The sequence below is a fragment of the Eucalyptus grandis genome, chromosome 1 (assembly GCF_016545825.1).
Source record: "Eucalyptus grandis isolate ANBG69807.140 chromosome 1, ASM1654582v1, whole genome shotgun sequence".
In the NCBI taxonomy this organism is placed as follows: Eukaryota; Viridiplantae; Streptophyta; class Magnoliopsida; order Myrtales; family Myrtaceae; genus Eucalyptus; species Eucalyptus grandis.
The window spans coordinates 17570296-17642384 of record NC_052612.1 but is presented as its reverse complement, the minus strand read 5'-3'; the positions used below and the strand labels follow the sequence as shown (position 1 = coordinate 17642384).

General features: G+C 38.3%; 4 protein-coding genes across 4 annotated transcripts; 3 read left to right on the top strand and 1 right to left on the bottom strand.

Moving 5' to 3' along the window:
* Positions 1–41356: 41356 nt before the first annotated feature.
* On the top strand, positions 41357–43577 carry LOC104429074 (hypothetical protein). Its single transcript, XM_010042008.3, has 4 exons — positions 41357–41490; positions 41567–41778; positions 42346–42494; positions 43219–43577. The coding sequence occupies exons 2-4, from the start codon at positions 41646–41648 to the stop codon at positions 43294–43296; spliced, it is 360 nt and encodes a 119-aa protein (XP_010040310.2). The 5' UTR covers positions 41357–41490; positions 41567–41645; the 3' UTR covers positions 43297–43577.
* A 173-nt stretch (positions 43578–43750) lies between these two features.
* LOC104429387 (pentatricopeptide repeat-containing protein At1g09820) lies at positions 43751–47579 on the bottom strand. The gene is given in 4 exon segments (XM_039314800.1): positions 43751–44048; positions 44127–45100; positions 45412–46199; positions 46201–47579. Coding segments are annotated over 2 exon segments (1881 nt in total). The 5' UTR covers positions 47536–47579; the 3' UTR covers positions 43751–44048; positions 44127–45100; positions 45412–45653.
* Positions 47580–49647: 2068 nt separating this feature from the next.
* LOC104429667 (glutathione S-transferase U19) lies at positions 49648–50764 on the top strand. Its single transcript, XM_010042534.2, has 2 exons — positions 49648–49965; positions 50342–50764. The coding sequence occupies exons 1-2, from the start codon at positions 49648–49650 to the stop codon at positions 50690–50692; spliced, it is 669 nt and encodes a 222-aa protein (XP_010040836.2). The 3' UTR covers positions 50693–50764.
* Positions 50765–52955: 2191 nt separating this feature from the next.
* On the top strand, positions 52956–55414 carry LOC104429766 (PAN domain-containing protein At5g03700). Its single transcript, XM_010042613.3, has 2 exons — positions 52956–53750; positions 54147–55414. Exons 1-2 carry the CDS (start codon positions 53340–53342, stop codon positions 55137–55139), a joined length of 1404 nt encoding a protein of 467 aa, XP_010040915.2. The 5' UTR covers positions 52956–53339; the 3' UTR covers positions 55140–55414.
* Positions 55415–72089: the final 16675 nt, after the last annotated feature.

Here is a 72089-nt window from a genome sequence, read left to right as displayed (position 1 = left end):
TCTAATAAATTCTTGAGTCCATCCAATTCACTAACATGGTATAATAATATACTTTTTACCTTTGTCCATGAAAGCAAATAGGGTTTCACATACTTATTAAATCTAATAATCCAATTAGCACCAATATACACAATCTTATGAATACAAGAAATAACAACACATGTAAAAATTATTAAGTGCTATTTTATTTAGTACACTTAATAAGGAATTAAGTGTACTAAAAAATCATTCAGAGCTAACTGAATCGTGAGGACGGCACGAGGCAGGGGAAGAGGAGACTATACCGCAAATTGTTTTTTTTCTTTTTTTGGGGGTCGTGCACGCCGCAATTTAAGTGTTCTTTTTATTTTTATTTATTATTACATAAAGAAAACAAATCGACCGTCCATTTTGTCAAGGGAGTGTCGACATATGTCGCGGGGAACCGTTTGGGACTTTGTTCGTGGCACGGGACCTCAAAGATCCGAGGGCGGGTACCTGCTCGGATGAGTTCATGATGTCTTCATCCTCCAGAAACCCGGGTTTTGTCTCCGCGGGGCCCATTTTGTTTTACGGTTTTGCCCTCGCACTCCCTCCGTATTTCCCACGAGCTGCCACTGGAACTTGGAGATGGAGAGAGCCTTTTTTGGCAGAATCTTTCTTCACTTCTCTCGCCTTGTCCTTCATCGGTTTGGCAGTAAATTTTTTATTTTTATAGTGCTTTCGAAGCATTGTGTCGGATAATTCATGCGACTAATCGGGTGTTGATTTTTGTGAATTATTTATAGGAATCGCATAATTAGGTTAAGTTTGATTTAAATCGAAAATGGTACAAAGTTTCGAAGTTACTTGATAGCCTTTCACATCAGAATGAAGGGTTTTTTTTTTTTTTTTGGAATCTGAAAAACTACTATTAATTATTATCAAAAGTTCTTGGATAGTGGCCCAAAAAAGGGCATCAAAATATGGTAACTTGACTACTTAATTAGTAATTGAATTAATCAAGAAAATAAAAGAATATCTAGACGATGGGCCTTGACTACTTAATCAGTAACTTGATTAGCCATTCAATTGTAACATATGAGGTATCGATGAATAAATTGGAATATGAAATTATACTATGAATATGAATATTTTTATTTATTCAGCTGAACCCGATTGATCGGATCGAAGAAAACAAAATAGAATTTCATCTAATAAATAGTTCTAAGAACGACAAGACCATTTGATTAGAAGTTATCATCATCTCTCCCTCAATAAAGGTTATATATTCCGAAGATAAACCTATCAACGCTAGAGCATGAAAAGTTCAAACGGAGCACTCAACGTCTCCCTCACCTTAGCTGATACGCTTCTTTGTAGAAGGGGCATTTCCGTAAATCCATCCTTCGACATTATTCAGCTCCCCTCTCCTTACGTAAGCTCCCGAAGACACTGTCCAATCCAATCCCAAACCTAGAGCCTCTCTCTCTCTCTCTCTCTCCTCAAAGTTTTTGCCAATGCCGGCGACGAGGACGGCCTGACAGAGGAGGAGGAAGCATGGCGAAGTTCTTTGGGGACGCGGCGTCGGTGCTGATGAAGGTGCTGATGAGGAAGAGCATCAGCCTGTTCGCCGAGTTCTCTTACCTCTTCATCGACCTCGCCTCCCTCGTCGTGTCGGCTCTCCGGTTCTCCACCATCGTGGCCAGGCAACCTTCTTCTTTCCCTCCTCATCCTTCTACGTCTTCCACTTCTGCTGCTGCTGCTGCTGCTTCGACCTCTGCTTCTTCTGCCAGAAGGTACTCGCCGATCCTGATGTCCATGGCCATCCGACACCGTGTGTACTGAGCTCGATCGATGCGGTTGACATTGTGCTGCTGGATCTTCCTTTTCTTGCCCTCTTGTCTTTTGGGGTTGGCTTACGTGGGGTGTTCGGAACTTGCCCATGATTCGTTCGTATGGCGATGAGGGGAATCTATGCAAGTCTCTGGTTTCCCACTCGCAAAATGTTTGTTCTTCTTGATGATGGGATGGTTCTTGCTGGGGATACTATTTGGGACGCCGGTTTGTTTTTATGATTATCGAGATTTCCAGCCGCGGGACAGGTTTGAGATTTCGTTATGTATGGGTTCCTGTAGGCTTGCGACCGATCTGCGATCTGTTTCGCAGATGATTAGGAAACTCGAATTCAACGAGACATTTTGCTCGATTGTGTGATGAGACTGTGTGATGAGACGCATCATGTATCAGAACATGTAATAACCGATAAGTACTAATTTACTCCTTTTCCTTTTCACAATCTGAACAATGGTTTTTCCAATCATCGTGATTGTCTGAATTTAGGAAAGTAAGGTGGTTTTATTAGATCACGTTGTTGACACCCAAAAATGGCAAAGTGTTGCGAGATAGCCGATGAGCAGGGTTTGATCGAGAAGAACAGATTTGATCTGAGAATTAGGGCAGTCGAGAAGATCGGCAAGTCGATGTCTAGCACAATCGACAAGATTCTTCATCCAGAATTCAAGAATTGATCGATGCTCTATTAGATTTTGACCAAGTATAAGAAGACAATCGATGAACGGAGTGAAAAAATGATTGCTTTGCTGATTAAGAGGCAAGGGTGGCAAATTGACGCGCGTCTGTAACTGTCAAATGGTCAAATCGATAATTTAGGTACTTGTAACTTCTTATAGATAAATGTTGTTGATGAATGAAACTATGGGTGAATTTGTGATTATTCAATAACTGTGTATATGTAAATGTCGATGGTGGGTTATAAACACTTTCAGTGTATACGTTGTAAAGGTTACTCAATCAATCTTAGAACATCCAATGTTATTTTTCATAATCCTTTAATTTGTAGCATTATTTACATTGCTAGCAACTATTGTTTTTGGTATTCTTACCATTAAGTTTCCAGCCATTTACTTTCCTGTCTAAAATCAATAAAAATGCCTTCACAACCATTTATCAATTTATTCAAATCCATCACACTTAAGGATTTTTCACTTTTCTGGCGAAAATGATGAAAGTGCAAAATCTGTCTTTTACGATTTAGCTACTAGTCAACTGAGTCTTTAATGTTTTAAAAAATGTTCAATCAAGTGATAAACTTGTTGCTAATAGATTTATAATGTTGGAAACTCGATGTGGCTTTCAAGCTCATTTGTGGCCAAATGGTATTAATGAAAGCTCGAGTCAGAGACATGTAAGATATCCAACGTCAAAACCCCATTAATAGTGAGTTTAGGATTTGATTATACATAACATTAAGTACTTATTCTCACTTATTACCTAGAAGCAAATGGATTTCATGATAAACCTTGCATCTGAGCCTTTGCTTGCCGGGGGAAAGGAAGTCCAGTGCACTTGCCAAATAAATAGGTTGGAGGAAGGCCACTCTGATGACAACTTGTTCACTAAGGTCCATATTGTCGTAATTCGTATATAATGTCTTGTAACATATAATAACTCAGAAAGTTAATGATCGCGAGTGAGCTTCGGTTCTTATATGATGCAATGCCTATGAATTCCCTGAGAAATTTAGGGGCAACTCGAGCGAGGATACAAGTTCTTGCCCAAATAATTTGGTTTCTTGAAGTAAACCCTAACCAAACTTCTTCTGACCAAACAACACAAGAAAAGGCCACCAAACAGATGCAAGGTGAAACGTAAATGGTTGCTTCCTATAAAAGGTCAACATTATGTACATGCCCACCTGTATACATTTGATTCAAAACCCTCGTCTACAATCTCCGATTTCCGTTGGTCTGATGGGTAGTTGGATTTGATACCGTGCCGCTTTCCGATACTTCCAGCAAGCAAGCTATTTCCATCTTCTAGTTCACTCTAATTACAGAGAACTTGTCACCCCCTCTCCCTCCCTCTTTTAAGTTTTGGCCTTTTTTCGTCTTTTTAACTTTTGGAGGGGAGGGATTTGACCTAAATCTCTCCCTCCCCTCTTTATTGCTTTTTTTTTTCTCTTATTTCTTTCCTTACTCTCCGAATCTAGATTTAGATTTGGGATTTTGATCTCCCAATCTTAGGTTTGAGAGTTTTTCTCTCTAATCTAATTTTAGATTTAAGAGTTTTAATGAACAAGTACTTCACCTCCAATCTCAATGGTGTTCACAGTAGTTTCGGTGTCAAATTTGTACTCGTTCAATTTTGGATAGCTCGCTTTCACAGGTCTTATATTGTAGGAGGCCTGTGTCACCAATTGAAACGGACAAAACATGTACAGCCTTAGATAGAAATTTTAAAAAATCACTTTTTTTTTTTAATATGTGTCCAACCATTCTTTCTTGAATTTAACACATATTGGCACGCCAATTCTCGTTCGTTTGATTTTAATTATGTATTTTAAACTTAATTATACTTTTTCAGTAAGAAAAACTCATTCATGTTTTATTAAAGTGTTTCGAGTATAAATAATGTATTTTCTATTACTCATATTTCATATTACATATATTGTAATACATGTTTTTATTTTTAAAAATGACTTCAGGCCAATCCAGGCCATTTCTGGCTCGAAAATCTCGGGCCCGAAGGCCCAAACCCGCTCGGATGGAAAAAGTATATATGATAAACTCGAAATTCTAGCTATGGCATTAGCCTCCAAAATTAGGCTAGTCTACGCTTTCGGGCTTCGGCTCTTTCTTCTTCCCTTCTTTTGAGCTGGGATTTATTTTTAGTTTAATTTTTTTGCAAAAATTTGGGCGTGTTTTGACAAAACTGCCCTTGATTTGCTTAATATTGGGTACCTTGATAATTCGTTCAATTAAGTATCCTTCCAATATATGGCTCAACGTGGCCCTTCTGGCAAATAAAGTGCCACGTCATCAAGCTTTTGCTGACTTGGCTTGTCCACTCACTGAAAAAAAACTGCATTTTTGCTCTGTTTCTTATGTTTAATGTTCAATTCACTCATCAATCAACAACACATTCAATGCGTCGGGGACAAGGTTTATGATGTAGCCTGTGTGTTGCATCATTGTCCTTGCAAAAACATGACCTTAAAATTGAACATGTGTTCGTCTTGTCCATTGCATTTCCATAAATTGGGATTATAAACTCAATTCGAAAATGAATTTTAATAAACTTCCCATATCTCCTTCCATGTTTTTTGTTCGACATGCGACCCTAATGCTACTCACTGTCATGCCAGGTGTCATCACTTGTCTAGCGATGGGTGCTGCACTGTCATTTGCTGCACTTGGTGCCATCAATCCTAGCATCTGTGCTGACACCTCTCTTCCACTTTAGGTATTGTATACAAAAAAGAAAAAGAAAAAAAAGACAATTTTTGTAATTAACATGGGGTTGATTTGAGCGAGTATAGAACTCGGTGTTAAATTCGACTTAGTTATTGGTAATTTGCCAATAATATAAATAGTTGTTGATCACATGATAATTATTGATGACTAAGGAATATAGATGTCGACATACGATAGTGTGATTGGTCAACAATTATCACTTAACGGGTTGGGTAGGTGTTGAATATAGAGGAAAGGAAGAAAGAGGACAAAGTGGGAATGTGGATTGAAGATAAAGATTCCAATTAAGGGTCAAACCTGGTGACGCTTAAGGAGTTGTAACTGCTTGTTGGTAAGGTCGATGTGCGATTATAGAGCCTAAAAATATGAAGATGTGGTTGTAATGTTATACTTTTTAGTAGCCTATATAAAGCCGTGTGTAATTGTTATGAGGACATAACTACCATCACAATAACTTATTTATTTTCACAATTTATCCATACTCACATTTCATTCCCTTGAAAATTTAATTATTCTCGATCATTATTATGCAATTCAATTTTTGTCCGAATCACCGCTAGACCTGTTCAATAAAAAATGAAGATCAACCTTTGTGAAATGTATTTCACCGATTTGGACAGCTTTCAATCTCTAGTGAAACATATATCTAGTGCTAACTTCCATAAACTAGGCATTGCGTTTTCTAGAAAATTCCATAATAAAATTCTTTGATCCCATCCGATTCACTAAGACATCGAGAAAAGCAAATAGTGTTTCACAAAATTTTGGATATGATAATTGAATCGGTATAATATTTACAATCTTATGAATATAAAAAAATAAATTACTCGTGATGAATTATTAGATCCAAAAGTAATAAAGAATTAAGTGTACTAATTTGTCAAAAAAGTTTTGTTGACATCTAAATTTTGGCGATCCATTTAGTCATTTATTACATAAAAATTAGGGGTTAATTTTATCCTTAAAAAATATATTAATTGCATAGCTACATTTAGTTTGCATATTTTGCATTTTATTTACTGGACCGGTGGCGGATGGATCGAATTGGTGGTTTTGAATTTTAAATTAATAGGCGGGCTAGGCCATGAAATGATAAAATTAACCCAAGCCCGTTGTTGTTTAATTGATTATCTTGTGAAAATTTAAGATTTGATGCGATATTATGATGATTTTGGAAATTAAAAATCGCACCGTAATCTTAAAGTTGGGAATATTAAGGAGGATAAGGAATATTCTAAAATATTTTGTTGCAGATGGATATCTCGAAAGATTTTAGAATTGGATAATAGAGTTTTATCTAAAGTGAATTATTTGGAAAATCTTCACAAAAATTCCAGGTTTATCTTTAATCGCCGAAGTCGGCGTATAAAATCTTCAATGGTCGAAATGAGTCGAGGGACTGGAAGATTTTAATAAATGATTTCATATGAGTGAGTCGGATACACGATAATCTCGAAAGATGATCTTCAGCGATTGAGTTATTATGCAAATCTTCGTAGGTTGAGCAGACTAAGTTTTCACTCTATAAATGGGGGTGGCCTTCTCTTCGTCCGGGGGGAAGCTTTTTTTGAAAAAATTCAGAAATAAGTGAAGAGAAAGGTAAAAAGAAGCTTTGCTTCTGCAGTAAAAAAAAGAAAGAGAGAAAGAGTACGAAGGAAGAGGGAGAGTGACGTGAGAGAGGGAGAGAGAGGAAGAAAAGTCAAAAGGACAAAAAAGGAAAAGTCAGAACGTGAGAGAGAGAGAGGAGAAAAGGTAAAGTGAAAAGGGAGTGATTTGACCCCTACTGTTCATCGTCTCCCCCAACTTGCTGCCCACGTTGCTGCTCCATCCGTGACGCTCGTTGCAGCTCCATCCGCACTGCTCAGAGCTCCTTCGCCTCGCCACGCTGCAGGACGTGTGTGCGACCACCACCGCTCCTCGCCTTCCACGAAGCCCGACGCCCTCCTCCGCTTTTCGCCGGTAATCGATCCGCTCAACGTCGCCTGCTGTTACTCGGAGCCGAAGCCCTGCGACCACTGCCCATTCCCCTTCCGACGTTGCTGCGGCTCCTGTTCTGCTCGTTGTCGCGCCTACTGCGTCTCCACCACCGCCGGCAGTTGAACCGCAAGCCATCGCCGCTCCGCCGGTTGTCCGCGACCGCCCAGCGCCGATTTGCCTCTCACCAGTCCGACGGAGCTACCGCCTTGCCGCACCGCAACCCAGCCGTGCTGACTCGTGTGCCCTGCTCTGAGTACTGCCCGTGCCCCAAAATCGCGACGCCACTGGAGCCCCAAATCAGTCGTACCGCCGAGCCGATTTGCCCTCTGTTCGCGATCTGCCTGCAACCCGCGCTGGTCCGAGATCTGCCGTCTTGCCCCGCCGCGCCTCCTTCGCCCGTGCCGCCCCTGTCTCGCCTGACCCGTGACCAGCTGTGCCTGCTGCGGTCCTTGCCGGAGTTCCCCTTCGCCGGACCGATTGACCCGCTGCCCTTGGAGACCCACGGTTACAAGCAGGAAAAGAAAAACAAAAAAGAAAAGGAAAGGGAAATTAGGTAGTTTTATTCTTTTTCTATTTACTTTATTTTATTTATTTCTTTTAAGTTCAGGAGTAATCTTTATTTTATGGATTTTGTAGGCATTATCCACCATTAGTCTTCCCCAAAATTATTGTAATTACTAATTTGATCCGTAAGATGTCGGATCATTTTTTTAATTATATTAATTTTTGGGGTTTGTTGATATGTTTTAAGTCTTTGGATCAATGTAATTATTAATTTGATCCGTAGCACTCGGATCGATTTTGGTTATTTTGAACTTTTTGTCGTGATCATTAGGATTAGGATAATCGTTAATTTGACCTCGTGAGACAACAAGTGCTTATTTTTTCGGATTATTTTAATTTTTATTTGATTGCATATCTTGATTGTTTAGATTTAATATTTAGCTGATAATTGCTTGTTTTGGATAATCACTAAAAAAATCAAAAAAAATATTCGAATTAAGATTTAGTTTGTTTTAGAATATTTCTTGTTATCTTGCATATTTAGGATAAGGATTTCAGTTTGAAAAATATAAAAAAATGCATTAATTTAAGATTTTAGTTGCATGTTTAATTACGTGGCAATTTTAAATTTTGAATTTTAAATAAAAAATAAAAGATAAAAATCTCATGCATATGTCATGTAGAATTAGGGCTTGCTCCGCACGTCATTGCATATTAGATCAATTACATGTTAGATTAAGATAATATCTTAGTTTAAATTAGGATTTAATGTGACTTAATCCTTAGTTTAAATTAGATAAAATTTTAATCTAGCTAGATCATTTTCGCATTTTTAAATAGAAATATCAAATGCACGTCATTTAGTTTTTATTAGGTTCATTTAATTAGAACTTCCTCGTCATTAGACTAAATCATTTAATAAATGTCGCATGATATATAACTCGTGTGCTAAATTATATGCGGCATGTCATCTTAGTTTAAATAATTTTGTATGTCATTGCATCGCATTACATGTCATTAGAATTAGGTCATTTAGATTGCATTTAATTATTGCATTTCTTCATTACATGCATTGCATAAGTCATGATTTTCATTAAATAAAATGAAAACAAAAATTGAAATTGCGTGTTAATTAGAAATCATATCTAGAACAAATTGATCGAATTCTAATTTAATAATGCGAATCTTTTCGTTGCTCTAGGTATGTTTTGCAATATTTAATTGCTTTCTTGAGTGTTAAATTGGTGGTATGCGCGCATGTATGATCACCTCACATGTTTAGGAAGTTAGTTTAAAATCAATTCAATTGCCAAACATTTTTGAAAATGAAAAGAATGGTACCGAAAAGGCATTAAAGAAATCTAATGTAATCAAGTCCCTGTACCCTTAGTCTCTAGTTCGTAGGATTAAAGTAATTATCTCATTATTTTACTTAGGTGTCTAATCGACCTACCATAAACTGATTAGTGGTGACTCATAAATAAAATCAATTTGCATGCTAAGAATTCAAATCTAAGTCGCGAATTGGTATGGATTTGGGAGAGCCCGAGTTAAGTTTAGGCTTAATAATCCATTAACCTAGTTTTAGGTGGTTCACACCCCGCGAAAAATTCCGGTCGCGACAAGTTTACTAAACAATTATTCAGTTAATTAAATCGTGATGATGGCATAAGCTAAAGTAGGCTACAGTGAGATTAAATGCTTCTTTTCTTTTTCCTATTATTATTTTCAATAAAAACAAGTTGACCGTCCATTCTTTCTGTCATGGGGTGTCGACATATTTCGGGGGAAGCTTTGGGCTTTTGCTCGGGGCGACGGGGTTTGAAAAGATCGAGGGTCGTGTCGGCTCGGGATGAGTTCATGATGTCGTCATTCTGCAGCGCCTGATCTTGTCTCCGCCGGGCCCTTCTTTTACGGTTTTGCCCTTACTCGCTCTGCATCTCCCACGAGCTGCCACTGGAACCAATATGAAAGAGTGCTTTAAAAAAAAAAAAAGCAAGAATAGATAAAAGTACACTTAAAATCTTAAAATATGTCCTAAAGTGTAATCAAGCCCTTAAAATTTTAGAAATTTGAAAGATTTAAAAAATACAATCAACAAAATGACTTGATTTAATTAATTTAAAAAAATTTATGATTTAATTGTAATTTTTAAAAATTTTCAGATTAATAAATTTTAATACTTGATTGGATATTTTAAAAGTCTTATAACTTTCGTGATAAATTTTAAGATTTTCATTACACTTATGAATATATATATATAAATTCTTGTTCTTGCCTTGCCCTCCATTGGTCTAGCTGCAAATTTTTTTAAGTACCATCAAGGTTGATCAAACATTTGTTTTTGTGAATTTTCTATATTTTTCGTTTGAAGGGACATGTTCAGGTTGAGTTTGATTTAAATTGAAAATGATAAAGAGTTTTGACAACGGTTAAAAGAGCTTTAGTTAGCTTGATTTTGATATATGACCTTTTACTAACAAGAGATGGATGTATTTATTTGGAATCCAAGGCATTACCGTCTGTTGCATACCACAAACAAAGGAACCTCTTTTTTCCGGACTTGATTAATCGAGTCGAAGAAATTGAATAGGGTTTTATCTAATAAATAATTCTAGCATTATAGCTAAAAAAAAATCTTGACTAATATTAGACACATATGAACTTTTCGAATTGTATGATAGGAACTTTACAAAGTAAGGCCAGCCTTCGTTTCAAAGTTATCATCTCTCCCTCTATAAAGGTTGTATTCCTTGGATAAGCTATCAACAACAATAAAGCATAAAAAGTTTAAGCGGAGGAACGTTTTGCAAAAGAGCATATTTCACTATCTTTTCATGTGTCACTAGAGGAGCACCGCACATCTAGTTTGACAAAAGGGCATTTCGATAAATCCACCCCAAACCTAAATCGGCCCATTCGCCGAGTTCTCTTGCCTGTTCACATGGCCATCCTATCAAATAAAGTGCCACGTCATCATGTTTTGCTGACTTGGCTTGTCCACTCACCGAAAATTCTTCATTTATGTCTCATATATGCAATGTACAATTCATTCATCATTCAACAGCCCGTTAAATGCAAGGAGGCGTGGGGTTAAATGCAAGGAGGTGTGGGGTCCGTAACATGGGAAGGGAATCGACTGAAATTCTAAAAGCCCATTTTGGTAGCCTGCATGCTGCATCATCATCCTTGCAAAACCATAGCCTTGAAATTGAACCTATGCTCGTCTTGACCATTGCATTTCCACAAATTTGGGATTACAAACTCAATTCGAGAATGGACTTTAATGAACTTCCCATCTCTCCTTCCACACTTTTTGTTCGACATGCCGCTCTTATGCTACTCGCCGCCACACCCAGTGCCGTTGCTTGTTAGTGATGGGCATTGTTATTTCTTGCACTTAGTGCCATCACTCTTAGGATTTGTGCTGACAGCTTTGTCTTGCTCTTTAGGTACTGTTTACACAAAAAAATGACCAAGTTTTTGTAATCAATAGATGCCGATTTGAGTGAGTAGAAAGCTTGGTGTTAAGTTTGATTTGGTTATTAGTAACTTACCAATAACAAAATACTTGTCAATCACATGATGATCATTGATGAATGAAGAACACAATCATCAACATATAACGGATCATCGATCATCGATTATCACTTAATGAGTTGACTAATTGTTGAACACATATGAAATAAAAAAAGAAAAAGAAAAAAGAGGACAAATTAGGGATGCCATTTGAAGACAAAGATACCAATTAAGGGTTAGGTCCACTGGCATTTGAGGAGTTATAATCACCTAGGTAAGGTTGATGTAGATAATGGAGCCTAAAAATATGAAGATGTAGTTGTAATTTATGAGCAAATATCCTTTGTAGTAGACTATACAAAGCGGTGCGCAATTGTTATGACAAAAACCCATTTATTTTCTCAACTCATCAATTTTTAGCACTCGCATTTCTTTTCTTTCATAATTAATTGTTCTTGATCCTTATCACGCAATTCAATTCCTTTTTGAATTGCCACCAAACCTGTTCAACCAAAAAAACCAAACATCAGCTTCTAGTGAAAGGTATTTTTGTTGATTGTGACAGATTTGGCTTTTGTAGAGAAATAAATATTGAATGCAACTTTTATAGCCCATGCATTGCGTTTCAAAGTACTTTCTAATTAATTATTGAGCTCATATGATTCGCTAAGATTGTATATGGTATATTTCTTTACCTTTATTGATTCATCGATTGCGACATGTCCGGCTTTCCTAGCAGAACAGGTACTAGATGCAATTTTCATAATTCATATATTGCGTTTTAGAATACTTTCTAATAAATTCTTGAGCTCATCCAATTCACTAACATGGTATAAAAATATACTTTTTACCTTTGTCCAGGAAAGCAAATAGGGTTTCACATACTTATTAAATCTAATAATCCAATTAGCACCAATATACACAATCTTATGAATACAAGAAATAACAACACATGTAAAAATTATTAAGTGCTATATTATTTTAAGTGTACTAAAAAATCATTCAGCTAACTGAATCGTGAGGATGGCACGAAGCAGGAAATAGCAGATTATACCGCAAATTGTTTTTTTTTTTTTTTGGGGTCGTGCACGCCGCAATTTAAGTGTTTTTTATTTATTATTTATTATTACATAAAGAAAACAAATCGACCGTCGATTTTGTCAAGGGAGTGTCGACATATGTCGCGGGGAACCGTTTGGGACTTTGTTCGTGGCACGGGACTTCAAAGATCCGAGGGCGGGTACCGGCTCGGATGAGTTCATGATGTGTTCATCCTCCAGCAACCCGAGTTTTGTCTCCGCGGGGCCCATTTTGTTTTACGGTTTTGCCCTCGCACTCCCTCCGTATTTCCCACGAGCTGCCACTGGAACTTGGAGATGGAGAGAGCCTTTTTTTGGCAGAATCTTTCTTCACTTCTCTCGCCTTGTCCTTCATCGGTTTGGCAGTAAATTTTTTATTTTTATAGTGCTTTCGAAGCATTGTGTCGGATAATTCATGCGACTAATCGAGTGTTGAGTTTTTGTGAATTATTTATAGGAATCGCATAATTAGGTTAAGTTTGATTTAAATCAAAAATGATATAAAGCTTGATAGCCTCCCATGTCGAAATGAAGGAGTTTTTTTTTGGATCTGGAAAAGTACTATTAATTACATTAAAAGTTCTTCGAAAGTGGCCCAAAAAGGGGCATCAAAATATGTTAATCTCCACAAAAGCTGTGGACTGAATTAACCAAGAAAATAAAAGAATATCTAAACGATGGGCCTTGGCTACTTGAACAGTAACTTAATTAGCCATTTCATTGTAACATATGAGGATCGATTGAATAAATTGAAATATCAAATTATATTATGAATATTAATATTTTCATTTATTTGGTTGAACCCGATTGATCGGGTCGAAGAAAATAAAATAGAGTTTCATCCAATAAATAATTCTAAGCAATGACAAGATCATTTGATTAGAAGTTATCATCATCTCTCCCTCTATAAAGGTTATATATTCCGAAGATAAACCTATCAACGCTAGAGCATGAAAAGTTCAAGCGGAGCACTCAACGTCTTCCTCACCTTAGCTGATACGCTACTCTGTAGAAGGGGCATTTCCGTAAATCCACCCTTCGACATTATTCAGCTCCCCTCTCCTTACGTAAGGCCCCCCAAGACACCCCAAACCTAAAGCTCTCTCTCTCTCTCTGCAAAGTCTTTTGCCAATGCCGGCGACGAGGACGACCTGACAGAGGAGGAGGAAGCATGGCGAAGTTCTTTGGGGACGCGGCGTCGGTGCTGACGAAGGTGCTGATGAGGAAGAGCGTGAGCCTGTTCGCCGAGTTCTCTTGCCTCTTCACCGACCTCGCCTCCGTCGTCGTGTCGGCTCTCCGGTTCTCCACCATCATGGCCAGGCAACCTTCTTCTTTCCCTCCTCATCCTTCTCCGTCTTCCACTTCTGCTGCTGCTGCTTCCACCTCTGCTTCTTCCGCCAGAAGGTACTCTCCGATCCTGATGTCCATGGCCATCCGACATCGTGTGTCCTGAGCTCGATCGATGCGGTTGATTTCTTGCCCTCTTGTCTTTTGGGGTCGGTCTACGTGGGGGTCTTCGGAACTGCCCATGATTCGTTCGTATGGCGATGAGGGGAATCTATGCAATTCTCTGGTTTCCCAGATGCAAAATGTTTGTTCTTCTTGAAGATGGCGCGGTTCTTGCTGGGGCTGCTATTTGGTACGCCAGTTTGTGTTTATGATTATTGCTCGCGCTTGCGGATCTAACAGAGGGACTCGACCAGTCCCGGATCGTGATTTCAAGCCGCTGGACGGGTTTGAGATTTCATTATGTACAGGATCCTGTAGGCTTGCGACCGATCTGTGATCTGTCTCGCAGATGATTAGGAAACTCGAATTCAACGAGTCGTTTTACTCAATTGTGTGATGAGTTGCTTCATGTATCAGAATATGTAATAATCGATAATTACTGATTTACTCCTTTTCCTTTTGACAATGTAAACAATGATTTTTCCAATCATCGTGATCGTCTGAATTTAGGAAATTAAGGTGGTTTTATTAGATTGTTGACACCCAAAAATGGCAAAGTTTTGTGGAATAGCCGACGAGCAGGGTTTGGTCGACAAGAACAAGATTTGGTGTAAGAATTAAGACCGTCGAGAAGATCGGCAAGTCGATGTCTAGCATGATCGACAAGATTCTTCATTGAGAATTTAAGAATTGATTGATAACAACAGACTCTATTAGATTTCGACCAAGTATAAGAGGACAATCGATGAATGGAGTGAAAAAATGATTGCTTTGCTAATTAAAAGGCAAGGGTGGCAAATTGACGTGAGTCTGTAACTATTAGATAGTGGAGTCGATAATTTAGGTATTTGTAAATTCTTACAGATAAGTGTCGTTGATCGATAAAACCATATGTGAATTTGTGACTATTCAATAACTATGTATATGTAAATGTTGATGGTGGGTTATAAACACTTCCAGTATATGTCGTAAAGGTTCACTCAATCAATCTTAGAACATCCAATATTTTTTTTTCTGTAATCCTTTAATTTGTAGCTTTATTTACATTGCTAGCAACTATTGTTCCTGGTATTCTTACCATTAAGTTCCTAGCTGTTTACTTTCCTGTCTAAAATCAATAAAAAAAAAAAAAATTAAGCCGTCTATCAATTCATTCAAATTCATTGTACTTAAGGATTTTTCACTTTTTTGGCAAAACAGATGAAAGTGCAGAACTCGTCTGTTACGATTTAGCTACTAGTCAACTGAGTCTTTAACTTTTTAAAAAAGTTCAATTGAGTGATAAAGTTGTCGCCAGTAGATTTATAATGTTGGAAACTCAAGGTGGCTCTCAAGCTCATTTGTGGCCAAGTGTTATTAATGAAAACTCATTTGTGGCCAAGTGGTATTAATGAAAGCTCAAGTTGGAGAGATGTAAGATATCTAGTGTCGAAACCCCATTGATAGTGAGTCGAGGATTTGATTATACATAACATTAAGTACTTATTCTCACTTCTTCCCTTGAAGCAAATGGATTCCGTGATAAACCTTGCATCCGAGCCTTTGCTTGCTGAGAAAAAGGAAGTCTAGTGCACTTGCCAAATAAATAGGTTGGAGAAAGGCTACTCTGATGACAACTCGTTTCACTGAGGTCCATATTATTGTAATTCGTATATAGTGTCTCCTAACATACAATAACTCAGAAAATTAACGATCACGAGTGAGCGTCAGTTCTTATATGATGCAATGCTTACCAATTCCCTGAGAACTTTAAGGGCAACTCAAGAGAGGATACAAGCTCTCCCCCAAATAGTTTGGTTTCTTGAAGTAAACCCTAACCAAACTTCTTTTGACGAAACAGCACAAGAAAAGGCCACCAAACAGATGCAATGTGAAACGAAAACGGCTACTTCCTAAAAAAAGTCAACATTATATATGTGCCCACCTGTACACATTTGATTCAAAACCCTCGTCTACAATCTCTGATTTCCGTCGGTTTGATGGGTAGTTGGATTTGATGCCGTGCCACTTTCCGACACTTTAGTAACAAGCTATTTCCTTCTTCTAGTTCACTCTAATTATAGAGAAATTGTCACCCCCTCCCTCTCTCAATTTTAAGTTTTGGCCTTTTTCGTCCTTTTAACTTTTGGAGGGGAGGGATTTGACCTAAATCTCTCCCTCCCCTCTCAATTGCTTTTCCTTTTATTTTTTATCTTATTTCTTTCCTTACTCTCCCAATCTTAGGTTTGAGAGACTCTAATCTAATTTTAGATTTAAGAGTTTTAATGAATGAGTACTTCACCTCTAGTTTCAATGGTGTTCACAGTAGTTTCGGTGTCAAATTTGTACTCGTTCAACTTTGGATAGCTCGCTTTCACAGGTCTTATATTGTAGGAGGCCCGTGTCACCAACCAAAACGGACAAAACATGTACAGCCTTAGATAGAAATTTAAAAAAAAATCACTTTTTAAAAAAAAAAATGTGTCCAACCATTCTTTCTTGAATTTAACACATATTGGCACGCCAATTCTCGTTCGTTTGATTTTAATTATGCATTTTTAACTTATTTATACTTTTTCAGTAAGAAAAACTCATTCATGTTTTATTAATGTGTTTCGAGTATAAATAATGTATTTTCTATTACTCATATTTCATATTACATATATTGCAATACATGTTTTTATTTTTAAAAATGACTTCAGGCCAATCCAGGTTATTTCTGGCTTGAAAATCTCGGGCCTAAAGGCCCAAACCCGCTCAGATGGAAAAAGTATATATGATAAACTCGAAATTCTAGCCATGGCATCAGCCTCCAAAATCAGGCTAGTCTACGCTTTCGGGCTTCAACTCTTTCTTCTTCCCTTCTTTTCAGCTGGGATTTATTTTTAGTTCAATTTTTTTGCGAAAGTGGGAATGCAGACTAAAGATAAAGATTCCAATTAAGGGTCAAATCTGGTGATGCTTAAGGAGTTGTAACTGCTTGTTGATAAGGTTGATATGCGATTGTAGAGCCTAAAAATATGAAGATGTGGTTATAATCATCAATTAAAATATGAACTACTTATAAGGAGTTATACTTTTTAGTAACCTATACAAAGCTGTGTGTAATTGTTACGAGGACATAACTACCATCACAATAACTTATTTATTTTCACAATTTATCAATACTCACATTTCATTCCCTTGAAAATTTAATTATTCTCGATCATTATTATGCAATTCAATTTTTGTTTGAATCACCGCTAGACCTATTCAATAAAAAACGAAGATCAACTTTTGTGAAATGTATTTCACCAATTTGGACAGCTCTCAATTTCTAGTGAAACAGATATCTAGTGCTAACTTCCATAAACTAGGCATTGTGTTTTCTAGAATATTTCATAATAAAATTCTTTGATCCCGTCCGATTCACTAAGATACCGGGAAAAGTAAATAGTGTTTCACAAAATTTTGGATTTGATAATAGAATTGGTACAATATTTACAATCTCATGAATATAAAAAAAATAAATTACTCATGATGAATTATTAGATCCAAAAGTAATAAAGAATTAAGTGTACTAATTTGTCAAAAAAAGTGTACTAAACAATTATTCAGTTAATTAAATCGTGATGATGGCATAAGCTAAAGTAGGCTACACTGAGATTAAATGCTCCTTTTCTTCTTCTTTTTCTTTTTCTTTTTTTCTATTATTATTTTCAATAAAAACAAGTTTACCGTCCATTCTGTCATGGGGGTGTCGACATATTTCGGGGGAAAGCTTTGGACTTTGCACGGGGCGACGGGGTTTGAAAAGATCAAGGGTCGTGTGCGCTCGGGATGAGTTCATGATGTCTTCATTCTGCAGCGCCTGATCTTGTCTCCCCTGGGCCCCTCTTTTACGGTTTTGCCCTTACTCGCTCTGTATCTCCCACGAGCTGCCACTGGAAACTAATATGAAAGAGTGCTTTTAAAAAAAAAAAAGAAGCAGAAAATATAAGTACACTTAAAAAATTCAAAAAATTTAAAAAATTTAATGACTTAATTACACTTTTTAAAAATTTTCAGATTTTGTTACACTTTTGTTATAAATTTAAAAATAGCAGAAGAAGAAAGGATAAGTGCACTTAAAATCCTATAATTCGTCTTGAAAGTGCAATTGAATTCTAAAAAATTACTAAGTACAATCAAATTTTTAAAAAAAAAATTAAAAAATGTAATCAACAAAATGACTTAATTTGATCAAACAAATTCTAAGACTTAATTGCACTTTTTAAATTTTTTCAAACTTAATTACACTTTTGTGATAACTTTATGACTTGATTGCACATTTTAAAAGTCTTATAAATTTTGTGATAAATTTTAAGATTTTCATTGCACTTATATAATATAAATATATATATAAATATATAAATTGTTTCTCTTGCCTTGCCCTCCATTGGCATAGCTGCAAAAAAATTTAAGTGTCGTTGAAGATTGATTAAGCATATGTTTTTTTGAATTATCTAATATTTTTCATTTGAAGGGACATGTTCAGGTCGAGTTAATGTAAATTAAAAATGATAAAAGAGTTTCGAGAACACTTAAAAGAGTTTTAGTTAGCTTGATTTTAATATATGACCTTTTACTGAACAAGAGATGGATAAATTTATTTGGAATCCAAGGGAATACTGGCTGTTGCATACCACAAACAATGGACCCTATTTTTTTCCTTTTTCTTTTGCCGGACTTGATTAATTGAGTCAAAGAAATCAAATAGGGTTTTATCCAATAAATAATTCTAGCATTATAGCTAAAAAAAAATCTTGACTAATATTAGACACACATAAACTTTTTGAATTGTATGATAAGAACTTTAGAAAGTAAGGCCAGCCTTCATTTCAAAGTTATCATCTCTCCCTCTATAAAGGTTGTATTCCTTGGATAAGCTATCAATAACAATAAAGCATAAAAAAGTTTTAGCGTAGGAATGTTTTGCAAAAGATGATATTTCACTTTCATTTGTCACTAGAGGAGCACACCACATCTAGTTTGACAAAAGGGCATTTCGGTAAATCCACCTCGAACCTAAATCAGCCTGTTCGCCGAGTTCTCTTGCCTGTTCACATGGCTGTCCTGTCAAATAAAGTGCCACGTCATCATGTTTTGCTGACTTGGCTTGTCCACTCACCGAAAATTTTCATTTATGTCTCATATCTGCAATGTACAATTCATTCATCATTCAACAGCCCGTTAAATGCAAGGCGGCGTGGGGTCTGTGACATGGGAAGGGGAATCGACTGCAATTCTAAAAGCCCATTTTGGCGGCCTGTGTGCTGCATCATCATCCTTGCAAAACCATGGCCTTAAAATTGAACCTATGCTCGTCTTGTCCATAGCATTTCCACAAATTTGGGATTACAAACTCAATTCAATAATGGACTTTAATGAACTTCCCATTTCTCCTTCCATGCTTTTTGTTCGACATGATGCTCTTACGCTACTTGCCGCCACGCCTGGTGTTGTCACTTATTAGCGAGCCATCATTCTTGGGATATGTGCTGATAGCTTTGTCTCATCCTTTAGGTACTATTTACACAAAAAAATGACCAAGTCTTTGTAATCAACAAATGCTGATTTGAGTGAGTAGAAAGCTTGGTGTTAAGTTTGATTTGGTTATTTATAACTTACCGATAACAAAAATACTTGTCGATCACATGATGATCATTGATGACTGAAAAACACGATCATCAACATACAACAGTCATCGATAAGCGATTATCACTTAATGACTTGACTAATTGTTGAACATATAGGAAATAAAAAAAGAAAAAGAAAAAAAGAGGACAAATTAGGGATGCCATTTGAAGACAAAGATACCAATTAAAGGTTAGGTCCATTGGCATTTGAGGGGTTGTAATCACCTAGGTAAGGTTGATGTAGATAATGGAACCTAAAAATATGAAGATGCAGTTGTAATTTATGAGCAAATATACTTTGTAGTATACTATGTAAAGCGGTGCGCAATTGTTATGACAAAAACCCATTTATTTTCTCAACTCATCAATTTTCAATACTCGCATTTATTTTCCTTCATATTTAATTGTTCTTGATCTTTGTTACACAATTCAATTCCTTTTTGAATTGCCACCAAACTCGTTCAACAAAAAAACCAAACATCGGCTTCTGGTGAAAGGTATTTTCATTGATTGCGATAGATCTGGCTTTTGTAACAAAACAAATATTGAATGCAACTTTCATAAATCAGGCATTGCGTTTTTAAGGTACTTTCTAATAAATTCTTGAGCCCATATGCTTTGCTAAGATTGTATGATGGCATATTTCTTTACCTTCATTGATTCATCGAGGCATGTCCGGCTTTCCTAGCAGAACAAGAACAATTCATACATTGCGTTTTAGAATACTTTCTAATAAATTTTTGAGTCCATCCGATTCGCTAACATAGTATAATGATATACTTTTTACCTTTGTCCAGGAATGCAAATAGGGTTTCACATACTTATTAAATCTAATATTCCAATTAACACCAATTTACTTAATAAGTGCTATTTTATTTAGTACACTTAATAAAGAATTAACTGTACTAAAAAATCATTCAGCTAACTGAATCGTGAGGACTTTGCTCAAAAAAAAAAAAAAAAAAAAACTGAATCGTGAGGACGGCACGAGCCAGGGAAGGGCAGGCCATACCACAAATTGTTTTTTTTTTTATTTTTTGGGTCGTGCACGCCGCAATTTAAGTGTTCTTTTTGTTTTTATATATTATTAAGTAAAGAAAACAAATCGACCGTCGATTTTGTCATGGGAGTGTCGACATATTTCGCGGGGAACCGTTTGGACTTTGTTCGTGGCACGGGACTTCAAAGATCCGAGGGCGGGTACCTGCTCGGATGAGTTCATGATGTCTTCATCCTCCAGCAACCTGAGTTTTGTCTCCGCGGGGCCCATTTTGTTTTACGGTTTTGCCCTCGCACTCCCTCCGTATTTCCCACGAGCTGCCACTGGAACTTGGAGATGGAGAGCGTTTTTATGGCAGAATCTTTCTTCACTCCTCTCGCCTTGTCCTTCATCGGTTTGGCAGTAAATTTTTTATTTTTATAGTGCTTTCGAAGCATTGTGTCGGATCATTCATGCCATTAATCGGGTGTTAGTTTCTGTGAATTATTTATAGGAAACACACAATTAGGTTAAGTTTGATTTAAATGAAAAAATGGTATAAAGTTTCGAGGAGAGGCTTGATAGCCTCTCGTGTCGAAATGAAGGAGATTTTTTGTTTTTTGTTTTTGGATCTAAAAAGTACTATTAATTATCATCAAAAGTTCTTCGACAGTAGCCCAAAAAAGGGGCATCAAAACATGGTAAGATCCACAAAAGTTATGGACTAAATTAACCAAGAAAATAAAAGAGTATCTAGACGATGAACCATGGCTACTTAATCGAGGTATCAATGAATAAATTGGAATATGAAATTATACTATGAATATTACTATTTTCATTTTTTTGATTGAATCGATTGACTGGATCGAAGAAAACAAAATAGAGTTTTCATTCAATAAATAATTCTAAGCACGACAAGAACATTTGATTAGAAGTTATCATCATCATCTCTGCCTCTATAAAGGTTATATATTCTGAAGATAAACCTATCAACGGTAGAGCATGAAAAGTTCAAGCGGAGCACTCAACGTCTCCCTCACCTTAGCTGATACACTTCTTTGTAGAAGGCGCATTTCCGTAAATCCACCCTTCGACATTATTCAGCTCCCCTCTCCTTACGTAAAGCCCCCCAAGACACTGTCCAATCCAACCCCAAACCTAGAGCTTCTCTCTCTCCTCAAAGTCTTTGCCAATGCCGGCGACGAGGACGGCCTGACAGAGGAGGAGGAAGCATGGCGAAGTTCTTTGGGGACGCGGCGTCGGTGCTGATGAAGGTGCTGATGAGGAAGAGCATCAGCCTGTACGCCGAGTTCTCTTACCTCTTCACCGACCTCGCCTCCCTCGTCGTGTCGGCTCTCCGGTTCTCCACCATCATGGCCAGGCAACCTTCTTCTTTCCCTCCTCATCCTTCTCCATCTTCCACTTCTCCTTCTGCTGCTTCCGCCTCTACTTCTTCTGCCATAAGGTACTCGCCGATCCTGATGTCCATGGCCATCCGACACCGTGTGTCCTGAGCTCGATCGATGCGGTTGACATTGTGCTGCTGGATCTTCCTTTTCTTGCCCTCTTGTCTTTTGGGGTTGGCTTACGTGGGGTGTTCGGAACTTGCCCATGATTCGTTCGTATGGCGATGAGGGGAATCTATGCACGTCTCTGATTTCCCAGGCGCAAAATGTTTGTTCTTCTTGATGATGGGATGGTTCTTGCTGGGGCTGCTATTTGGGACGCCGGTTTGTGTTTATGATTATCGCTTGCGCTTGCGGATCTAACGGAGGGACTCGACCGGTCGCGTATCGCGATTTCAAGCCGCGGGACGGGTTTGAGATTTCGTTATGTATGGTTCCTGTAGGCTTGCGACCGATCTGCGATCTGTCTCGCAGATGATTAGGAAACTCGAATTCAACGAGTCATTTCGCTCGATTGTGTGATAAATCGCTTCATGTATCAGAACATGTAAAAATCGATAATTACTAATTTACTCCGTTTTCTTTTCACAATCTGAACAATGGTTTTTCCAATCATCGTGATTGTCTGAATTTAGGAAAGTAAGGTGGTTTTATTAGATCACGTTGTTGACACCCAAAAATGGCAAAGTGTTGCGAGATAGCCGATGAGCAGGGTTCGGTCGAGAAGAACAGATTTGATCTGAGAATTAGGGCAGTCGAGAAGATCGACAAGTCGATGTCTAGCACAATCAACAAGATTCTTCATTGAGGATTTAAGAATTGATTGATAACAACATACTCTATTAGATTTTGACCAAGTATAAGAAGACAATCGATGAATGGAGTGAAAATGATTGCTTTGCTGATTAAAAGGCAGGGGTGGCAAATTGACGTGAGTCTATAACTGTCAAATGGTGAAGTCGATAATTTAGGTATTTGTAACTTCTTATAGATAATTGTTGTTGATCAATGAAACTATGTGTGAATTTGTGATTATTCAATAACTGTGTATATGTAAATGTCGATGGTGGGTTATAAACACTTTCAGTGTATATGTTGTAAATGTTCACTCAGTCAATCTTAGAACATCCAATGTTCTTTATTTTCCGTAATCCTTTACTTTGTAGCATTATTTACATTGCTGGCAACTATTGTTCCTGGTATTCTTACCATTAAGTTTCCAGCCATTTACTTTCCTGTCTAAAATCAATAAAAATGCCTTCACAACCATTTATCAATTCATTCAAATCCATCATACTTAAAGATTTTTCACTTTTCTGGCAAAACTGATGAAAGTGCAAAACTTGTCTTTTAAGATTTAGCTACTAATCAACTGAGTCTTTAATGTTTTAAAAAATGTTCAATGAAGTGATAAACTAGTCGCCAATAGATTTATAATGTTGGAAACTCGATGTGGCTTTCAAGGTCATTTGTGGCCAAGTGGTATTAATGAAAGCTCGAGTTAGAGACATATAAGATATCCAGCGTCGAAACCCCATTAATAATGAGTTTAGGATTTGATTATACATAACATTAAGTACTTATTCTCACTTATTCCCTAGAAGCAAATGGATTCCATGATAAACCTTGCATCCGAGCCTTTGCTTGCCGGAGGAAAGGATGTCCAGTGCACTTGCCAAATATATAGGTTGGAGGAAGGCTACTCTGATGACAACTTGTTTCACTAAGGTCCATATTGTCGTAATTCGTATATAGTGTCTCGTAACATACGATAACTCAGAAAGTTAAAGATTGTGAGTGAGCTTCGGTTCTTATATGATGCAATGCCAATCAATTCCTGAGAAATTTAGGAGCAACTCGAGCGAGGATACAAGCTCTCGCCAAATAATTTGGTTTCCTGAAGTAAACCCTAACCAAACTTCTTATGACGAAACAGCACAAGAAAGGGCCACCAAACAGATGCAAGGTGAAACGTAAACGGCTGCTTCCTATAAAATGTCAACATTATGTCCGTGCCCACCTGTATACATTTGATTCAAAACCCTCGTCTACAATCTCCGATTTCCGTCGGTCTGATGGGTAGTCGGATTTGATACCGTGCCACTTTCCGATACTTCCAGCAAGCAAGCTATTACCATCTTCTAGTTCACTCTAATTACAGAGAACTTGTCACCCCCTCTCCCTCCCTCTCTCCCTCTCTCTTCTTTTTAAGTTTTGGCCTTTTTCGTCTTTCTAACTTTTGGAGGAGGGATTTGACCTAAATCTCTCCCTCCCCTCTTTATTGCTTTTCCTTTTATTTTCTCTTATTTCTTTCCGTACTCTTCCAATCTAGATTTAGGTTTGGGATTTTGATCTCCCAATCTTAGGTTTGAGAGTTTTTCTCTCTAATTTAATTTTAGACTTAAGAGTTTTAATAAACGAGTACTTTACCTCCAATCTCAATGGTGTTCACAGTGGTTTCGATGTCAAATTTGTAGTCGTTTAACTTTGGATAGCTCGCTTTCACAGGTCTTATATTATAGGAGGCCCATGTCACCAACTAAAACGGACAAAACATGTACAGCCTTCGAAATTTAAAAAAATCACTTTGTTTTTTAAATATGTGTCCAACCATTCTTTCTTGAATTTAACGCATATTGACACGCCAATTCTCGTTCGTTTGATTTTAATTACGCATTTTAAACTTATTTATACTTTTTCAGTAAGAAAAACTCATTCATGTTTTATAAAAGTGTTTCGAGTATAAATAATGTATTTTCTATTACTCATTTCATATTACATATATTGTAATACATGTTTTTATTTTTAAAAATGACTTCAAAGCCAAACCAGGCTATTTCTCGCTTGAAAATCTCGGCCCGAAGGCCCAAACCCGCTCGGATGGAAAAAGTATTTATGATAAACTCGAAATTCTAGCCATGGCATTAGCCTCCAAAATCAGGCTAGTCTACGCTTTCGGGCTTCGGCTCTTTCTTCTTCCCTTCTTTTGAGCTGGGATTTATTTTTAGTTTAATTTTTTTGCAAAAATTTGGGTGTGTTTTGACAAAACTACCCTTGATTTGCTTAATAATGGGTACCTTGATAATTCGTTCAATTAAGTATCCTTCCATTATATGGCTCAACGTGGCCCCTTCTGACAAATAAAGTACCACGTCATCAAGCTTTTGCTGACTTGGCTTGTCCACTCACCGAAAAAAACTGCATTTTTGCTCTGTTTCTTATGTCTAATGTTCAATTCACTCATCAGTCAACAACCCGTTCAATGCGCCGGGGACCGTGTTTGTGATGTAGCCTTTGTGCCGCATCATTGTCCCGGCAAAACCATGACCTTAAAATTGAACCTGTGCTCGTCTTGTTCATTGCATTTCCATAAATTGGGATTACAAACTTACTTCGAAAATGAATTTTAATAAACTTCCATATTTCCTTCCGTGCTTTTTGTTCGACATGCAACCCTAATGCTACTTGCTGCCATGCCAGGTGTCGTCACTTGTCTAGCGATGGGCGCTGCACTGTCATTTGTTGCACTTGGTTCCATTGATCCTAGCATATGTGCCGACACCTCTCTTCCTCTTTAGGTATTGTTCACAAAAAAAAAAAAAGACAATTTTTGTAATTAACATGGTGTTGATTTGAGTGAGTATAAAACTCGGTGTTAAATTCAACTTGGTTATTAGTAATTTTTCCAATAACAAAAATAGTTGTTGATCACATGATAATTATGGATGACTAAGGAATACATATGTCGACATACGATAGTGTGATTGGTCAACAATTATCACTTAATGGATTGGGTAGGTGTTGAATATAGAGGAAAGGAAGAAAACGACCAAGTGGGAATGCGGATTGAAGATAAAGATACCAATTAAGGTTCAAGCCTGATGACACTCAAAGAGTTGTAACTGCTTGTTGGTAAGGTTGATGTGCAATTATAGAGCCTAAAAATACGAAGATGTGGTTGCAATCATCAATTAAAATATGAACTACTTACAAGCGGTTATACTTTGTAGTAGGCTATACAAAGCCATGTGTAATTGTTATGAGGACATAACTACCATCACAATAACTTATTTACTTTCATAATTTATCAATACTCACACTTCATTTTCTTGAAAATTTAATTATTCTCAATCATTATTATGCAATTCAATTTTTGTCGGAGTCACTGCTAGACCCGTTCAATAAAAAACGAAGGTCAACCTTTGTGAAATGTATTTCACCAATTTGGACATCTAGGTATTGCATTTTCTAGAAAATTTCATAATAAAATTTTTTGATCCCATCCGATTCGCTAAGACACCAGGAAAAGCAAATAGCGTTTCACAAAATTTCGGATCTAATAATCAAATCGGTACAATATGTACAATCTTATGAATATAAAAAATAAATAAATTACTCATGATGAATTATTAGATCCAAAAGTAATAAAGAATTAAGTGTACTAATTTGACAAAAAAAGTGTACTAAACAATTATTCAGTTAATTAAATCGTGATGATGGCATAGGTTGAAGTAGGCCCCAGTGAGATTATTCAGTGTACTAAAAAAAGTGTTCTTTTTTTTCTATTATTATTTTCAATAAAAACAAGTTGACCGTCCATTCTGTCATGGGGGTGTCGACATATTTGGAGGGGCAGCTTTGGACTTTGCTCGGGGCGACGGGGTTTGAAAAGATCGAGGGTCGTGTCCGCTCGGGATGAGTTCACGATGGCTTCATTCTGCAGCGCCTGATCTTGTCTCCGCCGGGCCCGTCTTTTATGGTTTTGCCCTTACTCGCTCTGTATCCCCCACGAACTGCCACTAGAACTCAATACGAGAGAGTGCTTTAAGAAAACAAAAAAAGAGAAAGAAGGGATAAAGTGCACTATAAATCTTATAACATGTCTTGAAAGTGCAAAAAAATCGTAAAATTTTAAAATGTACAATCGAAATTTAAAACTTTCAACAAATGCAATAAGCAAAATGACTTGATTTTATCAATTTAAGATTGCATTTTAAAAAAATATTTAGACACAATTACACTTTTGTGATAAATTTTAAGATTTGATTGTACATTTTAAAAATCTTATAACTTTTGTGATAAATTTTAAGATTTTCAATACACTTATATATATAATATATATAAATTCTTGCTCTTGCCTTGCCCTCCATTGGTCTAGCTGCAAAAATTTTTAAGCACCATCGAAGGTTGATCAAGCATCTGTTTTTGCGAATTATTTATTTTTTTCATTTGAAGGGGCACGACAATGGTTAAAAGAGCTTTAGTTAGCTTGATTTTGATATATGACCTTTTACTAACAAGAGACGGATGAATTTATTTGGAATCCAAGATAATACCGGCTGTTGCATACCACAAACAAAGGAACCTCTTTTTCTTTTTGCCGGACTTGATTAATCGAGAAGAAATCAAATAGGGTTTTATCCAATAAATAATTCTAGCGTTATAGTTTTTTTTTTTTTTTTAAATCTTGACTAATATTAGACACACATGAAGTTTTCGAATTGTATGATAGGAACTTTACAAAGTAAGGCCAGCCTTCGTTTCAAAGTTATCATCTCTCCCTCTATAAAGGTTGTATTCCTTGGATAAGCTATCAACAACAATAAAGCATAAAAAGTTTAAGCGGAGGAACGTTTTGCAAAAGAGCATATTTCACTATCTTTTCACGTGCCACTAGAGGAGCACCCCACATCTAGTTTGACAAAAGGGCATTTTGATAAATCCACCCCAAACCTAAATCGGCCCGTTCGCCGAGTTCTCTTGCTTGTTCACATGGCCGTCCTGTCAAATAAAGTGTCACGTCATCATGTTTTGCTGACTTGGCTTGTCCACTCACCGAAAATTCTTCATTTATGTCTCATATTATAATGTTCAATTCATTCATCATTCAACAGCCCGTCAAATGCAGGGAGGCGTGGGGTCTGAGACGTGGAAGGGGAATCGACTGCAATTCTAAAAGTCCATTTTGGTGGCCTGGGTGCTGCATCATCATCCTTGCAAAACCATGGCCTTAAAATTGAACCGATGCTCGTTTTGTCCATAGCATTTCCACAAATTTGGGATTACAAACTCAATTCAAGAATGGACTTTAATGAACTTCACATTTCTCCTTCCATGCTTTTTGTTTGACATGCCGCTCTTACGCTACTCGCCGCCACGCTGGGTATTGTCACTCGTTAGCGATGGGCGTTGTTATTTGTTGCACTTAGTGCCATCACTCTTGGGATATGTGCTGACAGCTTTGTCTCGCTCTTTAGATATTGTTTACACAAAAAAATGACCAGGTCCTTGTAATCAACAAATGCTGATTTGAGTGAGTAGAAAGCTTGGTGTTAAGTTTGATTTGGTTATTTGTAACTTACCGATAACAAAAATACTTTTCAATCACATGAAGATCATTGATGACCAAAGAACACACTCATCAACATACAATAATCATCGATCATTGATTATCACTTAATGAGTTGACTAATTGTTGAACACATAGGAAATAAAAAAAGAAAAAGAAAAAAAAAGGACAAATTAGGGATGCCGTTTGAAAACAAAGATACCAATTAAGGGTTAGGTCCATTGGCATTTGGGGAGTTGTAATCACCTAGGTAAGGTTGATATAGATAATGAAGCCTAAAAATATGAAGATGTAGTTGTAATTTATGAGCAAATATACTTTGTAGTAGACTATATAAAGCAGTGCGTAGTTGTAATGACAAAAACCCATTTATTTTCTCAGCTCATCAATTTTCAGTACTCGCATTTCTTTTCCTTCATATTTAATTGTTCCTTATCCTTGTTACACAATTCAATTCTTTTTTGAATCGCCACCAAACCCATTCAACAAAAAACCAAATATTAGCTTCTGGTGAAAGGTATTTTCATTGATTACGACAGATCTGACTGTTGTAGCGAAACAAATATTGAATGCAACTTTCATAGCTCGTGCATTGCGTTTTAAGATACTTTCTAATAAAATTTTGAGCCCATGTGATTCACTAATATTGTATAATGGTATATTTCTTTACCTTCATTGATTCATTGATTGTGACACGTCCGGCTTTCCTAGCAAAATAGGTACAATTCATACATTGCATTTTAGAATATTTTCTAATAAATTCTTGGGCCCATCCGATTCGCTAACATAGTATAATGATATACTTTTTACCTTTGTCCAGGAAAGCAAATAGGGTTTCACATACTTATTAAATCTAATAATCCAATTAACACCAATATACACAAACTTATGAATACAAGAAATAACAACACATGTAAAAATTTATTAAGTGCTATTTTAAGGAATTATAAGTCTACTAAAAATCATTCAGCTTTTACCAAAAAAAAAAAAAAATCATTCAGCTAACTTAATCGTGAGGACGGCACGTGCCAGGGAAGGGCAGGACATACCGCAATTTTTTTTTTTTTTTGGGGTCGTGCACGCCGCAATTTAAGTGTTCTTTTTATTTTTATTTATTATTACATAAAGAAAACAAATCGACCGTCCATTTTGTCATGGGAGTGTCGACATATTTCGCGGGGAACCGTTTGGACTTCGTTCATGGCACGGGACTTCAAAGATCCGAGGGCGGGTACCTGCTCGGATGAGTTCATGATGTCTTCATCCTCCAGCAACCCGAGTTTTGTCTCCGCGGGGCCCATTTTTTTTTTTACGGTTTTGCCCTCGCACTCCCTCCGTATTTCCCACGAGTTGCCACTGGAACTTGAAGATGAGGGCCTTTTTTTGGCAGAATCTTTCTTCACTCCTCTCGCCTTGTCCTCATCGGTTTGGCAGTAATTTTTTTTTTTATAGTGCTTTCGAAGCATTGTGTCGGATAATTCATGCGATTAATCGGGTGTTGATTTTTGTGAATTATTTATAGGAAACGCATCATTAGGTTAAGTTCGACTTAAATTGAAAATGATACAAAATTTTGAGGAGACTTGATAAACTCTCCTGTCGAAATGAAGGAACTTTTTTTTTTTTTTTGGATCTGAAAACTACCATTGATTATCATCAAAAGTTCTTTGACAGTAGCCCAAAAAAGGGGCATCAAAACATGGTAAGATTCACAAAAGTTGTGGACCGAATTAATCAAGAAAATAAAAGAGTATCTAAATGGTGGGCCTTGGCTACTTAATCGGTAACTTGATTAGTCATTCAATTGTAACATATCATGTATCGATGAATAAATTGGAATATGAAATTATACTATGAATATTAATATTTTAATTTTTTTGACTCGAACCTGATTGATCGGATCGAAGAAAACAAAATAGAGTTTTCATAATAAATAATTCTAAGCACGACAATAACATTTGATTTGAAGTTATAATCATCTCTCCCTCTATAAAGGTTACATATTCCGAGGATATCCTCTCAACGCTAGAGCATGAAAAGTTCAAGCGGAGCACTCAACGTCTCCCTCACCTTAGGTGATACACTTCTCTGTAGAAGGGGCATTTCCGTAAATCCATCCTTCGACATTATTCAGCTCCCCTCTCCTTACGTAAGCCCCCCCAAGACACTGTCCAATCCAACCCCAAACCTAGAGCTTCTCTCTCTCTTTCTCTCTCTCCTTAAAGTCTTTTGCCAATGCCGGCGACGAGGACGACCTGACAGAGGAGGAGGAAGCATGGCGAAGTTCTTTGGGGACGCGGCGTCGGTGCTGATGAAGGTGCTGATGAGGAAGAGCATCAGCCTGTACGCGGAGTTCTCTTACCTCTTCACCGACCTCGCCTCCCTCGTCGTGTCGGCTCTCCGGTTCTCCACCATCATGGCCAGGCAACCTTCTCCTTTCCCTCATCATCCTTCTCCATCTTCCACTTCTCCTTCTGCTGCTTCCGCCTCTACTTCTTCTGCCATAAGGTACTCTCCGATCCTGATGTCCATGGCCATCCGACACCGTGTGTACTGAGCTCGATCGATGCGGTTGACATTGTGCTGCTGGATCTTCCTTTTCTTGCCCTCTTGTCTTTTGGGGTTAGCTTACGTGGGGTGTTTGGAACTTGCCCATGATTCGTTCGTATGGCGATGAGGGGAATCTACGCAAGTCTCTGGTTTCCCAGGTGCAAAATGTTTGTTCTTCTTGATGATGGTGTGGTTCTTGTCGAGGCTGCTATTTGGTACGCCGGTTTGTGTTTATGATTATCGCTTGCGCTTGCGGATCTAACGGAGGGACTCGACCCGTCCCGGATCGCGATTTCGAGCCGCGGGACGGGTTTGAGATTTCGTTATGTACAGGATCCTGTAGGCTTGCGACCGATCTGCGATCTGTCTCGCAGATGATTAGGGAACTCGAATTCAACGAGTCGTTTTACTCGCTTGTGTGATGAGTCACTCCATGTATCAGAACATGTAATAATCAATAATTACTAATTTACTCTTTTTCTTTTTGACAATGTCCACAATGGTTTTTCCAATCATCGCGATTGTCTGAATTTATGAAATTAAGGTGGTTTTATTAGATTGTTGACACCCAAAAATGGCAAAGTGTTAGCCGACGAGCAGTGTTTGGTCGACAAGAGCAAGATTTGGTGTAAGAATTAAGGCAGTTGAGAAGATCGACAAGTCGATGTCCAGCACGATCGACAAGATTCTTCATCGAGAATTTAAGAATTGATCGATAACAACAGACTCTATTAGATTTTGACCAAGTTTAAGAGGACAATCGATGAACGGAGTGAAAAAATGATTGCTTTGCCGATTAAAAGGCAGGGGTGGCAAATTGACGCGAGTCTGTAACTATTAATAGTGGAGTCGATAATTTAGGTATTTGTAACTTCTTACAGATAAGTGTTGTTGATCGATGAAACCATGTGTGAATTTGTGATTGTTCAATAACCGTGTATATGTAAATGTTGATGGTGGGTTATAAACACTTTCAGTGTATATGTTGTAAATGTTCACTCAATCAATCTTAGAACATCCAATGTTCTTTATTTTCTATAATCCTTTAATTTGTAGCATTATTTACATTGCTGGCAACTATTGTTCCTGGTATTCTTACCATTAAGTTTCCAAGCATTTACTTTCCAGTCTAAACTCAATAAAAATGCATTCACAGCGTTTATCAATTCATTCAAATGCATCGTACTTAAGGATTTTTCCCTTTTCTAGCGAAACATATGAAAGTGCAGAACCTGTCTTTTACGATTTAGCTACGAGTCAACTGTTTGGCGAAATAGATGAAGGTGCAGAACCTGTCTTTTATGATTTTAGCTACTAGTCAACTGAGTCTTTAATGTTTAAAAAATGTTCAATCAAGTGATAAACTTGTCGCCAATAGATTTATAATGTTGGAAACTCGATGCGGCTTTCAAGCTCATTTGTGGCCAAGTGGTGTCAATGAAAGCTCAAGTCGGAAAGATGTGAGATATCCAGCGTCAAAACCCCATTAATAGTGAGTTTAGGATTTGATTATACATAACATTAAGTACTTATTCTCACTTATTCCCTAGAAGCATATGGATTCCATGATAAACCTTGCATCCGAGCCTTTGCTTGCCGGGAGAAAGGAAGTCCAGTGCACTTGCCGAATAAATAGGTTGGAGGAAGGCAACTCTAATGACGACTCGTTTCATTGAGGTCCATATTATCGTAATTTGTATATAGTGTCTCCTAACATACAATAACTTAGAAAGTTAAAGATCGCGAGTGAGCGTCGGTTCATATATGATGCAATGCCTACCAATTCCCTGAGAACTTGAAGGGCAACTCGAGAGAGGATACAAGCTCTCCCCCAAATAGTTTGGTTTCTTGAAGTAAACCCTAACCAAACTTCTTTTGACGAAACAACACAAGAAAAGGCCACCAAACAGATGCAATGTGAAACGAAAACGGCTGCTTCCTATAAAAAGTCAACATTATGTTCGTGCTCAACTGTATACATTTGATTCAAAACCCTCGTCCACAATCTCCGATTTCCGTCGGTCTGATGGGTAGTTGGATTTGATACCGTGCTGCTTTTCCGACACTTCACTAAGCAAGCTATTTCCTTCTTCTAGTTCACTCTAATTACAGGAACCTGTCACCACCTCCCTCCCTCCCACTTTTAAGTTTTGGCCTTTTTTTGTCCTTCTAACTTTTGGAGGGGAGAGATTTGTCTCCCTCCCCTCTCTATTGCTTTTCCTTTTATTTTCTTTTGTTTCTTTTCTTACTCTCCCAATCTAGATTTAGGTTTGGGATTTTGATCTCCCAATATTAGGTTTGAGGGTTTTTCTCTCTAATCTAATTTTAGATTTAAGAGTTTTAATAAATGAGTACTTTACCTCCAGTCTCAATGGTGTTCACAGCAGTTTTGGTGTCAAATTTATGCTCATTCAACTTTGGATGGCTTGCTTTCACAGGTCTTAGATCTAAGCTTGTACATGTTCATATTATCTTCATATGGTAATGTTGTTGGAGATGTCGAATCTCGGTGTTCACCATCGAAAGATAAAACTGTAATTATTGATAGAGATTCCAAGGTGTGCTCATTATTGATGATAATGTATGATTCAATGATCGGCCGTCGATCCTTCCATAAATATTCATGTTGTGTCCCCCTCCCTCTGTCTCTGTGTGCGCATGTGCTTCGATTGAAGACGGCAGTGACTGTGCTATGGTCGGCTAGAGGCCGACAGGCATTTGGTAGCCCTAGCCGGTGCTTGAGCGGAGTTGCCACAGTCGCTTTCCTCCTTAATTCTCTATTCGTCTGATTTTTAGCAATCTTGTAGGTTGAATTGACTCTCATAACGTACTCACAATAAATCCTACTTGTCGTAAATCAATCCTCTGCTGCTCAGGGCAAATCATCTCAATTACTTCTTCTGTCACATTTTCTTAGATCAGTTGTCCAATCCCTTCCAAGAAAATGCGGAATTCACATCGACGCACTCGAAGATATCTTGACAGCATTTCGATTTTTTTTTCCTAAGTTGTCTTGAAGTAGGTTTGTTATTTAAAATAACGTGACGAATTTCCAAGAGATACTTGAATAGGCGAGACAAGACGGGAGTTTGTTCTACAGGATCATTTAGTGAAATTTTTGTACTATGCGCTCCATAGGATGTCTTTCAGTAGAAAAAGGGAAAATAATTTCACGTAAGTGATTTTGTTTCTCTCTTAAATTGATTTTAATAAGCTTGATGGTACTTGTAACTCAAATCAGGTGTAAAGCACCTAACAAACTTAGTGTTAGTTTTGGTGGGGTTGTATAAGTGGATACCGTATTTGGTTGTCAAGACAAAATGTGAGATTGAGATAGGATATGAAAAGATAATAAAGGTGGAGGAATTCGTCACGTCAATTTATCTTGTTCAATAGGTAACTTACTTGGATAAAAATACAAAAAAAAAAAGAAAAATCCAAATAAATAACTTTTAAAATAGAAAACCCTTTCTCTGTTGTGGTCAAAGATCGACGGGACGACGACCTCCACATCAGGGTTGCCTGACCATTATGATCATCGTTGGGGTGGTGTCTCTTTCGACCGTCGTGAGACAAAATAAGATTGATTTGTGGGTGAAATGGGAACCACAAATCCCACAGGCGATTGGCAATTGTGGACGTTACCATCGTTATGAGGTGCGACCATTGCTCCGTGGTCCACTTAGTGGTCGTTGAAGCAAGACAGACCAACGCAGTGTCGAGATCCACCGAGATTTGGCCCCTACGCATTTGATGGAGAGCAAACCCTTTAGGCGGCCACCCGACGTTGGTCGCTCGAGAGTCTTGAATGCTACGCCATGGTCGCCGGAGGTCGGCCCCCATGATGCGGTAGTCGACAGTGGCGCCATGGGGTCTCTGTCGAGCAGTAATTAGGGTGACATGGAACCTTTTAACTTTTTTTTTTTAACTAATAATATGTTTTATGCTTTCTATTTTATTTTTAAGAAATTCACAAAGTTAGAAAAGAGAGGTTAATATCACGAAAAACCACAGCTTGATACACATACACGTGATAAATTTACTACAAACTAATTTTTTTAACTATAAAAAATACAAAACTAATATACCTTTGATAAATTTACCATAAACTGGTATCTCTATTAGTTTCCGTTAGATTTCATTATCAAATTATTGAGTTAAAAAACACATGATAGTTGACTTGTGTACCGGTTTGAGATTTTATATCAATTTTGTATTTTTTGTTATATTAATCCAATTTAATTGAGGGTAAATTTGTCACAAATGTATCGATTTACGATTTTTTGTGTTTATTTGAAGTAAATTTGTCACAAGTAATTAGTTTGGAGTAAATTTGTCACAAATATATCTGTTTAGATTGTGTTTGGTTGATCGGATAAAAACTAGAATATGATATGTTTTATCCTATCCCATGTTTGGTAGCTGTTTGGGATATGATAAGGTAGGATATAGAAGGGATATAACCCGGATAAAAAAATCCGAGGGGGAGGGTGGGATAAGGTCGGGTAGAATTTCTTTTATCCGAAACATAAAACCCTACGCTTTTTTTCTTTCTCCGCCATTCACCGACCCCAACTCCTTTGTTTCCAAAGTATTGATGTAAAAGCTTCTCCTCGATAGCTCTTTGATTTGCATCGAAATTTTACGAAAGCGACAAATTTTGCGAAGGTAAATAATCTCTCTCTAATGTTGACTTCTAAAATAGCCATAAGGTTAGTTGTGGATTGTTTTACTGTTTCATCTATGTTTCAGCTTACGTAGGTCAGAATTGTAGTTTTATTGGCTTTTTTGCTGGTTGATTGGAGATCGTGTTATTGGAAGTGAAATTTTAATAGCCCATCTATTTTAGCATTTGGCGTGGCACAAGGTGGGCACGTCGACAGGGCAGGGCGGGGATGGTCTTTAGTTGGAGCTTTGATAAGCAGTACGACTTGCCCCTGCATACATTTTTTACATTATTTCCATGCAAAGGCCTTCTTTTCCAGAATTGTTATTATGCGTTTGTGGCAAAGAGCTATGGTGGAGAGATTTTTTATTATATCCCTGCTCTGCGATGTGAAAGAGATTTTTTTTATAATGTTCAAAGCTGTATATAGGCCCCAATTTACTGTTGTGATGTATGGGTGTGGACATGCCCTGGCCATAGATTGGTGCTTCTTCCTTGGTGTTTTGAGATTGAATTTGCATTCGACTTCTATTAGTCCGGTGTATCAAATTTTGTTTTATCTATAAGCACATGATGGCATTCATTGAGACAAAGCTATTGTGCAATCTACTACAGTGATGTATAGATGTAGACATGCCCAGCTATAGATTGTCTCGCCCCTGGCTTTTTAAAGTTTAAACCTGCATATAGGTGCTGTCTAGCAAGGCCAACACCATCGAATATTTTATAGGCATGTGCTCATGATGAAAGGATGTTACGGTATTTGATGTGGCTCCTCATTCCCTCAGAAAACTTGATTGTTTGCTTGCTTGCTTTTGGTTGTCACAAATTTGGTTTAATAATACCTTCTGGTTCTTTGATGAATGACCAAAAACTGCTCTCTTCTTGGTAGTTTTGAGTCTATAGATTTATAAAGGCCTTTTTGTTTTTGTGCAATATATTCGATATCTTCAATGTCCCTAAAAATTATATGTCCTTTCTAATCTTTTGAAAAACAGCCGAAACAAATCCATGAGATCAAGGATTTTCTCCTTACTGCAAAGAGGAAGGATAACTTCCTTGAAATTTGCTGATTTGAAAAAAAGATACTTTATATATTTTTTATTATCTAACCTATTAATTTGTACTTGTCTAATGTTATTTTTTTTTTCTCATTAGAAATGCATCACAATGATAGAGAGGTAATTTTCACCATTCTTATATTAGAGGAGATGAGCCTCCAAATGTTGCTTTTGTGTATGATGTATATGCTAGTAGTGTCCACTGCTGCTAAAAAGCACTACCGCAAGCATATATTGAAGGATCAAACATTTATTAGAATCCAAGCTTGTTTAGATCACCTTGACCGCCTCATTAAGAGCAATGACTTGAATTGTGTGGAACAACTTAGGATGGATAGACGTACATTTACTCTACTATGCAAGTTGGCACGTACAATTGGTGGGTTAAAAGAAGATGAACTTGTGACTATAGAAGAACCAATGGCCATGTTTCTACATATACTTGCCCATCATGTGAAAAATCAAGTCATCAAGTTCAGATTTATGAGGTTTGGGGAGAAAATAAGTAGGTGTTTTAACTTAGTTTTAAATGCGGTGATAAGAATGCATAGTATGCTCCTTGTCTCACCTGAACCAGTTCCAGAGGAATCTGTCGACAATAGATGGAAGTGGTTTAAGGTATGTTTGTTATGCTATTTCATGGACTAATTTAATACTTTAAAGAGAATGTTATTTTATTAATTTTATGTTTCTAGGGTTGCTTAGGAGCATTAGATGGCACATATATAAGGGTACGTGTTCCAGAGGTTGATAAACCGAGGTACCGAAATAGAAAGGGTGAGGTTGCGTCCAATGTATTAGGAGTTTGCTCATGTGACATGAGATTCATTTATGTTTTACCTAGATGGGAAGGCTCAGCAGTGGATTCTATAGTGCTTTGAGATGCTTTAGTTTAACCCAATGGTTTGAAGATCCCTGTTGGTAAGATAAGCCTTTATCAATATATTGCATTCTATGTATTGTAGGTTTTAAAGGTTGTAAGACAATTAATAATATCATAATTTGTTAATAGGTAATTATTATCTTGTAGATGCTGGATACACAAATGGGAAGGGCTTTCTTGCTCCTTATAAAGGTACTTGATACCATCTATTTGAGTGGATAGAAGGTTGTACACCAAATTCACCCAAGGAGCACTTCAACATGAAGTGTTCTCAAGCTAGAAATGTCATAGAAAGATGCTTCGATCTACTTAAGTTATGGTGGGCTATTCTTAGGAGTCCATCTTTTTATCCAATTAGAACGCAAGGTTGAATAATCATAGCTTGTTGCCTTATGCATAACTTGATAAGAAGAGAAATGGCTATTGATCCAATCGAGGCACAATTAGATGAAGTTGCCACCACTATTGAAGATGTGGAAACAATTGATGTTGTTGAGCCGTCGGATCATTGGACAACATGGATGCAAAATTTGGCAGTACAAATGTTTAATGAGTGGAATGCAAGTCAGGACATGGAGGAGTTGTATGATTTTATATTATTTAAAAAAATCATTTGTTTTCCATTGTTGCAAGACTTGCGTTATAAGATGTTTTTTTATTTTATTTTTTCCATTTCTATTAGACATGTGTAATATGGTTCTGGTTTGTCATTATTGAGACATATATTTCCTATATAATGTTTGAATTATGACTTTATCATTTTAAATTTGAAGTACTATGCTGTCTCTATTATTAAATTTTCTCTACCACGTTATCTTCCATCATTAAATTTTCTAAAATTGCAATGAGATGTTTAGGAATGGAAGATAGTGATTTCAATCAAACTCAAAAAAGGGGAACAAAGAGAGACCGACGTGTATGGACAATAGTGCACTTCTAAATGGTCTTGAAGAATTAGTTATGCGAGGAATGAAAGCCAATAACAGCTTCAAGTGTGTTACATGATTACATTAGAGAAGTGGTTTGAAAAAAAAAGTTCCCTTGTTCTAGCATCAAGGGTAATCCTCACATAGAGTCGAAAATGAAAAACTTGAAAAAGTTGTATAATCAGATATATGACTTGAGGAATCAAAGCGGCTTTGGGTGGGACCATGAAAAGCATTGTGTTGATATTCATTCTAAGGATAGTTGGCAAAAATATTGCAAGGTTGGTGTCACTTCTTCTCATTTATCTTCTTTATTAATTGTTTCATTTTTAACAAAATAATATATTTTCTTTGTAGACCTATCCATTAGCTGCTTCTTTGAGAGGGAAGTCCTTTCCTCAATATGATCGACTAGCAGCCATATTTGGAAAAGACCGTGCCAAGGGAAATATCAGTGAAGACCTTCAGAAGCTCATGCAGCTGTAGATCATGAGGAATGTGAAAATCATGATAATGTGGCAACCACGGTGTAAGTCAAAACTTACCGCCACTATCATCTTCTCAAACACAAAATGTTTCTGATTCTTCAAGAAGAAAAAGGGCTAAAACAAGTGACAAATGGACTGCTGGCTTAGTTGAGATAGCATGAACTTTTGGCTTATTCTTGGAAAAAGCTAACGAGAGAATGGAGATGATTGCTAGCCGCATCGAACATGCTAAGGATTTGGATAATGACAAGCGAAAAATAAATGAGGAGCTTCTTCAAATGTTTTTAGGTATTATGGATAGAATAAAATTATGTAGAAAAATTGTGAGGGATCTTGAGAATATTCATCTATTTTTGAGATTTCAAGGAGACAATAGGAAAGCATTAGTGGAATTACTTCTCCAAGAGATGAGAGAAGAGAATGAGTGATGATTGGGAGTGATGGATCGCAGTGAATGAAGTCGTATAAGATTAGCACTTTAAGCTTTGTTCCAAATTGGACACCGATCTTAGAGTCTTATATTTGATGTTTGTGATTTTAGTTATATTAAGTTGTTTCTGAGTTTGTAGGAGATACGTTTTCTCTCCCTACTTTTTCTTTTTTCTTCTTCTTTTTTTTTTAAAGGTTTTTTGGGTCTAGCTATAAGCTTTAATGTTATCTTTTTGGACCTTTCGGTTGTAGTCCTGACCGCAAAGAGGTGAATATGACTCGAAACTTTATCTCTGTGTTGATTACCAAGAAAACCATTATCTATAATATTCTTTGCCTCTGTCTTTTATTTTCCTAGATAGTTTCTTTGTCTCTTTGGTAGAAAACCTAGCCACAAACTTAAAAGGAGCCTTAAGTCAAGACAGTCTGCATCTACTGCTTTATATGGACATTAACATGGGTTTACTTTGGTCAAAATGCAGTTGGCCGATACTCAACAAATGTAATGTATTTTATAAATGCGAATTGTTCAGAGATTGATCGTTAACATGATTAACTGTCATTACATTCTCATGATAGCTGGAAAAAAAAGGGAACGAACTTCGGACTTTATGCTTTGTTCTAATTGGGCATTTGTTTGATTTGGTATTGGACCCGTAACAAAATGGAAACAAATGAAAAACTTGTAAGAGAGAAAAATAATTCCTGTTTCAAAGTGAATATATTGAAATTGAGGTTATTCTAAAAAGGTTTGATGTTGAAGGGGATAACCAAAAGATTATTTTAAAGGAACAAAAAGATTATTACAATGTGTAATCATAAAATTCGATGAGAATCTGTCAATTTGAAAAAGATATATTGTTTTGGATGATTTTGTGAATATTAAACCTGCAAATTTGTACTTGCCTAATGTTATTGTTTTTAAAATATCCAACTTTAAATCCGTAGTTCACCAAACGATAGATTGGATAAGATATGAGAATATCCGATTTTAAATTTGTAGTTCACCAAACTGTATATTGGATAGGATATGATGATATCCAACTCTAAATCCGTAGTTATCAAATAGTGGATGAGATATGAAGAAATTAATGGATTTCTTATCATATTCTATCAAGTCCTATCATGTTTAGAAATCCACACGACCAAACGTGACCTTAGAGTTTTTGTTGGTTATTTGGAGTAAATTGCCACGAACATATTAATTTGGGGTTTTTGATGGTTAAAATTTTTAGTTTGAGGTAATTTTGTCATATGTATATTAGTTTGGGGTTTTTTGTGATAGTAATTAGGGGTGAGCATAATCCGAATGGGTGGTTTTTACCTTGGAATCGAAACCGGCCATTAAGGATTGGTTTCAAAAATTGAAATCGAGGTCCACCCATTGATTCCATGGATTCACTTGGGGTCTGGTTCCTGTCTCTAAGTGGGTCCATGGAATTGATCCCCAACCTCTACAAAACTTGTCCGATCTTATATTTGGATTGAATTGTGAGATATTGATTTCGAATAATGATTGAAAATTATAAGACAACACGAATAGATAATACTCGCTATCTAAAAACTTGATTTCTTCAAAGATCGTTGTGTGGTCCTCTTAATGTTTCCCGGCACCAGAAACATGTGGAGAATTAAACTCCACATTAAAAGTCCGGACTTCTAGAGAAGTTAAAATGTTAATAGCTTGATTCATCTTTTTCAACATCAACTTAATTTAATCATGGAAATGGTTAAGGGGAGACCTAACTATACTCTTAAAAGAAGCGGTTGGCTTTTATGAACATCTCCAATTGGTTCTCCCCTTACTTTATGTTTGTTTATTTTATTTTGGTTGATAAAGCAAGTTCATAGAATATTAGAATAAAAAAAAGTAAGGGTTTAATCCTATCATACACCCAAGAGACAAAATGTAGTCAATAATATCTAATTAGTCGAAAAAATATAAATAATTAAATAAATGAGATGGAGTTTTTTTTTTAAAATGTATATATATCGGTCTAATCCTAATGAATGCACAGATGGTTTCACGCATACCGTAACTCACTGGTTGCATTAAGTTTGAATCAGAAATTGGACTGACCCCACGGGAACTATCAATTTTGGTGGGCGGCCTCCGGTTCTATTGCATACCTCTAATATTAACCCGAATAGAAAAGGCACTCAAAATTATATTAGGGTACTTACCCATTAAAAAAAAAAAAAGAGCCTTTTATTGGGGGCACCCAATGAATCAAATGCGACCATCGATAGCGAAACCCAGCATTTCTCACCTATCGCGCGTCTTCCCTACTCTCTCCCGGACGACCGTGCGCCGCCGCCGGGGCAAGTTCCGCCGCCGCAGCGCCGCTTGCTCCGGTAACTCTCTCTCTCTCGCCTGCTTTCTCGCTCTATGCCGTCGGCCTGAGTTGCTGATCTGGTTTCGGATTCGCAGTGCTGCAAGAAGCGAGGACCGAGAGGCTTTCCTCCCCGTTTCACGGCCGTGCGAGGCGTTTTCCCTTTCGCAGCCGGCGATGGCGATGGTTCTGCGGCGAGTCCTTCTCAACGGGAGGGCAATTTCGTCGACCGGTGCCTCGCCGATTGCGCAATCGGATTCGTTCGCTCCTGCATTTTCCAGATTCTTCTCCAAGCCCGCTCCATATGCGGGTAGGTTAAATTTCGGTTTTTACTTGCTGCGTAATTGTAGTAGTAGACAGGGCTGCTGAGCGAAGCGTTTGGAGGGCAAAAGGTTTGTTTTTTTCGTCGGGCCAGCTAGCTGAATCAGGCAGAAAAATATGTGCTTTGAGATGGGTTATTGAATTGTAGCGTGTTTGGAGCTAAGTAACTTATGATGGGTCTGTTTGTGATGATGGGTAGATGAGCTTATTAATCACAGTGACAAAAGAAATGCGCTTTGGGCCGTGGTGGTTGTGCTGTGTAATTCTTGCCGTGCAGTTTATAGTGTATGTTAGCTAAAGAGGCCGTGAATAGCACAACGAGTTGATTCTGATGCACTTAGTTTTAGTCTTGGCGATGAGATGTCCTGCCATTGCTGTGTAGCTGTAGGTTTGGGGGAGGATTGGTATTGTTTTCACTTTATGTTGGAGTGCATGACAGGCAATGCTCTAGAAATCTTCATTTGGTTGAAGCAAAAGTTTGTAATCGTGCGAATTTGACCGCGAGTTGGAGGCCTAACGAGATGTCTTTTTTTTTTTTTTTGCATTGTTTGTGCAGTGAAGGTTGGGATTCCGGAGTTTTTGCAGGGTATTGGCAGAGGGGTTGAAGCCCATGTTGCCAAGCTCGAGTCTGAGATTGGTGACTTCAACAGGTTACTTGTTTCCCGCACACTTAAGCTCAAGAAGCTCGGCATCCCTTGCAAACATGTAAATTGTCTTTCCCCTGGGTCATTGCTCATTTGTCTTTCTAACACCACCCTCTCTTTTATATCCAAAAGTGCGGACATGGCACTTCTCAATATTTGCCCTTCATATGACCTTGAGTTGTTTTGCTGGTAGAAGATGATATTCTGGCATGTTTTATGCACTAATGATCTGAAGTTATTGAGTAGATGAAGTATTGAATAGGTTCATAGTCTTGCTCTAAAGTCCCACCATATATAGTTCCTTCATCTGCAAGACTGGAACTAATTTGTTTTGTATATTTTGCTTTGATTGGCTACTCTTTTTGATATAGGGATATTGAAGGAAAAAAAATTTCTACAGTGACTATGATCTATTGAATAGGCTAAATATGTTTGTGTTATTTTCATAATGGTGAGGAGCCAAACATCTATTGTATTTGTGAGGCATGCTTTGAACATATATTGATAGATGAAATTGAACTTTTCAACACCATTGAAAACTGGCACATCTAAAACTTATCCTTTTACCTATTGTAGTTGATCGAAAATTGTCTGAGCTCATTGTCAAGTGTGCATGCAGTAGTAACCTTATTGGCATAAATTTTTTTTATCTAAGATTAAGAAGTGGAATAGCTGTTCCATCCACTGAGGTCTGTCATTGGGTTGATCTCAAATGACATTAATTTGACCACTTTCTTTTCACTTTCTCTGTGAAGAGGTCCCTAAGTTCTTGTTCGGTTTTGCAGAGGAAGCTGATATTGAAGTACACCCACAAATACAGGGTCGGACTATGGAGACCTAGAGCTGCACCCATGAAAGCTTAAGAGCGGTTCTGCCCAAAAATTGCTGTAGTTGGCAACTGCCGAAGAGCTCTCCCCGTTAGAAATGATATGAGTTAACTTCTATTTTTGTGGACAGCTTCTTTGTAGTTCAGTTCAGATTAAATTGTATTTTGTTTACTGCCTTCTAGTTCAGGAAACAATCAGTTTAAGACTGTTCAAGCAACATTCATCTGCCAAGTTTTACTGTGGTGTAGATTATGTAATCAGTCGAGGAAATTGATGTTTTGTTGGGGGAAAGAAATAGTCGCCTTTGTTGTGTTCCATGTCCTAGTGCGATTAAGAATCATTTATCCATTCATCCCTGATATATGTCTGCATATTGCCTTATTTGGAACAAAGATCATTTAGGGCAAAATCAACAAACAAGAAAGAAATTCAAACAGGTGCATGTCAAAGCATATAGGCAACATCATCTAGCTCCATGAACTAAACCCAATGAAGATCAAAGATTGAATCTTGAACCAAAAAGAAAAAGGACAACCTTAAGAGTAATTAGTTAAAGCACAACGATAGTTGTCACAATATCTTATACACAACTGCCGAGAAGTCTTCCCAAACATTGTTCATAAGTACTATGATAGGATTAATAACTTCTCTATCCTTTGATCTTCAAGGAAGGTCAGAATATATATGACGACAGTTGGGCAAAAAAATGCACATCAAGGCTTCCTCACAAGTTGAGTGCAAGCTCATCCATGTTGCTCCTCCAAGCTGCTATAGTCTATTATTTTTATCTGATGAGCCAGAAAGACGACATTGTGAGTTCAGACGTTCCAAGCAAGGAGGATGAAACTTAGTAGAGATTTGCATACTTTCAAAATGGCCAGAGCTAGTCATCTTGAACTTCGGTTGCCAAGGTTATGGTGATCCTTACATTTGGTAAAGGTCTTTGCAGCAAAAGCAATTCGTTTTATCCTCCCTTTTTGTCTGCACCAGCGGAGGGGGAACCTCTTTTGCAGACTCACATTTTAAGTACCTGGTAGTCCTGGTGCGCATGATTATAGATGAACTATTTCAAAAAGGTAAGGAGAAAAGAGATTAACTAGAGAACTCAATCAGGAAAAGAGAAGATTAATTGAAAACCAGAAAGATGATTAAAGAACATATTGTCATCTGCGTCACAGCGTGGACAACACAAACACTGATTAGAAACTCAAGGTACTATGTAATGAATAACTGAAGAGCTACAGAATGCAACAACAGAACCTGACACAGAAGCGCATGCCAAAAGATTGCCCATGCTAATTCACTTCACTAGTCACCATGCCTATGAGATCACTTAGAGATTGATTACATACAATCTTGCCGAAGCAAAGTCTCATGAACCCAAGAAAAACTTCATGTTCAAAGGAACCTATACTTCATCCAGAAAACTGTTAAACTAATCACTATCTACTCTCTAGATAGAAACAACAAATTTGAAATATAACTTCCTTTTTCACTGTTCTTCTGGATGTAATATCATGCATTTTTAATCTCCACAGTGTATTTAACTTCAATGTCTCCCAATCAGAGCAACAATTTATGCCTTCGCAAATTAAAGGTCACAAATGATGGGTTTACCAGATTCCATAGTCAAATTAAAAAAGAACATTACTAAAAATTATCTCCAATCAATCTTTAAAGTTAAAACTGTGGACGAACTCACAGACCTGGACTTTCCCCATGGCAGGTGCAGTCAAACAATCCACATATTTCTGGGTCACATCAAAATCACTCAAACAAGCCTCATAAACCTGAGCTGGAATTTTATCCTTGTTGGGCTCAATTCTCTTAGGAAACCTTGCTGCAGCAAGTGAATAGAAAATGACGATAGGATACACATCTCAACAGAAAAAAAGGAGAAAAGGACAGCATTCTTCCTCATCCATTTCTATGTTATCTTTCTTCAAGTTACTGGAGAGAACTTGTGAGCAGTTGATTCATACACATTTGTGATGTCTATGGCTTATGGAACTCTCCATAAGAAGCATATTCTAAGCTAGCCACAGAGTATTCACAAAGGGGTCTCTTGAATGACCTTTTCTCTATTTCAAAGCGAGTGTAATAAGAAGACAATAACACAAAATGCACTGACATGGGATAGTCTCTGCTTACCGGTAAAATCTCCACGAGCAAATTTGATATCCTGAAGTAAATGCAAAAACAACCATCTTAACTTATTGGAGGGGATGATTTTGAACCTCCAGTGCATTAGCCATGCCAAGATGACAGTTCTGTGAATTCTTGCTCTCCCATGGTTCATCTAACTGCTTCCTTGGCACAATAGCTTGTGAAATCCCACCAGACACAGGCAATATGAAACAAAAATGGCTGTCTCCTTCAAGTATTGTGATTGGTCAGCCCGAAACATTATACATGTGCCCATCTATATCTGGTACAAAGCCCTTATCTAACATCTCCTCTCTAATTATATCATAGGTAGTTCGATTTGGCACCATGCCTCTCTCCAACATTTCATTAAGCAGGCTATTTGCATTTTCTAGTTTTCCCTGCTTGCAGAAACCCTTAATCAACACGTTAAATGTAGCAATATTTGCTCGCAACCCTTCTTTCTGCATTAGTTCCCTAACCTTCACTGCTGCTCTGAGATTCCCTTCTGTGCAATATCCATCCATTAGAGTATCATAAGTCACATGATTGGGACTCAAACCAATTTTAACCATACGATCCAAGAGCCTATGTGCCTTTCTAGACTCTCTCTTCTTGCACAATGAACCAATTAATATGTTATACGTGACCACATTGGGCTTTAAGCTGTTATCCTTCATCTCCCCAAACAGTTTCTCAGCCTTATCCATTTTCCCTTCTCTGCATAGACCAGTAATCAAACTATTATATGTTAAAATATCAGGGAGAACACCCTTGCTCGCCATTGAAGCATGGAATCAAGAATGCTTCTTCAATTTTTCCACTGTTACAGCAAGCATCAATTAGAATGTTGAATGTGACCACATTGGGAACCAACCCTTCTTTCTCAATGACATCAAGCATCTCTTTAGCTTCCTTAAACATACCATTCTTCCCAAACCCATGTATGAGCACATTATAGGTGATAATGTTTGGTTTCAAACCAGAACTCAACATTTGATCTCGCAAGCTAACAGCCTTACTAATCTCCCCACTATTACAGTGCCCATTGATCAAAGAATTATACGTGACAAGATTAGGTTTCAATCCTTGCCTCTGCATTTCCTCGAATACCTTAACTGCAGCTACCATATTTTCGTCCTTGCAATATCCATCCATGAGAATATTGTATGTAATCTCATTAGGGCGGATTTTGCTCTCGATCATCTCCTTTAGAGTTGCATCTGCCTTATACATTCTGGTCAATCCCCCGCTTTTACAGTGTCCATCAATGAGGGCATTGTAAGTGACCACGTTCGGGGATACCCCGCAAGCCTTCATGTCTTCGACCACGTCACGAGCCTTGTTCAATTTCCGAGCTTTACACAAGCCCGATATCAACGTATTGAAACTCACCACATTGAGCTTAATCCTCCCCCTGATCATCTCTTTATAAACCCACTCCAAATCCCCAACCGCCCCCTCGTTCGCCAAATTACTCATCAATGGGTTACAAGAAACAACCGACAGCTTATACCCATAATCACCAGCCCGCTTAAATGCCTCAAAACCCATCTGGGTCTTCCCATTCTTCGCATATGCCCACACCAACATGTCAACGATGATCGACCCATTGCAGAACCCGCCGCCACAATTCGATATGGAGTGAAATATCGAAGAAACCGTGTCCCCATCGCTCACCCTCACGAATTCATCCAAGAAAGACCTCACCTTCGGGTACTTCTTGGCATCCGCCAGCGAGTGCGCGAGCCTGAAAGTGAGCTCAAGCGGGTGGGAGAGCCCTAGCTCGTCCCGGGACCATCTGAAGTACCTGAGAGCGAGATCCGGGTCGGACCCGGAATCGAGAAATTGTCGGAGGATCGCGGCGGGGTCGGAGCCCGAGCCCCGGAGGCGTGCCTTGAGCTCCGAGTAGTGCTGCTTCGACACCAGCTCCGTCAGGGTCGGCACGTCGACGAGGGAGCGCGAGGAGCAGAGCGAACGGAGGGCAGGCTTGTCTCCCGGGAAAAGCGGGAGGGGAAGCGTCGTCGTCGTCGTCGTCGAGGGGAGAGAGAGGAAGGAGCCGATGCGGACGACCTTTCCCGGAGGGAAGCGCATGAACCTGGCGAGCGAGTTGAAGGTGATGGAGTTCATGAAAGTGGAGGGAGAGAGAGAGAGAGAGTTTCCCGGCAATTGAATGGCCTTCAGCCGGGCTTTGTATAGTCTTATTTTCAAATCAATATATTCTAGTCACAAATTTTTATTTACCAGTTTTCGAAAAATTAGATTAATATAATGAAAAACTACAAATGGGACAAATTGAAGGTAAAACCTCAAATTGGTATGTCCCTGACTGAACTGTATAAATTCGGTGTTTGATTTATTTCCTTGTTTTGTTTATTTTATTACGTTTTATTGTTGTTCTTCGTAACAAATTTTTCCTTTGATGTCCTCACACAAAATTAAATTGTGAACCTCATCAAAAATTAGGCTTCTTGATTGAGAAAGATTACTTAGCAATAATGGTAGTATTTAACTATCATGTGATAAGGATGATAGATCAATGCATATATCTTGTCATCAAAATCAATCTTCATCAAACTTAACAAATGATTATATTGACAGCTGAGCGACTTATGTACCTACACCCATTTCTAAGTAAAATAAACTTGAATCAAATAGATCTTATGGTTCACAAATACAAATTCAATGACAAAGTTCTTGTCTTTCATGATATTAAACACGAGGTTGCATAACAACTTCAGCTAAATGCTTGTTTATCCAGCATATACTAATAAGCTTGCTACTTTGGCTTCTCCTTGGATAAGGATAAGTGTAAATTCTTTGGAATAGATAATTTTCAATTTGCATTTTGCAAAAACTAAAATTTTCCCATCAAGTTTGTCTATTTTCACTTTCTTTCTTCTGTTGCAATCTATTTATCATAAGTCAATCGAGCCTAACTTTGATACTAAATATTACGACAAGTAAGAGATTGAACAAGATAATAGACATAATAAGAAAGTAAATTGGGCATTTGATTTGATATGATTTGACAAGTAAGAGATTGAACAAGATAATAAACATAATAAGAAAGTAAATTGGGCATTTGATATACATGATTTGATCAGTGTAACCCACTCCATGGGTAGAGCAGTATATGATTCCACCATAAATTAATTGATAAAACGGATATTCTCAATATTTTCCATGTCCTAATTACACTAAACAATTTCATAGTTTTTAGCCTCACATAATTTCTTACAAGGTCATTGATTTGAAAACACTCATCAAGGTACCATTTGAGTGTTGTAGATTGTTTTGAACTATTTTATGCTAAGATGAGATCACCAATGTATACTATTGTCGCTAGAAAAGTACCATAATGAGAATATATGAACAACAAGTAATATGCTATTGATTGATCAAAACTACAATCCACAATGCATTAGAGAATTTTGAAAACTACTTTTAAGATGCCTGTTGAAGACCAAATGAGGACTTTTCTAGTCAATATACAAGATTCGAGCCTATTGTCGTAAAACTTCCTCATTCAAGTCGTCATGTAGAAATGCACTGTTGATGTACTGATGCAACTTTCAATTACAAGCCAATGCAACTACAAAAGGATGCTGTACAATGACTAATTTGATAAGATTGATAATATTATTGGTAAACCATCAAAAGACACCGAAATAACATGATTATGATTAAGATGAGATAGGTATAATTTGATTTGTAATATTGATTATGGTAAATATAATTTGATTCATTATTCTAATTTAATAAATTGATCCAACAAAGTTCCATACCGCATGGATCTTCGACTCTTCTTAAGTTGGGGACAATAGAATGAGGGGGAATATTTTTCTCTGAACTTTGATACTTGAATCGTTAACGGTAAAAGATGGATTCTTGAACTCCATGCCTTAGATCTTGTCGATAAAATCAAAGTTCCAAGAGGACAAGTCTTCTTACGTTGGGGACAATCCAAAGGCTCTTAATAAAGACTCTTGATCCACATTCAAAACAAGAAGATAAGGGTTAGGGTCATAGAGCGACGATGTAAAGATGATCACGAGACCACATTGTCTCATAAAGGGATATAACAAGAAAACGGTGCCACAAGAAAAACAATATGATCACAACTATAATGCTTCATCGCACAAGGCCATGATCTCTTGTATATAAGTCGCTCACGACCTCTCTTGTTGAGCACAAGAGTGTGAAGCAGTACAGAATCTTACAAAGATTAAAGCCAAGAAGATGTCTAAAGAGGAGGTGGTGCTTTTGGGTTGTTGGGTGAGCCCATTTTGCATGAGAGTGAAGATTGCGTTGAACGAGAAGGGCATTGAGTATGAGGACAGAGAGGAGGATTTGTTCGGAGGCAAAAGCGAGTTGTTGCTCAACTCGAATCCGATCCATAAGAAAGTGCCGGTGCTCTTGCACTATGGGAAGCCCTTGTCTGAGTCCACCATCATAGTTGGGTACATTGATGAGACATGGGCTTCACCACCTTTGCTCCCGAGTTGTGCATATGGGCGCGCCAAGGCCAGGTTTTGGGCGGATTTCATCGATAAAAAGGTTAGGGTTTGATTCCATCATAGCCTTCTTTCTTTAATTGGGAGAGAGAGAGAGTCGAAGTAATGAAACTTTGAATTACAAAATACTCGCAACTCAAATAGGTAGTTAAAGCAAAGTTCACCTTCTTTCCCATTTCTAGAGTCGAAGTAACGAAATTTGGATTACAAAATACTCGCAACTCAAAAAGGCAGTTGAAGCAAAGTTACCCTTCGTTCACATTCCTAAAGTCACTCTACCATATCAAACTAATTAGTAGGATCCATATTTGACCTCCTAACTAAACATCCTTTCGAACATCTTTTATCTCTGTCCGTTATGTCATCCAGATAATGAGTCCATATTTGACCTCCTAATTATTATGATTGCTTTGGAGCAGCTGCATGATGCGGGGGCCCAGATATGGAGGGCAAATGGAGAGGAGAGGGAGGTGGGAACGAGGGACTTCATAGAGATATTGAAGCAACAAGAGGAAGCCCTTGGGGAGAGAAACTACTTTGGGGGAGAGGGAGATGCATTTGGGTTCGTGGACATCATCGCCATTGGAATGGCCTCGTGGTTCCCTGCGTACGAGAAGTTCGGGGGCTTCAAGGTCGAGGATCACTGTCCCAAGCTGTCGGGTTGGATCAAGAGGTGCAAGCAGAGGGAGAGCGTGCGCAAGGTCCTTCCCGACCCGGAAAAGGTCTACGAGTTCCTGGTCATGTTCAGGAAGATGCAAGGTCTCGACTAAAAATGTTCTTCTGGACTTCGTATGTTCCGGTCCTCTGTCCGTGCAGACAATCAGTGAATAAATTTGGACGACGACCCATATAATAATCTCTTCCTCCTTTCATTTGCTTCTATGTACTACTTCGACAGTTTCATGATTCGATAGTGGTATGTGTAGAATACCACCGTACTATGCATTGAAATATAGAAGATTATGCATCTACTGGTATACAAAGGCAATCGATTGATAACCTATCATGGAAAAGGTCGTTTGGTCGTACAAATCTGGCTCTACTTAAGACTTACTTTCTTAGCAAGATGACAAATTAGGATTGCCTCTGGGCCCGAGCCGGTCCAGGCCTGCACATGATTAGGTAGCCTACATTACCCATGTCACAAGTGGGCTAGTGCACTAAGTTTAATATTTAGGGATGTGCATGGGGAACCGTCCGAAACAGCTAGTTCTGATGGTGCTGGTTCGGTTAGGGTGGGCACCAATCTGCTTGAACCCGACTGATATCAAAAGTTCCCTATGAGCTCAATGCCCCGATGAGCCCAAAAGAATAATAGCTCACTCGAAAGAGAAAAAAAAATTGAGCCTAGAGAAAGTAAGCCCACAGCAAAAGGAAAGCGCATGTCACTATTTAAACAAGAAAAAAGTCGGCTCTCTCTCTCTCTCCCTCCCCTTCACGTCTACAAACGTAAAGCAAAAAGGAGCGCGTTTGCGAAGCAAATTGAAGGGAATCAAACGTACGCGAAGATGACACCTTAACAGTATTTAGTCTGTCTCTAGTTTCCCTCTCAATATATTAAACAATGAATTTAGTCTCTCTTTAGTTTCTCTCTCTGTCTGTTTTGTTCAATTGAACAATGATTTTTTTGGAGAGCATATACACCTAATGCAAAAAAAAGTCATCTCTCTCCACCTGTTGGGTTGAACCACTTGGTCTGGTCCGATTTTAAGATTAGATGATCCGATTCTCAGTTCTATAAATTAGGAATCAATCCTACTAGTTCGGCTCCCGGTTTTTAGGTGGGAGCGGATCGGACTATGAACTAATCAACCTCATGGGAAATACTATTAAGTGATTCAGAAAGAGAACATATCAACTCGTGAAGTGCACTCAATGGGACAAAATTCTAGATTCAATTGGCGACATACAATTATGATATCACCTAGACTTTTAGAAAGCATTGATCCTTGAATCAAGACAACAATAAGAGACAGTAGGCGACCTCCATGCGACCGAAACACGTCACGCCGACGTCCGAGCCTCGTCACGCACTATGCCCAACTCTATCTTTAGCAGCAAGGCATGCCCCGGAATAACATAATAACACGTCCTTTTCAAAAGGGTCACAAGAGGAGTGGGCAAGCACTGCTTCGCTTTCACCATCATATGCTCCATAGAAAAAAACACACCTGCGCAGCGCACTCATTTCGCTCAACCACGGTCGAATGAATCGCGGGGGCCTACGGAAACCCTCGGAGGGTTCTTGCCACTTTCGAAAAAGGTGGTCGAGCGGTCTAGTGGCGGCACATACGCGATTTCGCTTTGCTTTAAGCGGAAATTCCTCTTAAACAATGTCACATGGAACAGCCTGGACTCCAACTACTACCTTAGTCTTAAGAGGACACAAGGAAGTTATGGCGACCTTTTCCGTGTATAAGAACGAGCGTAATTAATGCTTCTTGGCCATAATGCCATGATTACGCCACTCTTATTAGGGAAAAAGGAGCAAATGCTGTGTACTCGTACCGTACCGTACCGCAGGGTAGTTTATCAATCAGTATGTTTGGCTATATTAACTTGTACTTAGCCTTGGGGAAAAGGGGTAGGGCTTGAAAAGATGGGGCTCGTGTTGGATTAGAAGAGAGACTGTGAGCTAGTTTTGCGTTATATTTTTTGAGAACCCTTCGAGCCCGACCAGATGCGAAGGGATTAGGTGGGATTGGTGTATTAACAAGGAGATTTTTTCCACTCTAATGTAAAGCACAATAAGGGATACTCAGGTCGTAATGCGTGCTTTTTTGGATCCATTCTCTCATTAACAGCTAATCAGCATAACTACTGGATCCCTTCCACTTTTTCTTTTTCTTTTTGCTTATGGGTACACCTATATAAAACATGCAATTAATCTTAATCCGAACAATCTTAATTACATTCCACGTAAGGAATCTGGTGAAGAAAGCACTCACCTAAAAAATCGCTATTTAAACAAAATGGCCGAAATACTCCCGAAGTTATATAAATGACTTCTCAAGCATCACCCTTTTTTTTTTCCTATAAGACAAGAGGATTCGCCTCAAATGGTTAGGTGAATTTCAGATTTGCGAAATACTCCACGAATCTTAGAGATCTGGGGAAAAAAAAAAATCCCTAATGAATGATGGAAACGCATGGTCGTTTCTCCATTCTCCACTTTAAGGGCCAACAAAGAAAAGAAAATAAGAGAGAAAACATACAAAACATAAATTAAGTTCAAAGATGCAAAAGACCAAGCCCTTTTGGGAAGAGAGAGAGAGTGCTAGGAGGGGGACAATGCATGGTTCTCGCACTCATGCCCCCCCCTCCTTCTCTCTGTCTCTCTCTATTCTCGCCGGAAAATACTCAAAAGAGCAGCACTAAAACCTTCGACATGAAACCCTCAACCTCCCAAACCAACCCATGATTAATCACCGCCGCCACCGCTGCCACCTCGTCTTCCTCGCCGCCATCTTGCTCTCCCTCGGGCCGTCGGAAGCCGACATCCGGACTGGCTACCAGGTCACCATCGCGATCCCCCCGGCGTACAACCCCGGCTTCGTCGGCCGGGCCTACCTGATGGAGGCCGACGGCGCCGTGCTGCCCAATTTCAAGGTCGCGCTGAGCGTGGAGGCGAGCAGTGGCGGGAGGAACTACTCGTGCTCGCTGGAGGTCTTCCTCGGGGACGTCAAGGTGTGGAACTCGGGTCACTCCTCGCGGTTCTACCTGGCGGACCGGTGCGCGCTCGAGCTCACCACAGACGGCGACCTGCAGTTGAAGGGTCCTGACGAGAGGGTCGGGTGGCGGAGCGGGACCTCCGGTCAGGCGGTCGAGGTAATGTGCCGTTCCGAAAAATTTGGATGGAATGATGCCTGATCAGGAATGATGCGATTTTCCATAGCAATGATTTCTCAATTAATGCGGTCAATCCTTCTGAATAGAGAGCCTTTGGCAGCTCACATTCCAAACGTTATAAAATTTCTGATCAGAAAAATGCTAAATATATCAAGAAATTTTACTAAGTTTTGTTTACAACCATTGATTCGCTTCAAATCATTCGAAAATGTAATCGATTGAATTCGAAAATCCATCTATGGCGCCCCGTAGCACCATGTCCTCCGTGTCATGATCCTCCGGTCCTAGTAGATCAGATCGAGTTCGTCGTAATTCGGCGCAAAACGCGGTAAATTCCGACGGCGGATTCACATTGCCATCTGAAATGCAATGCAGAGGTTGCAGATACAGAGCACGGGCAATCTGGCTTTGGTGGACGCGTCGGACCGCATCAAGTGGCAGAGCTTCAATTTCCCGACTGACGTGATGCTTTGGGGCCAACGGCTCAGCGGGGCGACCCGGCTGACGTCGTACCCGGTGAACTCGACGTCATTCTACTCCTTCGAGATCGAACACGACAGGGTCGCTCTGTACTTGAACCATGGCAGTTCCAAGTACTCCTACTGGGATTTCGCCCCTTCCCTGAGCCGGAACATAACGTTCGTCAAGTTGGGCACCAAGGGCCTGGAGCTGTTCAACTACGAGTACAAAAAGATCGCGCGCATCACCGCTCCGCGATCCGAGCCGCCCCGGTTCCTGGCGCTCGACAACCGGACCGGCAACATGGGACTCTACTATTACTCCCCTGGCGAGGCCAAGTTTGCAGCATCGTTCCTGGCGCTCAACGCGACGTGCGACCTTCCGATGTCCTGCCCGCCGTATGGCATTTGCACCCTCTCGAGCGCCTGCTCGTGCATCCGCCTGACGAGGAAGCTGGATGGGCCCGGCCTGGACTGCGGTGGGGCGATCTCGGGCGGGTTCTGCGGGGCGGGCCGACCGGCGATGGAGATGATGGAGCTGGATGGGGTGGACAGCGTGATCAAGGATGGACCAAGACGGGCCAACATCAGCAAGGAGGAGTGCACGAGCCTGTGCTCGGGGGACTGCGACTGCGCGGCCGCACTGTACTCGTCGGACTTGCGGGAATGCTACATCTACGGGATCGTGATCGGGATCAAGCAGGTGGAGCGGGGGAGCGGGCTGAGTTACCTGGTGAAGGTGCCGAAAGGGAGCCGCGGAAGGCGCGGCCGGTCAGGTTTGAAGAGATGGGCTTTGGTTTTGGTGGGCGTGGTGGATGGATTGGTCCTGGCAGCGGTCGTCGGCGGGCTCATGTATTATTTGATTCGGAAGAGGCGGAAGAGGGTGTCGGGAGCTCGGAACGGCTCTTGATCGATTGCCGGTGCTTTTTTCCTCTTTTTTTTTTTTTCTCACAAATCAAAGGCATATAGGAAAATGTTTGTTCATTGACAAAGGGCATTTTTTTTTTCTATTTTTTCCTTTTTTTTTTGTTATTTGGTTATTTGGTTTTCATTTTGTGTCGACATTGTGTAGAGAGGCCTTACCTTTGACAAGATTCTTTTGATGGGCGTGGTGATTGTTTTTTTGGATATTGCTGAAGCTCAATATACAAGAGGAAATGTGATCTCTTGGTACCAAATTTCAAAGGCAATTGTTGATGATCTCGTCGTCGCGGAGTTTTTTCCTTGAACTACCGAGCTTTAAGCTGCACCTATTTGTGGAGAATCCGAGGAGGGCGTGTCGTCGACTCGTCATTACAGTGTTCTTGATTGGACTGAATCGGCTGCTCGGATACGATCTTTTTAACTCCATCGTCGTGCCGCACGCCGCCCTTTAAGTCTGCGGAGCTAGGTTAGACATTGGGCTATTTTCCATGGCCCCGGTTTTGGGTCATGCTGGATATTGACTCCCGAGCTGTATTTCACATTTTAGCTCGGCAATCTTTATCGAATTTGGTCAGGAGCTTCTGGGAATCGTGAATCCAATTAGACCTTAATGTCTCGAATGATCCTAACCAAGTGATGTAAAAACACATTGCAAAACAAGCAACTTGAATCTTATATGGTAAATGGGAAGGAGACTTGGCCTATTCTGGGGCGCACATGGGCCATGGTATAAGTAACCGATGATGATTGATTCTCCGGATAATTTGATTAACCAAAATAAAATTTCCTTCATGTCTAGCAAGGGTATCTCTTGCTATTCCAGTTCTATATTTTTTGGGATAATAGCACAAATAATATTTAAACTTTGGTTTAATGTGCAATATTGTCCATAAACTTTTAATTTGTGCAATGTGATTCTTAAATTTTGGCATAATATGCAATGTGATCCCTAATTTTTGACTTAATGTGTAATGTTGTCCCCTAGACTTTTAGTTTGTTTAGTGTAGTCCATTAATTATTGGTTTATGTTTAGTGTAATCCCAAAATTATGTGAAAAGGTTATGAATTTGGGGATGTTATTGAATAAATTAAAATCTCATGAAGGACATTATACATTCGACCAAAGTTCAAAAACCATGTTGAACAAATTAAAAACTCAAGGATGATATTGCACATTGAATCAAAATTCATAGACCACTCATGTCATTTCCCTTTTTCTTTTTCTGGTAATAAGTCTATTTCATTGTTTTTTTTAAGGAAAAACGTAAGAACACCTCAAAAAAGTTTCAAAACACAATAAGTCCTAGAGGGTTTGTGGAGATAGAAGTCCCAATTTTGGGGTTGGCCTTCTTTCTACGGGCCTTTGCAACCCAATTAGCTATTTTGCCGGTTCTATCGGGCCCGTTGGAGTTTTCCAAGTTTTCTCACGGCACGACGAATTGCTTCCCCAAGAAAAACCATCATATGGAAGGCCATGGACATAAACTCAAAACCGGTGACTGGTAAATTCATAGCAATAGTTACATCAATGTAATATCACGTTTTTTATGGACATAAGTAAGAACTTTCTTTTCTCCTTACAAAGCAGTATATATGGATTAAAAAATGAGCAAAAAGATAGTATAAGAGGATCATGAATGTCTCATATAAAGAACGTACTTCCCATCCTACAACAGTTCAAATGCCATTCCTCTTTAATGAGAACAATCCCCAGCTGATTGCCATTACTTTATGATAATAATGAAGGTAAAAAACTTAAATAACATGACCGCACTAGAAGTCTCTCTCGATTATTAATTTAGGCAGACATAAACATGTCAAAGAAAAGACACGACTCCCGTTAAAGAAAGAGACTCCGATATAGGGATAGAAATTTTATCTGGGTTTATCAATATTACCAAGGTAAAAAGAAGCATTTTAAAGTTCTCTTCGTGGCAAAGCTTAATAGATCAACCTGTTGGGTCAAACAATAAAAAAAAAATGAAGTTGGAAAAAAGCAAAAATAAAAGCGCCAAGTGATGCTAAACCATACACAATGTGTTCCAAACCCAAATAGCCTACAACAAGCAAAAATGTGACGCGAAGGAAAATATGCTTGGAAAAGGATGTCAAAGGATAATATATATTTTTTTAATAATAAAGTACTGTTCACATTGTCTTTAAGTACCTATTTATGGGGAGGTCGCCCTTTAGGAAACAATCAAGTAGTTAAAATCAAACAATAGAGTTAAGGAAAAAAAATATTAATAAAGGGGAAAGTCTTCAAAAAACATTCCAAAATCTACGAAACATGTTAGAAATTTTTGCAGCACAGAAATCAAGGAAAATGCGTGAATTTGGAGATCAAGCATTGTCCAAATTAGTGCTGCCTGTTTGTAGTTTTGAAGATCTTGCAATCCTTCTTGATTTGATATGCTTCATAACTCCTCTTAGATCAAAAGTTATGATCGTTTGAAGTTGACCCACCATTTATGGTGTGGGTGAGACCACCTGCTCAGATGATGCTTGAAGATATCCATGTAAGCATTTGTCAGCTGTTTTATATTAGTCTCATCCACTTTAGAAGAACTTGACCCCTAGTTATTGTCAAAATAAAGGGGAGTACCTAGAGAATGATACTTAAAGGAGTTCATCACAATGAATGTTAGGGAAATGTTGAGGTCACATGGAAGAAACATAGGCATTGTCATTGATCTCCTTCAGAATTCGGTAGGGACCAACTTTTTTGTGTTTTAGCTTGTTATATGTACCGAAGAGGAAAGCATTCCTCATGGAAGTAGACCATCACTTCGTCACCCATAACAAACACTTTAGGGTGGCGTTGTTTATTTGCAATAGCTTTGTAGATAGCGGGAGAATCTTCTAGTTGTTACTTCACATTCTTTTACATCTACAATTTTGTTGCTAAGTTCTTAGCTACAATAGTATATCTTGGGACTTTGGGCAAGAGCACGAGGTCAATGTATATTGTAGAGTTCGCCTGTTGATAGCCTCAAATGGAGACTTGCCTATGAAGCGATTGATGGTGTGTCACAACTCGACCTCGATGCCCATGAATCGGCGAGCAAAGGGGCATAAAGGTAGGGTTCAGAGATAGTTAACCATAAGAGTTCCCTCACGGCATTTAACTCCAAGGATTTCATCCTTTGGAATTGACACCAGGAGGTCACTTGGTTATGGTCGTGATCTCTCCAAAGCTCGCACCTCGTGTGATAGCTTGATGTTATGGCATGTCTTGCTTGACAGTTTTAAGGTCGAAAGAAACTGGACGTATGAGTTTAAGGGCATTTCAATCATGATAGCCCTCTCACTGTACCCTACTTCAAAAGATGTCATTACTTCATCTTTTGGGATTGACCACATGAGTATGCTAAATCATGGTCACCAACCTTTTCCAAAGGTTCATACCCCCCACGATGGGTTCATTTATTATCTAGGAGTTGTTTAAGACAACCTAGATGGCATTTAGGAATTGCCACTAGTCTCATTTTTGGGAGCCGACTATAGTGCCCAATTGAGGATTGGAACTAGTCCCTCGATATCTATGCAATAAGATATCTAAGGTTCGAGAACTTGGATTATGCTAATATTATTATTAGTGCCCTTCAGCGCCCTTTTGATACCTAATGGTCAATATGTTATATAACGTGATCATACATCTCTTTTTACTTTTTTGTGCAAGTTTGAGAGGTAAAAGTCATCATGCATGTATGGTTTGATTGTGCCATTCTACTTGATTTAAATTGGAACAAGTACAAAATAAACAATTAATGAAAAAATAGTGTGTAAAAGTAAACAATCAAGGTAGTTTAGGGAAAGCGATTAAAGTCTATTCATACTATTCTAAGTGCAAAAAGTTAAACTCATAACTCGTTGGGCATTTATACAATGTATAGGAAACTTGAGACATATGTCGGGGAACACATATTACAAATTAGAGGTCGAATTGGACGTCGACTATTCGTCGTCTTTGAGTCTTCGGGATCACCATCTCCAAGGGCTTATCCTAACTTTATACTATGGCTAAAACTAATATACCAACAATGCAAATAAAGGGAATGCAAAAGTACCAAATAGGTAGGGACAATCACAATCAAAGAACCAAATCAAAGTATTAGCTAATAAAACATGGCCTCTGGGTCGGCCTTTGAAGTTCATGTAACGACCCACATAGGACGCCTACCCAATTCATTTTAATATGACTTATAGCTACTAGCCATCATTTGTGTCCACACATTGTGGCTAACGCTAAAAGTCCTTAAACACGGGTTCTAGTGTCATCTCAAAGTGACCCCATGTGATTATGCATCACACCTAAATCATACATCTAAAAATCAATATGTGATTTATGAGATAATTGGCAAGAGAAGACGTTGTTTCAAAAGGATTTGATGAAAAAGGACATAACCTCATCAATGTTATGGAACACATTTAGCCATCAAAGTTAGCTAAAGAAAGCATCGTAGACATTCTAAATAAGATCCAAATTTTGATAAGTTTTATGTTAAAATCATGATTTCTAAAGAAAGCATCGAATAGGGACATGATTTTATCGAATCAAGAATCATGTCTAGTCATTAATGTGAGTTTGGGTGTATCGAGGGCACAATTGATCAAGCATCACAAACGTCCTAAACATGAATCAAGAGTTTAATAAGGTCATGTCAAATCATAGTTTGAAAAATGCCAAAAGAATTTTCCTATGGGCATCACGTGGGCCATCAAAACTTCAGATGGTTTCAAAACTATGTTGGGAAATCAGAATTTCAAAACATTCGAGACTAGACTTTCGAATGGATGGTAAAAGTACCAAACCACTTTATTTTATGCAAATTTATAGCAACAAAGTACAGCAATTTACAATCAATTTTTGAAAAGACATCAATACCTAATTCATCACATATGATATTCCAAAAATTCAAGAATGAGAACATGTCAATCAGAAATGAAACAGGGTAGCAGCAAAGCACAAGTTCTACGGCCAATGTAAAAGTTCTCAAATTTTGAGATTTGATAGACCAAAGTGTTATGCACAAACTTCATTGAGGACTCTACTTCAAAATCAATCCATAGAAATTCACACAAAATTATCAAACTGATTGATCATAGAAATAGGACAGCACTTTAGTTCAACCTAATCGTTAAATTTATACTCGATTTATCAAAAATAGTAAATATCGCAAACGGGGAGCTATTGAGGCATGCTGTATGTCATTTTGAAGCTTGAAACGTCCTTTACAAATATCTGAAACACATTGAAGGTAATTGAACATGTTAACACTCATGATTAAATACATTTCTATTAAAAGGTCTAATCTGCAGTAATCACATCAGCAACGTCCCGAACAAATCATGCGTTATCATCTTTAAAAGACAGGAGAAAAATACATGTGCTATTAGATCTAGATGCCAGGTTTAAGTTTCATAAAGACACCTTAGCCTAATTTGATTCACAAAAAATCATATAAAATTGGCAAAAAAGGTCAAGTCATCATATTGTACAAAATTGTAGAACTGAATCTATCTTCAATCATGCAATTAACCAAGTAAACGACGGCCAATCGGCACAATCTATACACTGCTGAAAATCTTATGAGACGCACTACAAATCTCGTGAAGGACTCGAGACTAATTGAATATGTTTACTAGTTTCTTTTAAGATAAATATTAATCGGGTTACAAATAGGGCAAAGCATTTATTAGATATTTTTTTAACCAAATCAACTTCAAAAAATCTGGAAAAAATATATGTTGTAGGCAAGGACATTTAGAATAACTATCATGAAGACACCAACCTCAGAATCCAAGCATAAAATTCGGAAAAAAAAATCAGCTAACACGCAAAACGCTAAAAAATCTAGATCATCATATAATTCAACTCAATTTCCAGAATATATCAATGAACTTTTGAAGTGGATTTCAGGTATCAAATGACATTCCTTTGGAGACCATAATATATCAAAGCGAAGTTTGTTAAACGTAGATTGAAAGTCTAGAACATCTAAAATCAAGATTTCGATGTATTTGTTATAACAGAAATTCAATATGTCAAACATAAGAATTTTCAGCAAAAGCACATGAACACAATCAACATGTATATTAGCCATAATCAATTACGGCATTTATAATCAATGATTTCAAGCATGTAAAGGCTCATAAACTTTAAAATCCTAACCTCGGTCAACTATCTTGACCTTGCTTCATGGGATTCGAGCGTTAGATAGTTACCTTTTTGATTTCTTCGAATTGAGCTTGATCAAGCCTCGATCAAGGACCGACGGACTTTGAGAACATTGTCATAAGTCGTTGGAGGGGAAGAACAACCACCAGACACCACAAGAGGCTGAGGACCATCGGAGAACCACCGGATCTCGATTGAACCTGTTGAGACAAAGACTGGCATGTGTTGTGATGTCCTGACAACGTCATATACTAAGCGTAAGTGGAAACTATATAGATTAGTATTGTGACAATATCTATTTAAATTAATTATCGAACTAAAGTATTTCTACCTAATTAGTTAGCATCCCCATTACATGATCTGGTATTGTTCTAAAATATGATCATCCTGTATCGGTCCTGTCTCTTAGCATTAGTCAATCCAACTAAGAACACATACAAAGATCATGAAGGACTTCATCACCTTTCTTGTTGAAATATTTCGAGCTTACATGCATTGACTTGGAATACTTACAAAAAAACATTGAAAGGAATAAAAGGGCTTCCTAACTTCACTACCCCCTAAACCAGCCTAACTCTATCAAAAAAACAAAAGAAGTTTTCTTCAGTTTCATCACGAACTTGGTGCCTAAGCACCCTCGCTGCAACTCCAAGTCCTCTAGCATCAAACTGAAGAGGACTAAACAACTCCCCTTCATGGTTTATAAACCATGCCACGAATTTCATCATAATCCAATCTACTCTTCTGTTATCCATCTAGAGTGTAGCTTCATAATGTGTGTAAGTTAGCTTGATATTGGGGTTATACATGTCATGGAAGGAAACGTTTATGTAGGTTATCAACCCGTATCATGCGATTGGTGGTATGTCCATACTAATGATCTAAAAATTAGAAAGGAATGAGCAATGCATAGTAAAGAAATAATAAGGTCCTAAACTAAACAATCCACAGTCGCCAAAGAATGTAAGATGCATAACTAAATAGCTCATAGATGCTAAGACATAATCATCATAGGTATGACTAAATAGACACTATGATGTCACATAATTGACCACTTCATACTAAACACGCTAAATGTGCATACATGCTTTATGTTACTAACCAAAATAAGATGAGATGCAACAACAATAGGCAAACTCATATGTCAAGTGGAATTATTTTATAGTGTGTATATTAAATCGATCATCGATCAGTTTACCCATTGGATCACAAGTCGGCTCGATCGAGTCATTCCAGAATCGCACATTCGAACTTTCACGATATCACTATTATGGGCATCTCACTCTGAGGTATCCTGGTATCACAAACTGAGGCATCCCATGATCACACTGTAGGAGCATCTCACTTCGAGGCATCTCGATATCTCACTCAACCGAGATATCCAAGATCACATAGCATGGGCATCCCACTCCCCAGGGCATCACTGGTATCTCAAGACTGATGGAAATCTCTTAACTCATTTTATTCACACATTTCACGCATCACACATTTGAATTACATCAATCTCAATAGCATGCATATCAATTCAAGTGCACACAGCCACTTCAAAGAAGAATTCAATGCTCACACACAACATCTCAACATGCCGCACTCATTGCACTCATGGAACACAAATTACAACCATTCAAATGGTCACACTTCAAATATAGAAGAGACACGTTTGTGCACCGACTAACCAAGATTGAGAGACCATTAGCTCCCAAAAGCCACAAAAAATAAACAAGAGGGTTACCATCTAGTGCACAATCTCGGACCAAGACAGAATACGGGTTGTTTCGAGCAGTTTCAAATATAGAAGCGAAAAGTGTATCACATCTTGTCAAAAAATTACGAAATATTAGTATGTTATAGAAGAGACATAGTTAACATTTTCTGTCAAGGAACTTAAGCCTATTTCTCACCATATAGAGAGTATTAAGTTGCTGTACTAACCTCTGAATTTTGATGTTGTCCCTAAGAACGTGCTCTATGACTTTCGTGAAGGGTCTAAGTTCCAACAAGGTCCTGAAAAGTGCAGAAAATTCTCGGGTCGTCCCTAGGTACTTCGGTTTCTCACCGGTCAACTTGCTGTTCTATGGGAAATAAGTACACACCAGCTAGTTTACACAAGAAAAAACTCTTAAATGATACGTCGAAACCTAAATTCTTTAGCGTACACTTAGGAAAGCTAGTTTGTTACCACGACAACTCATTTTAACCCAACGACACCTAAACCAGATTTTGTCGTGTCTCTCTTCCGAACTGGCCATCTACGAGTTCTAGATTCTATCTACTGTCACCACAAGCCTTTTATTTGATCTACGGTTTCCTTTAGGACTTTGACACTGTACTTACAGAACCCAAAACAATCCCGTGTACCCGCAAAATTCGTGTAACAAACCCATTGTCTACACTTGAACCCAAACTCGCCTCACGACCACCCAAGATCAACATGTAGCACACATCTACCCCTAAACAGTCTCCTACTCAACCATCTCGACACCCACAGCTTCCTTGCACTCGGTTCTTCACCCATCTGACCCCGATCCTCACATGGAAGGGCTCATGACTTCATTTGAACTCCCATTTAGCCTGTTTAAGCCTAAAATAGAAGCATTGAATCCCATCTTGCCACTATCCAGTGTGCTCCACGAATTCTCTCGGCAAACGATGGATAAATTTGAGTTTAGCACCTCATCATTTCCTTACCTGGTGCTCTGGCATTGCTCGTGGTTCAATCCTCTCCAAGAATCCGCTCTCAAGCTCATGCTCGAAGAAGAAAAGATTGCTGAAGGTGAGAGACTCTAGTTTCGCTCAAGCCACGGAAGAAGAAGAGAGGTAGAGGAAATAGAGAGAGATGGGTTGGTTTTGGGAGAGGGAGAAGGCATGAATGTTGAGGAGATCAAGATATGTGTGCAGATATTTGTTTTAAATCCCAAGAAAAGAAATCATTAGGAAAAATAATGATGATGTCTCTTATGTAGGTTTCAGATTGAGAGAAACCATTAGGAGATGGGGGATTGCAGTTCCTTGCATGCATTCCCTTCATGGTTGACATTTGGCACTCGAGGAGGGCTTAGAATTAAGTCTTAATTCTTGTCGTAATTAGTCCACTTGTTCCTAATTTTTTTGCTTAATTTTGTTCCGAACCTGTAGATTTTCGATCCTTTCATAACTACAAAGGTCTATGAATTCGCATGAGTCAAATCAACGTGTTAATGTCTTGACGTTAATCTACTATCGCAAATGATGAATAATCACGAGAAAAAAAATATTAAAGTTAGTGTTCCACTAGAAAATTATAGTCACTTATAAATTTTAATAGGATTCTGATTAAATCTCGCGTTCGACTAATTTTTATAATCTTAATCGAAAATTAAAGTTTTTGAGCCCAAATACATGTCTCTGGCCCATTGGGCTTATCCCATAGTCCACTAGGCTTAATTTATAACCTTAACGAACCCAACTCTTGGCCCATTCTAGGTCAGGCCCAGGTCCATAGCCCATCTTTTGGCTGATCAAGCTCGTGCTTGTTATCTTAACATAACCTGTTAACTTCTTAAGCCCACAGTTTCTTTGCGGTCCATTGGGCTTATTCTTTGGTCCGCTTTCAATAGTCTAAGCTCATAACGGTCCGATTACATTTATAGGGTCGGACATTCATGATGTCACATGTGTGTCGGTCTTTAACACCGAAGAGAAATAGCTCTGATTGAAGCTTGTCAGCGCTGGAGGAGATGATTGGCAATTGTGAGGGGTGAGAGGGAAGGTTGGTAGTGCATCATCGGTGTGGCGTCGACGAAGGGTGGCGAACGACAGAGGCTGAAGAGCACTCGCACACGTGCGAGAGAGAGAGAGAGAGAGAGAGAGAGAGAGAGAGAGAGAGAGAGAGAGAGAGAGAGAGAGTGGCCTTCTCTTACATTTTGGAGGGACAATTAGTTATATAATCTAGGGTAAGATGTGATTCTAGCCCTTGGATCGAGATCAATCTCCCTAATCTAACAACCTTGATTAACTCTTTAACTACACACATGTTAACTTGAATGGTCACGATGAATCCTCAATGAATAGCGATGATCAATTTTTGGGCTAAATTTGAAATTACCGCATAATTAGGGGCATTTTTGTAATTCTACAAATTCAAAGACAATTGTGTAATTTTGAATAGTGAGGACGCTAACATGTTGGCCATGAGATGAACTGCCTCGTGGTGGTTGTCAACCATTGAGAGCTGATCGGAGAAGGACCAAATCGCCACTTTTCATTAGCGTCTGGTTGGACTAATTGGGTTGGTCCAAATCAACTTGACTAGTTCGATCGGTCCTTTAAATTTCTCTCTCTCTCTCTCTCTCTCTCTCTCTCTCTCTCTCGCATTTTAGTCCCATTAAAAAGAACCTTGGCTCAATTATGTACTAAAATGGGCAAATTCACATGATTGCTTACCTCAAAACACAAGTTGGACAAAATTGAACTCAATTAGTACAATGAGACATCAATTAATTCAATTGCCCTTGTCTACAAGGCCTATCGCATTCAAATTGACATCAGAACAAGCATGTGACCTTCACGTCAAAAATAAATCGAGGACCAATGTCGAAATCGGACTTCAACCTATCAAATTAAACTTTATATTAGAATGGGTCAACAAAATTGAGCTCATTAGCTTGGATTTCTTAAGTTCAAGTAAGCTAAGTCTATCAAATTGATAAGTTCTCTAGTGAATTCACCAAAATTGACCCTAGATTTGGAGTTAATTCAAGAAATGAGTAGAATGGAGGTGTTGGTACACAAGTCATGAAAAATTGACTTAAACCCTTAATTAGGGCTAAAAATGACAATTTGCAATCCTACATGTCAAATGTCAAAATTAGCTGCACGAGTGAATGGGTAATGACCTCTAGATCAAATGTCGTAAATGAAACTAAGTTAAAATATGAATCGAACAAAAGTAATTTTATTTTCAGTCAATTTTAAACCTAAATCCGAAAAATTCAAAAAAGGAAGTTCGTAATTGATTTTCACATAATTTTTTTATGCTAAAGTGAAATTGAAGCTAAAATGAAGTGATTTGTGGATTTTTATATTTTTGATTTTTTGTTGTTAAAGATTTGATCAAAAGTCAACCTTTTAATTGATTTTTTTTTTTAAAGTCGATTTTGTGATCAAATCTTTGAATTTTTTTGAAAATTAATGTGGCAAAAGTGATATTGAGGCTAAAATGAATCTTTTTTTTTTTTTTTTATGTAAAAAGTCAATTTTTGACTTGGGATTGATTTTTGGTTAAAGGATTGAAAAAATGTCAACACAAAAATCAACCATTTGACTTTTTTTTTTTTTCGATTTTTTGGTGCAAATAAATAGGAAATTACTTAAAAATGATAGGCCAAAAGAAAAAAAAAAAAAGAAAAAAAACACTTTTTGTTCAAGAAATAGGCTTTGTTAGGATTGGAAATCCTAAATTGGAATTTCTTACCTTTATTAACGCAACAACTAAAAATTAATTGTCAACATGGTGTTGCTGAAGACCTATTGTTTTGATATGTCACTACAGAGGCACCGAATGATATCTGCCATAGTAAGGTTGACGACTTTAGTTTGATTGTTAGTATGGGGATGAAAGGAGCTACTATACTGTAGATCTGTCCCAAATAAGTGCCACAGGGTCCTCCAAAAATGATTAAGGAACTTGGTGTCATGATTGGAGGTGATAGTTTTGGGCACACCATGCAGCGGACTACTTCTCAAAAAAATAAGTTAGCTAATTAGAATTCTTTTAGCAAGGAATGAAGTGTGCCATTTTTGTAAACCTGTCCACCACCATAAAAACAAAATCTATAGCTTGTTGGGTTTGGGGAAGGCCCAACACAAAATCCATTGAAATTTCTACCTTTGGTTTAGAAGGAATAAGTAGAGGTGTGTAAAGAGTAGTGTTATGAGAGTGGCCTATGGTAGTTTGACAGATGTAAAACTTTTTAACAAATCGTCCAATGTCTCGTTTTAGTTGAGGCTAATAATACCACTCTTCAATCAAGGTAATGATTTTGTCTCACCCTAGATGTCCTCTGAGGGTGCCACCATGGAGCTCTTGAATAAGTTGCTCCTGCAAAGAGTTGCAAGGAATGCATAACCTATTGCCAAAGAACAATAATTTGTCTTGAATGATCATGTCGTCATGAGAGCCAACTACAAAACTTTTCTCCCAAATGCCTTGAAAGTCATCATCCTCGACATAAAGGCAGAGAGGTGTTCAAAGCCCATAGCGTCGGTGCGCATGGCAATAAATGTTGCAGTACGATAACTAAATGCATTAGTGACTTTGTTCAAGTGGTCTGCCTTATGTTGAAGCACGAAGTTGAATTGCTCAAAAATGGAGACCCAATGTCCCTACATTCGATTAAGATGATTCTGACTCTAGATATACTTGAGTGCCTGGTGGTTAGCGCTAAGGGCAAACTCATGTTGATAAAGATAAAGTTATTGATGCTTGATGGCTTGTACTATATCAAAGTTCTCTTGCTCATAGGTAGACCATTACCTAAAGAGATCATTAAGTTTCTTGCTAAAATATGCAATAGGCTTACCTTCCTAGGAGAGAATAGAGCCAATGCCTATTCCTAAGGCATCACAGACCAGTTCGAGTACCTTTTCCAAATCTAGGAGCATCAATATTGGTGCCATGTAAAGTTTTTCTTTGATGAGAGTAAAGCTAGCTTCTGCTTTGTCACCCTAATGAAATTCTCCCTTATTCAAGCACTTATTGATTAGGGCCATAATGGTACTAAAATTTCGGATAAAGAGTTGGTAGAATGTCACGATCCCACGAAAGTTGCACACCTCCCCAATAGATGGGAGAGTTGGCTATTCGCAAATGGTAGCTACTTTCTCTACATCAACTTGAAGGCCTTCTACTCTAACAATATACTCCAAGAAGAGGAGTCGGTCTGTCATGAAACTATATTTGTTCAGATTAATGTACAATTGATTTGTCTACAAGGTTGACAAAACTATGCTCTATATGATTCTGGTCATTTGGATTGTATATGAGGATGTCATCAAAGTAGACAACCACAAACTTACCAATGAAAGGTTTAATGACTCAAGCTATCAAATGCATAAATGTGCTAGGTGTGTTGGTGAGGCCAAATGACATGACAAGTCATTTGCACAAACCTTTACTTGTTTTAAAGACTATCTTTCATTCGTTGTCATGGTGGATGTGAACTTTGTGGTATCAGCTACGTATATCAATCTTTGTAAAGACCTTTAATCCAGCAAGCTAGTCGTGCATGTCATCCAGGCGAGAGATTGAGAATTGGTATTTGATAGTATTTCAATTAATTGCCTAGCTATCAATGTACTTACATAAGCTCCTGTCTTTCTTTGGAGTGAGGAGTGTGGGGGTGGTTGCACACAGGGCTCATGCTCTTGTGCAAGAAGCTTTTTGAAGGAGTTCTCACATTTGGTCTTGTAAGATTTGGTTCTCCTTTAGATTCATCCGGTAGTGTGGCAAATTAGGTAGGCTCGCTCTTGGAAGAAAGTCAATCTCATGTTGAATATCCCTCAAGGGAGGTAATCCAATAGGTAGATTCTTTGAAATGACATCGCTGAATCCTTTTAACAAGGATTTAAGAGCTTTAGGATTGGGAATAACAACTTGTTGGTCACCTTTCTCCACAATCATGTACCTACCTTCACGTTTACGGTTGTTTAACATAACGCCCGTACTCTGCTTTTTTGGGGGCTTAGGGAGTGTTACTCTTCAGTTTCAAAGTAATCTTTGCTTTTCGCACACAAAGGAGTATGTGTTCTCTTGGGCTTGGTGGATGATGTTAATGTTGGATGGTCATGGTTGTCCAAGTAGGATATGGCATGCATCCATCTCTAACACATCACAAATAATGGTGTCCCTATAGTACTTTCCAATTGAAATAGGTAAACAATATAACTATGTTATCTTGAGTTCAGCTACTTTACAAATCCACTTGATTATATGGGGAAGGGATGTGACTTTATCTTTACCTATAAATGATCCACGAGGCCTAGGATACTATGTTTTTACAACTACCACTATTGATGATGACATATGCATACTTTGTCATTGACAGTATAAGAGGCACGAAAAAGACTATTTTGCTAGATGTCCTCTTTTTGTCGAGCAATCAACAATTGCCTAATGCGACGTAGTTGACATGCTCACCCTTTTCGTCCTCCACTTCTTCATCCACCTAATCATCTTTGTATACGCCACCATGTACTTGACAACATTGGTTATATTCCACCATGGGCAATCGCTTGAATGATGGCTCTGTTTGTTACAGTTGTAGCATTTAATTGGTTCTGACTTACCATATGGGTTTTGGGCATTCTAATTGATATTACAATTGTTTGTAGTGGCTGGTTTCTTAAGTGCCCTAACAATACTCTCCAAAGTTTGATTCATAATGTTGGTTTGCTAGTTGGAGGATTTTGGAAGATCCGGTTGTCTCCTCCTTCCAAAAGATCCTCGAGCAGAATAACTGTTAGCTTGATTAGTGGGGCTAGTTTTCTTCAATTGCATCTCAAACTTTTGGGCCTTTTTCTTGGGCATCCTTAATAAAAAAACAAACGGTATAATGAAGCATGATCTTGAATGTTGAGTCATAAGCCATTGATGTACCTGGTGGTCCGTTGTTCCTTTGACTTAGGCAGACAAACAAACGGTGTAGTGCAACATAATCTTGAATGTTGAAGGAGTAGGCTTAGATTGATAAGTTTAGTTGTGTACAATTCTAGATTGTCAAAACAATAATTGTTCATAATAAGCTAGGAGGAACTCGATTTTCTACATTTGCTTCATCTGATTTCATGTTTGGATGAGAGCTTTTCCTAGTCGATGTCGGGTTAGTTGTGTCTACCCCCACTAGGCTGAAGTGTCGCCCTCCATCTTGTTTGGCACCAGTTTTACTTAGCGGTCCTCTTCGATCTCCACAGCATTGGAGAACTTCTCAACTTTCTAGAGCCATTTTAAAAAGTTTTCAATATTCAAGTTGGCATTGAAGATTGGGAGGTTAACCTTTAATTTATATTGCTCAAGGTCTCGTTGATTTCCTTAATTGTGGTGGTGTCCATGAACAGGCTCATTTAAGAGCTCTTCTTCTTCTTCTTCTTCTTCTTCTTCTTCTTCTTCTTCTTCTTTAGATTCCTTGACATTGATTAATGGCATCTGTCGAGGATTTGCCCCATGTTCCATAGGTACATCCACGACTTGAATGGCCTAAGCACATTCAGCCAAAAGATTACCAAGTATGGGGTTGGTGAACATATGTCAGATGGTGACAAGCAAGTCTCAAAATGCCTATTTGGTTTGCTCCACAAAGTGATTGAACTTAGCTTGTGTAATAGACTTGTTTTCACTGCCCTTAGCTATTGGGAGATTTTCATTGGTGTTATTAGTCATTGTCACAAGAGAGACCTACTTTGTTACCAAATGATGCAGATGAAGATATGATTAGAAAAGGATTTCAAAGGATAATGCTTATTTCAAATAAAGAAGTATCATTTACATTATCTCAAGTGCCTATTTATAGTAGGTTGCATTTTATGAAAAAAATTGAATAACAGAGTTAAGGAAAAAAACAGTGCCGGACACTTGGAGTATCAAAATATTGCATGGAGGGACACTTAAGTGTTAAAAGTTTGGAAAGTAACAATTAACTACCAAAATCAGAGCAAAATGGATAAGTTAAGTGCCAACGGCGAAAAAATCCAGCCATATTGCATATGTGGCATTTTTAGGTGACATGCTTTATCGACATGGCAAATATTTTTAAAAAAGCCACACGTGGATGATGAAATTGACGTCACCCCATCCACACTGGTTTGGCCAAGCTAAACGACGTCGTTTAGCTTATTTTGGGTTTAACCAGATCTGGCCGTTCCCACTTCTCTCTATTCATGCTCACGTTCACACCAGATTTGACGTCTTTCTCTCCATCATTGTTCACAAGTCATTGTTCATGCTCACTGAGGTGCTCATTGTTGCTCACCGTCATCGCTTGTCATCGTCACTCACCGTCATCGCTTGCTCAGGTTTGTTCTCTTCTTCCTCTCCCCTGTGGTGAAATTAGGGCTCAGACTCGTCTATTAGGGCTTCAATTGCAAATTTGGGGCTCGGTTGGAAATGTAAGGCTTGGATGGTATTTTGATGTGAGATTTAGGGCTCATATGTGGTGCTAGAACCCTAATGCGGGTTCAAATTGGTAGTTTAGGACTTGGCCTAGAAATGTAGGGCTTGGCAGGGGGAAAATTAGGGGTCTTATGCTACTGTGATGCATGATTTAGAGCTCGGATGTGGTATTGTGATGTGTAAGAGTAATTTTTAGGGGTTAAATGTGAAATGTGATGTGTGAGCAATTTTTAGGGTTCGGAGTAGTTGTCGTGGGGACCGCTGGGCATTTTTTTTTTAAAAATTGAAGCGTTGAAATGAGTATCATGAGGACCCGTGCTTATCTTGGGGACCTCTTTTTGTTGGTCAATATTTTAAGGGAATGCGACATAATTAAAATGGTTGTCGTGTGGGGACCTCTATTTATCCTGAGTGTATCTTTCTAGTAAATCTCGTTTGACCTGTGCATCTCTTCCATTTCTTCTTTTGTTTAATAAAATATATGAGAGTGTAGGAATCTCCATATGCAATTGTCTATTGTCCTTTATATATGTGATCCCAAAAGTTAATTTTTTTTTTCTCATTGATTGTAGAAATGGCTATGATAAAGACTATGTTGTTGTCATTATTTG

Excerpts from the sequence above, each read along its gene's own strand:
- LOC104429074 (XM_010042008.3), top strand. The coding sequence starts at position 41,646 with ATGGCGATGGTTCTGCGGCGAGTCCTTCTCAACGGGAGGGCAATTTCG. Across the intron at positions 41,779-42,345 it reads CAAGCCCGCTCCATATGCGG|TGAAGGTTGGGATTCCGGAG; the intron begins GTAGGTTAAATT and ends TTGTTTGTGCAG. Across the intron at positions 42,495-43,218 it reads TCGGCATCCCTTGCAAACAT|AGGAAGCTGATATTGAAGTA; the intron begins GTAAATTGTCTT and ends TCGGTTTTGCAG.
- LOC104429667 (XM_010042534.2), top strand. The coding sequence starts at position 49,648 with ATGTCTAAAGAGGAGGTGGTGCTTTTGGGTTGTTGGGTGAGCCCATTT. Across the intron at positions 49,966-50,341 it reads CGGATTTCATCGATAAAAAG|CTGCATGATGCGGGGGCCCA; the intron begins GTTAGGGTTTGA and ends GCTTTGGAGCAG.
- LOC104429766 (XM_010042613.3), top strand. The coding sequence starts at position 53,340 with ATGATTAATCACCGCCGCCACCGCTGCCACCTCGTCTTCCTCGCCGCC. Across the intron at positions 53,751-54,146 it reads CCTCCGGTCAGGCGGTCGAG|AGGTTGCAGATACAGAGCAC; the intron begins GTAATGTGCCGT and ends AATGCAATGCAG.